General features: G+C 42.9%; 2 protein-coding genes across 2 annotated transcripts; both read right to left on the reverse strand.

Annotated features, from left to right (window-relative positions):
• Positions 1–7958: 7958 nt before the first annotated feature.
• On the reverse strand, positions 7959–14805 carry MIF (macrophage migration inhibitory factor). The gene is made up of 3 exons (XM_075192527.1): positions 14585–14805; positions 13327–13499; positions 7959–8123 (listed from the first exon to the last, which is right to left on the reverse strand). The coding sequence occupies exons 1-3, from the start codon at positions 14690–14692 to the stop codon at positions 8057–8059; spliced, it is 348 nt and encodes a 115-aa protein (XP_075048628.1). The 5' UTR covers positions 14693–14805; the 3' UTR covers positions 7959–8056.
• Positions 14806–18260: 3455 nt separating this feature from the next.
• On the reverse strand, positions 18261–44481 carry LOC142109432 (solute carrier family 2, facilitated glucose transporter member 9-like). The gene is made up of 12 exons (XM_075193625.1): positions 44473–44481; positions 42532–42630; positions 38740–38900; positions 37570–37694; positions 37350–37479; positions 36985–37133; positions 32999–33186; positions 30631–30741; positions 25590–25691; positions 22233–22308; positions 21517–21644; positions 18261–18702 (listed from the first exon to the last, which is right to left on the reverse strand). Exons 1-12 carry the CDS (start codon positions 44479–44481, stop codon positions 18505–18507), a joined length of 1476 nt encoding a protein of 491 aa, XP_075049726.1. The 3' UTR covers positions 18261–18504.
• Positions 44482–59247: the final 14766 nt, after the last annotated feature.

Below are 59247 nucleotides of genomic sequence, written 5' to 3' on the forward strand. Positions count from 1 at the left end.
GCCTTGATCACAAAAAAATAAACTTTGTTCATTCACATTCACTCTCTGGGGATTATTTCCAACTCTGCACTTTCTTTTACTTCTCATACAAATTCTCTCTCCAGTCCTATCTACATCTAAATAGCCACAACGTTTTTATATGTAGTAGTTTGGGATCTCCTCCACCATTTCCCTTCATCAGGCACCATCCACTGATAGTAAGAAAAAAGAAAAATGCAAAACAAACAATACTCCCTCCCTCAAAACACAGCTATGCTGTATGCTGCATAACAGGTGATTAATGCTACAAAGAATCATATAAAGTTAAGGGGCTGCCCACCTTCAAACTAATTTATTAGTTTCCTGAAACTTTCATTGATGTATTGCGCACTGGTGCGCCAGATTACTATATAGGTCTACCTCTGCTCTAGCCATTGAATACAACTCTATGCAAACAGCAGCTATCTACCATAACCATCTGTAGTATAAATAAACAACTCAGATTGATGTTACATTAAGCCATGGCTGAAAGACAAGCTAAGCGATGAAGCAACATCTTCAATAACAATTTCCGCAGGGTAGAGACATATAAGCAAAGATGGTGTCAGGTTAGCGATCCCTGGAACTGGGGAAAGGTATTTGGACGCTGCCACAGACCCTAACGGCTTGTCTTACTTCCCCCTAATTTAATAAAAAATGTTAAAAGGATATATGGGTATTAGTCACAATGGGTAGAAGTGGGGATCAGTGATAGGTGGAATTAATTCTGTAAGGTGATAAGATACAGTACCTGGTTGCGTTAGTTCCTATCAATATTAAAGGAATAGCGGGCAGAGCAATGGCGCCGAAGAGAGATAAGGGAGGATGATCATTAGGCGTCCTAACACAAGTGACACGAAGAAAGTGCGACAGAGAGTGAAGTTCATCCTATTTTTTTACACCTGAGAGGTGAAGGAGCCACTCGGGGAAAAGAGGGGGCAGTACAAGAGATAGGACAAGGTGAGGGTATTTAAAGGAGAAGGGGAGGGAAGTTATTAAACATTATTTTTCACTCTCCCACCCACCCATCCCATACAGTACATAAGGTATTTCTTAAAAATACATAAATATTTATAAAGATATTAAGCACTTTATGGGGGGTATTCAATTGTTAGCGAGATCCCCGGAAAAACGAGCGCTCAAAATATATTAGCGTTAATACGGTAATATGCGCATAAATACCTTTAATACGGTAGTTTACTCGCTGAATTTCATCTCGCAGCTCAGGGAGCTGCGAGATGAAATTCAGCTAGTAATTACCGTATTAACGCTAATATTTTTAGAGCGCTCGTTTTCCGGGGATCTCGCTAACAATTGAATACCCCCCTATATGTGTAATCTTTGCAAATGGTTGACAAGTATTGTTGTCATTGTAAGCTTTGTGAATATAATTTATTGTTCAAATTGCTTTGTCACACTTGGAAGGGGGTAAGGAAAGCAGCGAGCGAGGTATATAAAGGGGGGAGCCAGCAGGGCCGGGCAGTATCACCCTGTGTAGACGGCTGCACATCTGTCTCCAGCTTATATGGTTGGGCCAATATGGACGGGTGTCCGGTTTCAGCAGTTGAGGGCGATGTCCCAGCATGCTCTTCCAGCTATCAACAGGTTGTCTACTGGCAAAGCATGCTGGGGCTTGTAGTTTCACAACATCTGGAGGGCCGCAGGTTGGACATGCCTGGAATACACAGTGAATCTGTAATTATAAACCAGATGTTGGGGTAACAGATGTGAGTAGCAATAGTGCAATATAGTCTGAGGTTTAGTATTAAATACGCTACAAATGTGGCGACCTTAAAACTGCACCTCAGATCTACCTGTGTGTGTCTCCGCTAATGCCTCTGTCATTGAAGGAAGGAAACCTGTCACTTACACTGGTGATGCTGCTTTGATGGACTCTTCTCTGAGGCTGATGGGTTGTCACTGTCTCAAATCACATCTGCACTGGATGCACAGCCCTACAGCCGTGGATATCAGTCTTAATTGATGGGCTATGGAGTGGCCTCTCATTGTAAAGTGCACTCCTACGGCCTGTGACTCTTCAGCTGCCTCCTTACTCCAAGTGATTATCCTCTGCTGATGTGACTGAACAACACAGGGAAGCAGTGCACAGGATCTCTCTTCATGATGTCACTGTGCTATCCGGCTAAAGAGCCTGAGTGCTGATTTGTCTTGCGGGACTTTGCCTCCCCTTGAACTGAGCAGACTACCCCTTTGCTCACTGCATATAAAGACACCTGCTACTTGTACACAGAACTGGTTTACTCACCATCTGTTCACAAGCCACGGTGACTTAGGACTCAGCTTAAGTTATTCATACTCGGTTGTTCCTGAAAAGCCTTTTCACGATATCCTGCTGACCTCCGATGCTGACTCATCAGTACTAAGGGACCACAAAGTGTAATTCTTTCAGGTTATCTTTTTGTATTTCACTATACTGTATTTTATTGTTTAGTATAACTGGTGTCACAAGATCAGGTTAGAGGTGCAATAAATGGCAGCACTTCATGCATCAACCAATTGTTAGCACACCAGTCCAAGGCCTTGGCACAAGTAGCCGCTAGTTTTATTTAGCAGCATAAAAAAAAAAACCTAAAATCAAACCTAGACTGTTTGTCTCTAACACACACACACACACACTCTCTCTCTCTCTCTCTCTCTAAGGTGTAAGGATCTAGTGTCCCACATGCACAAAGCCCAGAAATGACATGTAACAATGGCAATCTCTCTCAGCAGGCCTCTGTGAGACTGAGGAAACAACCTCACAGCCTTTTAATTGCACCTCACGGGTGCAACTCCTAATTAGGGAGTGCAATTTTATTTCTAATGGGAATTACTACAGCATTATTGCAAGTTGTCCTTTCACTGTTTGGTTGTTTAAACCTTTTATTGCTAGGGTTTGTTGGGGGGTTTATTGAGGGCTTGATTGAAGAACACTGATCACATGTGTTTGTTAACCTTATATATTCATTGTTGAATGGCTGCAAGTCAGTGATGGCTGCATAGTTAGTGTGTATAGCTCTAAGTGTATAGATACAAGTGTAAAACAAAAAATGTAAACAGCATAATTCAGAGTTATACCGGACTTACACAGGAGGAAACAGGAGAAGAACATTCTGCCTATTATCACAGGAACACAAGGACAACAGTCAGTATTCACTTGAAAAACCATATTCTACCCCTGATATTTCCATCTCTCTCTGGCTACAAGCTTCACAGCATGAAGACTGTTATGGACTCTGATCTTATTGTTTACTCAGCTCATGAACGTTTGTTTTATTTGTGAGTTTATTTTACCTGCAACATTGCCTGTATAATCAGCCTGATGTACTACATGCTCAGCCACCCATGCTACAGCTATTTCAGTCCCCTATCTCATCACTGTGCTTTCAATTATACTAAATGCTTTGTCTCCCATCACAAGTAGGACGAAATTATACTGATTTTGACCCACTCTCCAGAAACTCAGCTACTCAATCACCTGCTCTTTATTTCACTACATTCAACACTTCCACCCACTCCCCCACATGGCTCCCACATCATTACTCTATACTTTCCAGACATCCATGAATAAACTACATTTGCTGCAGCCTCACTCTGCACTAATTCTCTGATTACACAGGACATTGCAATTAGATAATTCTTTTAATTCCCTAATTTTTGCAATTTTACTCATAAATCCCAATGCTTGCCAAAATATTTTTCTCTCGTCATGGCATTATCTTTAGGACTATATCATCCCTCACCCATCCTGCAACACACACCTCTGTAAACATTGACCCATCATTACTTCACTCACCTCTAGTGAACACTCATGAACTCTTTTCATATTTAAATTCAATAACTTTAACAGCCTCACCCCGTCGCCAGTAACTAAAAAGACACACATCTTACAATAATATTGCCTACTTTTCTTCCTCCCTGCTTCTATTAGCTGGTGATATATCACCTAATCCAGGCCCCCCTCACTTCTCCCGCACGCATATATCTGAACACTACAGAAATCCAGCAAATCTCAAACGCATCACCTGTCTCCCCTCTCATCCAAAGTCCTTTAAATGTGCCCTTTTGTAACAAGATTACCTCTGTACACGATCTTCCTCTCAACCTAAACCTTTTAGCAATAACAGAAACATGGCTCACGCAATCAAACACTGCCTCACCTGCAGCCCTTTCACATGGTGGTCTCCATTTCACACACACCCCCAGACCGGGAGGCAGACAAGGAGGTGGGGGGGGGGGGGGGGGGTTGGACTACTTCTCTCCCCAACAGTGCACGTTCACAGTTCTACCAAATGTTCCGTCACCACGTTCACATCTTTTGAAGTACATGCTGTTAGGATTTTTAACCCATTCTCTATGCGTGTTGCTGTCATCTATCGCCCCCCTGGACCACACCAAAAATTTCTTGAACACTTCTCTGCGTGGCTCCCTCACTTCTTATCCCGACATCCCCACCAATCATCATGGGCGATTTCAACATCCCTATTTCTAATCCACGTTCCAATGCTGCTTCCAAACTACTCTCTCTAACCTCCTTACTTGACCTCTACCAGTGGATTGAATCTGCTACTCATCAGGATGGCCACTGTCTTGATCTTGTTTTCTCTAGACTATGCTCAGTTTCTAATTTCCTTAACACTCCTTTCCCTCTCTCGGATCATCACCTTATTAGATACTCGCTCACCCCCAGTTCTTTACCCTCCCTAGTGTCAAAATCTTCCAAGCCTCCTCACAACCGCAGGAATATCAACTCTATTGATCTTCAGTTTTCCACCTCTGTCCAACACCTTCTCTCCCCAATTTCTACATTCTCCTCCCCTGCTCGGACAGTACCCCATTTTCACCAAACCCTAGCAACTGCCCTTGATCACTTGGCTCTAGCGACACTACATACTCCGCGTAGACTTCGTTGCCAACCGTGGCACACTAAAGTAACACGAACTCTACAAAAACTCTCTTATAAAGCAGAACGTCACTGGCTTAAATCTTGCACCTCTAATGATTTCCTCACATATACTGGTATCTACCACTCCTATAGAAATGCCCTGGACACTGCAAAACAAACATACTTCCAATCTCTCATCTATACTCGGGCTACTAACCCCAAACGCCTTTTTAACACATTTAAAACTCTTCTGAATCCTCCCGCCCCAAATCCTCCAACTACCATCCGTGCCCAGGATCTTGCTTCCTATTTCAAGGACAAAATAGATAAGATCAGACTTGAAATTGTATCATCTCCCTCGACAAGCAATCAGCTCAATTCCTTTGTAGCACCCTCTAACACTCTCTGCATATGATCCCACAAATGAAGAGGAATTTTCTACAGTGTTCTTATCTTCCTACTCTACCTCCTGTCCTCTTGATCCCATTCCCTCACAAATTAGTAGGTCCCTGTCTCCTGTGCTCATTCCCCCTCTAACTAAAATCTGTAATCTCTCTTTCTACTGGTATTTTTCCATCACTATTCAAGCATGCAGTGATTACTCCCATTTTAAAAAAAACAAAATTCTGACCCAAACTTTCTCGCAAATTACCGCCCCATCTCTCAGCTCCCATGCCCCTCCAAGCTTCTCGAGAGAATTGCCTACACTCGCTTCACACACTTTCTTAGAGCAAATAACCTATTGGATCCTCTTCAGTCAGGCTTTCGCTCTCAACACCCCACAGAGACTGCGCTGACCAAGGTTGTCAATGATTCACAGCAAAACGTAAAAACCATTACTCTCTTCTAATTCTCCTAGATCTCTCTGCTGCATTTGACACTGTTGACCACACTCTCCTCATTTAAACGCTACAATCCCTAGAGCTTGAAGACATTGTCCTATCCTGGTTCTTATCCAACCTATCTAATCGCTCTTTCAGTGTTCATTTCTCTGGATCCACCTCTGCTCCATTTCCTTTATCAGTTGGAGTACCACAAGGCTCAGTCCTAGGTCCTCTGCTATTTTCTATCTATACCACTTCTCTTGGAAAACTAGTAAGCTCCTTTGGATTTCAGTATCATCTCTATGTGGATGATACACAAATCTATCTATCCTCTCCTGATCTTTCACCATCTGTGTTGTCTCGCGTTACTGTCTTTCTGCCATTTCATCTTGGATGTCTTCTCGCCAACTCAAACTTAATCTTTCAAAAACTGAATTAATAATATTCCCACCCAAAAACAGAAGCTTCCTGCCTGACATTTCTATTTCTGTTGATAACATGACCATAAATCCCACCCCTCAAGCTCGTTGCCTAGGTGTAATCCTTGACTCACAACTATCATTTATCCCCCACATAAGCTGCATATCTAAATCATGTTACATACATCTAAAGAACATTTTCAGAATATGCACAAATCTCACACAAGACACCGCAAAAACATTAATTCATGCACTCATCTCCCGCATCGACTATTGCAATTGCCTCCTTACTGGTCTTCCCAAAGTCAGACATGAACCCCTACAATCAATAATGCACGCAGCGGCTAGATTGATTTTCCTTGCAAACCGTTCTTCCTCTGCTGAGCCACTCTGTCAGTCTCTACATTGGATTCGTTGAAATACAGGCAACCAATCTAAAATTCTTCTATTAACATACAAGGTGTCAACAAAATTGCAGACATACATTTCCTCACTTGTCTCAAAATATCTCCCTACTTGACACCTCCGTTCTGCACAAGATCTGTGTCTCTCTTCCACTCTCATCACATCCTCCCATTCTCGGTTACAAAACTTTTTTCGGGTTGCACCCACTTTGTAGAATTCCCTCCCTCGCACAGTAAGACTTTCCTCTAGTCTCCAAACCTTCAAGCGTTCTCTGAAAACCCACCTCTTCAGACAAGCTTATGATATTCCTCAACCACCATCTTAATCTCCCCTATTACCACCCTCTACACAGCTAATACAAGACAACAACCCTCTGACCAACATTGCTACACACACAGCCCACTCAGTACTTTTACCTTTGCGCTCTAGCTGGTCCAGTGTGCAATATGATGTAGCACATGTCCTTGTGTTTCAAACTCCCATAGATTGGGTTCTCTTACCTCTCTGTCTGTATGTATTACCCAGTATTGTTTTATTTATGTTTGTTCCCAATTGTAAAGCGCTACGGAATTTGCTGGCGCTATATAAATAAATGATGACGATGGTGATTAGGGAGGGGAGCTAGTGTCCCTTCTTGGGGATCCAATTTACATTTTCATTGGGCTACCCAATCACTTCACATATCTGGGTATACAACTACCAAAAAAACATTTCATACTTATACTCTCAATATTTCAGCAAATGTTAAGAGACCTAGGGGCATATTCAAATAGCTTTCCGGTTAGCGTTACCGCGAATCCTGCGCAGTATTGCCATTAATACGGTACCGCATTAACGCGTTTTCGTACGCAACCCTATGGGCTGCGAACGAAAATCCACGTTATTGCGGTACCGTGTATTGACTACGCGGCCCGTTCCGGCGCGATTCCGCGGACCGGAAAGCTAATTGAATATGCCCCCTAGAATGGGAATTGGAAGGCTGGTACTCACAACCAATCAGATCATGCCATTCATGATAGAGCAAACTCTCCTCTCTTAAAAGCTCTCTCAGCAGTCCAAACCAGCAGTAGGTTTATAACCTCTCTGTTCTAAAGCTAAACAACCTTTTTAAGTTGACGTGCCTTGTAGTTACTTGTGATTTTTATTTTACTCTCGTCCTTTCCTGATATTTAAACCATGATAAAACCTAACTTCTGTGGCACTTATCTATATAAAAAGGTCTCATCATAATAAAACAGGAGCTATTGAAATGAATTGAGGTTACATTCCTACAGACAAATATGCCACTGACTTATCTACAGAACTCAAATTATCAAGCGACACAGAATGATAACCTCAGGACCAGGAAAATTATTGATGAACACGAGTACTACAAATGTGTTAAATAGAATTGACAAAACACACATGCTCATTTCATCTAAGATGTTTATTTAAGGGAATGTGTTACACAAGAGACTTAAACGGTTGCAGTTGTTGTTGTTTCATCAATTTTGAGTTAGGTATGGTTACGCAAAGGTTGATTTGTTCCAGCCCACATTAGCAGGATTTAAGTCACAAAAATTGAAGTAAACCCTGAAAAGAAACAAAATATTAGCTTCAAATACACAACAAGACATCAAAATCCAAACTCAGATGCAAATATCCAAATGACTGCTAGGTAATTCCACCTTTTCTTCAGTTACCTGTGGCACAGTTCTCATTAATGACCCCACCTGTGTTTTTGCATTTTTGATCAATAGATCAGTTACCAGATCTTAGGTCATTTGTATTATATATCAATATTTTAAAGTTGCATAACTTAATATTAAACTGTAGCACAAAAATGTAATTTGTTCTCACTACTTTCAAGCCATTGGAATCCTTAGAAAACCAGGATGATCTTCTTGTAATAGTACTGCATTTATCTTCTTCAAACCAAAATATTTTTCATTTTTTGGGCATTTAACACTTGCTAAAAGAACAGGGAATTTCTTGATGCTTCTGCATATAAAACAATACTATTGGCTTCTTGTTAAAAAGGGCTGTATAAAACTATATGCTCAGGGTGCAGAATTTACTGTGAAAATAATGTTACACGATACAATCTATGGAGAGCCACAGAAAAGCAGAGTCTCTGATAAATCTTTTGTATGCAGCCTGCAGGAAGCAAGTTTGAAAGCTCTGCTTTAACTATTGAACAAGTCACCTTGTCCCTCCCCTAGAAGAGGTTAGAAAAGGTAGAGACCTCAGTAGTAGTAATGAGCACAGGGGCAGCCTGGGCTGGGGGGGGGGCGGCATCTGCCCCCTGGGCTGGTCCCACACGGGCAGATTCAATTCTGCCGCGAATAACGGGGCATTAACAGTATAACTGTTAATACGGTAATTTTAACCTGGATTTCAAAATCCAACGTTGAAATTATCATAATAATGGTAACTATGTGCAGTTTTACCGTAATAACAGTAATACTGCCAACGCCGCGATATTTGTGGCAGAATTGAATCGGCCCCATAGTGTGCTAACTTGGGCTGGGTCACCTGCATTTTTTTTCCATTTAAAATAGGCTGTTGAGTCAAGTCTTGCCCCCTGGGCTAAAATTTGCCAGCCCTCCCCTGAACAGGCACGCACCAACACTTCCCTTTCAGTGCACTTTAGATTAAAAAAATGTATATTTATCAAATATGCTGTGCTTGTCAATGTAAAACTAGATAAATATAAATAGTCTTTGCTTGATCACAAGCGGCAATACCAAATTTAAAAAGTAAATAAATAAATTCAATGAAATATGGGTGGGGTGAAGGAATACAGCAGAGAATAGAGATTGTGTGTGGGGTGCAGTGAAGATGTAATGTATGCAACACTGGGAATTTATTACTGAAAGGCAATGAAAGGTCAGTACAGAGGAGAAGTGACTGGATGTAGTGATATGGTAATAAGGAGAGAAATACAAAATATTCAGCCCCACTACACATTTTTTTGCCACAGATCCCAAATTTGAAAGAATGAAGTAGGATTTTTTGCCCTTATTCCACAGCATGGAGCACCACATCACTTAAAAATAAATATTCCAAAACATTCCCACAAATTACTAAAATTTAAAAGTTAAATTAATGTAAAAAGTAGGCATGTCCCTTGTAATTGCAATCTCAAATTTACACAGATTCACCAACCCCAACTTCGAAAGAAATTACATCACTTTTTGCCAAGTTATTTGCAAGTATACATGAAACCCATAATGTTGAGAGGTCCTACAGCACGGTAGTGATTTCAAAGAAAAAAAAAAAAAAGAAGAAGCCACTTGAAACATGGAGGCCGCTAATATGTCATTTCAGTTATCGGGCGCCTCTTATAATTAGCAAGTACCGAAAACCATTTATTGGAGATTCAACCATAACTCGCTCTCTCTCCTCTTCATACTCTGCAATGCCCAGACACAAGTCACTTTTAGGACCTTCCACCAGACCCCAAACTGGACAGCAACTACTGGACTGCAGCCCGCTCACTGCACAATCTCATACTACACATTCTAGCCCTGCTCACCAATATTAGCCCACACTGCTTCTTGTTAACAGGCCAATATTTGGAATGAAGGTGGGGCACTGACCAGGGCGTTCTCTGTTAAAACAGTTGTGGCCCCAAGTACTTTATAAAATAGATCAGGGCACCACTTGAAACATAGGTCAATTTTCAAGATATTCCACAAAAAGGACCTTTATGGGAGGTCTGCAAGGAAGACAACCTGACTGAAAATAACCCAGGACTATGCAGGTATTGAGACGGCAAAACACAAGATACCGCAGAACTGTGCTAGAAATCTTGTGTTTTGACTGGGCGTTCTGGCCAAAAAGGATCAGCTTTAGAGGTATGTATGATACCAATCAAACAATGCACACCAGCCAGATAACAGCATCTTCACCAGCTACCCTGTGCCCAAAAAATATAACCATACTTGGGAAAAAGTTTGTCTTGCAACATGACATTGTTAAAAAGCACACTGCAAGAGCAACAGTTCAGTAGACCTTAAACTTTCCAATATGTTTCCCAACTAACCAAGTTTTCAACATGTTATGCACCTCAATTTGCACATATCGTACATGGAGTAAATTTAGAGAAGCAAAAGTTTGACAGTCAGAGGGAATAACATGTTTTCTTTAACAAACCGATGCACCTCAATTTAGCAGTGCAGTGCAAAATCAAAATTTCAGAGCAAGATTATTGTAAAGAAAGTAGTGGGTACTTCCTTGCTGTGCACGACAATTACCTCTCTGTAACAGGACTTTAATTCTGTGCTAGCTAAGAAATGGCATAGTCCAGTCTCGTTCTGTACTGTTACTAATCCTTATTATCTATAATATAAATGTCTAGTGGCGTGTGTTAGTCTGTCTGTGTGTGGAAAAAATAAAACCAAGCTGCAGCGCCACCTGCTGGGCGGAGTTATACACTGACCTACTAAATTCTTAGCGTGTGTGGAAAAAAAATTTCAGAAAGGGCTGAAATTTGGTATACTAAGATGTTTTGAATTTGTTAATTGTTAAAAGTGTTTATAAAGATTTTAAAAAAAATATATATATATTTCTTGAAGGAGAAGTGACAGTGGGGAGTGGTTGGTGGTTGCCGGGGGTGACAGTGGGGAGTGGTTGGTGGTTGAGGCCTGGGCTATGGCCCAAATGCATGACAAGAACCTTTTTTAACACCTTAAGTAGCTTGATTTGACTAGAATGCATGAGTATCATGCACAGGTTAACTTGTAATATATATACAAATAAAACTGATGATGTGGCTTATTAGAAAGTGTATTAAAGCTAAGTGTTTCTCTTCCAGAAAAATTAAAGTTACCACATCTGTCTTAACGGCTGTACTGTACACCCCATCTAATGAGTGTGAACCTTGTGGAACTCAGTACTACTGCCAGTTGTGATCAGTGCAGAAACAAAGAACCTTTTCCTTGGAATCCACATGTTCGTTACTGAAGTTTATCCTTATGAAGATATACAGCACAATGGACAATCCCTTCTATTGTGAAATAAGTGACATATAACACTTGCCGAGCGCACTGTGTATTTTCTTCCTCCTTTTCCTTTTATCCTTCCCTAAGAAATCCATAGCTAGAAGACAAAAAGGAAGCACAAGAGGCCCCAGAGCCTCTCATGTTCACTGATATATGTGAAGATCTGACATCAGGACATGTAGCGGGTGCAAGACGGTTGTCGACTCATTGACCATCTATCAACTAGAAGAGGGATCATGGACTTGCTCTTGGTGGGGGATGGCTTGTTCTATGTATCCAGTTTTAGGCAATCCTATTCATATGTTCTGTTAGAAGGGTGTATGTGTATAAGTACCCATTAAAAGGGACAGCAAGAATGTGATCTCTGATAGGTAGTGTTAGGGCAAATAATGAATAAAAAGATGGGAAATGAGAAATGTTATTTTGATAAGCGGCCGCCATCTTGTAGCCTTATAGCTTAAATACAAATTAGATGCACCTGTTTTGTAGGAGTATTTCATTATTTGCAAGGCTATGCTTATAACCTTGGACATAGCAGACAGGAGATAAGTCACCCCCCCTGTGGAGTTTTCCTGTTTGATAATGAGAGAATATAGTAACATCTGTGTGAAGGGAACATGAGTGGTTAAAACCTTTTGGGGCGTAGTTTTCTGTAATACGTGATTTTTGCTATATAGATAGGGACTTGTAACTAATAAAGCAGAGTTTATTGTACACTCAAACCATGCAGTGTATTTAAGTCTCTCCAGCGGATGAGCTCATAACTGATAAACTGACACTTACAGGTGAACAATCTTATTTAGATTCGACAGCATACATTTCCCATACATAGCTCGCTGTGTAATAAAATATAACTAACAAACGGTGAACACCCTCCACATCCTCGGTCAGCCCCAGCGCTATATAGCCTGATTTCCACTACAACAAGGGTCCCCCGCTTTGGTGAGAACAAACCCCAGGCTAATCAGCCCATTGATGGTTTTCCCATGGGGGCAAGTTAAAGCAAGCAGTATTTTATGACAAAATACCTTTTTTTTTTTTCTTCCTTAACTGAAAGAAGTGGTACTTAACAGATAGGAGGTGAGACTTTGATGAGACGGGTTCAGTGCACCTTGTAAAGATTTTCCACTTCTCAGCACACTGTGATGTACTATCAGATTATGACGACTGCTTCTGAGTGTACAGAGAGCACATACACCTAGATGTGTGTTGGGTGGACCATCAAGGACCACCGGTGCTTACCAAGGTCATTTTTGATGCGGATTGAGTGCACTTGGAAAATGAGCTCTGTTCAAAATGAATAGAGACTTAACCAAAAATACTTACTATCTGTAATAGCTGCTAGAGAGGTGGTAAGACTAAACATTAACCCAGGGGATGGATACCTATTAAATGATGGCAAAGTTGTTAATTCTTTTTGTGAGAGACTCTCCCCCAAATGTGTGACTTACAAAAAAAAAAAGGAAGAAGAAAATAATAGAAAAAATTCCAGGCTGAGAATATTGAATGAAAAAAGGCATGGAGGCGGAATACTTTTTCAATGCACTGTGTAAGTGGAAAACAGAAAGGTAATATATGAACGGGGGTAAGTGATAAGGCGACACAGCAGACATATGAAAGGGTTGCAGTGAGAGCAAAGAAATATAATGGTTGGCAGCAGTAACAGGATATCAGCATATAGTAAAATGTTGAGAAGACAATTATCTGTTAGCGTGTCACAGGGAGCATAGCTGGAATAGGTTACCCACAAGCATCTATTTGTGATTGTGTATAATGATAATAAGATATACCTGTCAGCAGATACATGCAATTCTTTGTTTAGAGTATCACTCAGCAACTTGGTGTAATTCTTGTTCTGTTGACCTCCGATCTTGCCAATGCTCTTCAGGCTGCACAGAGCACATGGTTCTGTTGAGCCCCCAAAACTCATTAGCTGATCAGGCAGAATGTGCACAGCGATATACTGTAGGGGGGGAAAAAAAAAAAGACAATACTGGGTAATTCAATGGAAGGCACAATATCCCAATATGTATAGCAAATAGGGAATCGTAGAAAAGACAAGAGCAGTACTTTGCAGTGCCTCCTGCTACACCATATGCCACTATGCACTACAATGCATGTACTATCAACATGCTGCAACTGCTTGTGAAAAAAAGCAGTTTCAAAAGGTTGCCATAAATATCAATGACTGCTTCCATCGTCAGTGCAAAACACAGCAAGCTTCATGCAAGACACTAAGCAGCAGAGTGCACTGTAGTGAGCCCACTCATTCTGGCTTTTACCTAATATCCTAATACTGTAAATAGAATTTTTGTTTCTTTTATTTTTTTAAAGGGAATATTGGTGGCAGGTCTATTTCTAGGTTATGTGCACAAGGTCTTTCCTTCACTACGTTTTTATTGGTAAAACGAGAAAACTGATTTTAACAGATCTTAATGAAATGTGTCCATGCATCATTGTAGCTACACCTGGTTAATTTATAGATATTGTTGCATAGTATGCAGCTACACGTGTTTATGGCTTCACATTTCTCCCACAGACATTACATATTTTCATTACTCCATCGCCCTCTGACCTCCTCCACTGTCTGTCTCTGACCTAGACTGTCTGGCACCGATTGACGGAATTAAGTATTAAGTCCATACACCCCAAGCAACACAACCTCCCGTCATTTTCTAAAACCAAAGGATCCATCCTATGACATGAAGCATCTGAACGCTGTCCTATATTTTATAGATACCAGCTACAGCCGATTATACTAGTTAAACATGATCTATCTGCATTTTCCAACAGCACATTAACTGGACACAACAGAACACAGCAGCCAGGTTATACACTGATTACAGGAAATGTATAATGAGCGCAAGCGTGACAGTAAGACCAGGAACAAAAGCGGCAGCTGCAGTCATTCATCTGTCTTATCTCTCTCTCTCTGGGCTTCTGCTCTATGTATATCACGTCTCTGCCTCTGATCTACACCTGTCTTCTATAGGGTACAACTCACACAATCCCCCCTCCATCCTCCAAACACCACATACACCCCCGCACCTCTGCTGGCTTGCCCGTGGCCTTGGCGAGTTGTTCAGTCAGACTGCACAGGAGGTTCTCGGGGATCGCATCCCGGGCCACGTTGGTAAATAGCTCGAAGATGGGCATGATGTCTCCGTGCAGACGATGCTATGTAGAATGGAGAGAGCGGGGCGGACGTAGAACACGTGAGGCACAGAACTCTGATCTAACAGACAATCCTGGACTGCTGCTCTCCCTGCTGGACACAGTAGAGAATAGCACTTCAGACTGTCCGAATGCATGTGCACAAGGCCTGCCAATCTGTTTATCTCATAGTAGTGATGGGAAATGTAGTTTATTTTGGAAATTAGTTAATTCTGATCTAGTTCACTCGAAAGATTAGGGGAAATGATTAGTTCATTTATTTCATTTAGTTCAGTTAGTTTATTTAGTTCAGTTAGCTCATTTAGCTCATGATCTAAATGAGCCAAATTAACTATTGAACTCCTGAGCCAGGAGAATGACTCATGACTATATAGTTCAATGATCAGCACCACAGAGTGCCATACAATGTCTACAGTGTCACCTGTGGTAATTTAAAGGTACTGACTCATGAGTATTACATGAGAGAGATGAATACCAGTGCAACTGTAGTAGCACCTACAAACCCAGTAGTATATTTAGCCTAGATAGGGAGAGGGGAGTTCAGGACCCAGCACTAAAGCCAAAATTAAGACTAATAGGACAGTGGTTTTATCACAAAAAGGTGAGTAGCGTACACACACACACACACCCCACCCTATAATCTGATTAGTTACTATAAGCAACATATCCACTTTTTCAAACCTGCAGTTTAGTAAATATACATCTTAGTCTTTAGCTAGTTAATGCAATTTCAGATGTTATTTTTTAATAAGATTTATATTTCATGGACTGTGTTGTGCTTTCTACTTTTACAGTTAGGAACTAAAGAGCCAGTGTGAGTCCTCACTCACTTCTGGAGCTGCTGCCTTTATCTCTAACACCTCCCACTTCTTTTAGTTCCTGAAGAACTAATCTTTGCCAGAGCTGTGAAGTAAATGAGTTAGTTCACTTTTAAGATTATTCATTTTGAACTGATCATTCATGAACTACCCATCACTATCCCATAGGAAACATTGAATTATGCCCGACGTTCTGTAGTAGTCTCATGCGTTATGTTTCTGCTTGATGTGTAGGTAATTATCTTAACTCATTTTTACTTGCACCCCTTTGAGGTGCAAGTAAAAATCAGCATAGTTAACTCATACTTGCCAACTTGCCAGACTTTCCAGGAGACTCCGGAAATTCGGGTCGGTTTTCCAGACTCCCGGGAGAGCTGGCATTTCTCCCGCATCCCGCAATTCCCTTGTTAAAATGATGTGATTCATTTTGGCCCCTCCCCCTGCGACAAACCGTCATTTTACTTGGGGTGGGGCCAAAATGACAACTCAAGGTGCCCCGCCCTCTCCTACCTTCTAGTCACGCCCCGCTCCCGGACGTTGCCTACTGAAAGTAGGCAAGTATGAGTTAACTTTACCATAATATGCGTAGAATCATAACTTCCCACCATGGGACATCGCAGCTAATTGAACAGCCCTCATATCCTGATATTGTGTGAATTATTAATACATACACTTGATGCACATCACACATTGTCATAGTTGTTCACTCATTCTCCTAGATGTTATGCACTGGGGAGATCAATGTACACACCGGCTCTCTGGAGACAGGTGGAAAAATGGAAAGAGGCTCACTGTAAAATTGTATAAAATATTTGATCTACTACTACTTTAGAATCACCCCTCTCATTAAATAAAACTTCTCAGTTTTTTCTGTTAACATACTACTGGTTTTAGCCTCATTACTTACATTTATAATGAGAGAGGAGATTAGTGCTACTTTTACTACATGTAACACTTTCATGGTTTGAAGCTTTGTTTTACATTAGGTAAAGGGCGCCTTGCTATGTACTTCTCCCGCAAAGTGAAGCGCTAACAGTTGTATAATGAAAGACCATTTCTTCCAGCTCTGAGCTGGTGCAAAAATCAAGCCGCTTTGCGGAGTAGACATTGCCATGTGCAGTAGACATTGCCATGTGCTCTACCAAAAGAAGATTTTTGCACAGGGCATTGCCCGTTTTGTGCTTTTTAAATGAGGCCACTGTCTCACAGGGTGGATCTTGATGACATATTAGAAATACTTATTAACTACTTTCTCAGTCAGTTCCTGACATTACAGAGCATGTAACTAAATTTTTTGGATTCAAAGACAGAGATATTGGGCAACTGAATAGTGGATCAAGGGCCGAGCCCCACCTCTAGAGTCTGGGGTCGGTCACGGTAAAGCAAGGGGAGCATAGGGTGCCCCTGCTAGAGCAGAAGCCACTATCAGGCTAGGGCAGGCAGGACCGATCCCACTATAACAGGAAACCCGCTGCATGAGAAAGTGGGCTCACCCTCTTAGAGACAACTAGTCCTCGTGCTCTTCCTGTCACCCCTGGGTTGTGGGTGCCAGGGTAATAATATTAGTAAAAAGTAGTGACTACCCCCCATTTATTGTGGCACTACATATCCCAGCAAGCCCTGACAGCCATTCACTGTTTGTACAGGCTGGTGCTTGTGGAGTAAAGAGTGATAGCATTCCATCCAAAGCATAAGTGATAGAAAAGGTCTTATTGATGGGGTTTGAACCTTGTGATTTAATTGCATTTATTCACCCTTCAAGCACACCAGAGTATGACGTTAGTTTTGATCACCCACAAGGGTTGGATACAGTCTGGGTCCATTTCCAGGCAAACAAGACTGTCACCTGTGATGGGTTTGAAGCAAACCCCATATCTCAACCTGACCTCAGATAACACCAGGTATCATTATTGGTCTATAATGAATCTATTCTACCATCTCATCATCAATTCAATGTAAAAGGATGTGCTAGGTACTCCGAGAATGGGATGGAACATTTGGTCAGGTGTTGGAGGATACAGATTAGGTTCCATCAGGTAGGGAATGTCAGTCAGCACATACCAAGAGCATGTGCATTGTTAGAGACAGAATTCAATGTTTCTACAAAGGTCCGCTCAAACAGTATGACATGATTGAGCACTTTAGCACTCACAAATGCTCGTTGTGTCATGTAATAGGGCATTTGGCAGGTGTTCTGCTGTCAAGTTGGAGAGCGGGACCCAGTGGATACAGTCTCAGTGGTACCTCCACTTCCATCTGGAACCTTCATGTGACTGGGTGCTTTAAAAGGACAGGAGAGCTTCAAGTCTGTGACATATTTGGAGACATTTCCAGATGTTGTGACATTTTTGAGACCCCAAAAGTCACGCAAATAATGATAGTCTCAACCTGGCATTGGTGTTTTTAAAATAACACAAATTCTCCTGGTTTTAATAAATGTGCCATTCTCCTACATATATTCACATAGATATCTTTGAAGCTTTTATAACCTGTCACAGTGACCCTTAACAAAGCAGCTATAAAACTGCATCACTAGGAACTGTAGAGGATTTCCTTTCTTCACTCTATACCCTTCATTTACATGTAATTGCACTGACAATAAGAGATTAACAGCATTTTTATAAATATTGATAAAGATAAATACAAATGATTGTTTATTACAATTATATATAATATTTAATATAAAGGGTTACAAGTACATTTCCCACACAGTGAAATGGCACCATAAACAATATGACATATCAAGTGACTTCATTAATGTAGTTGATGTATAATGTCCCAATAAAATTAGTATGTGCACTCAGGATCCAGCTCAGGAATGAAAGGACTCACACACTCTGTCAGCTGCTTACATTTAAAATGAAGTTACTTTAGCAAATGGAGTGTGTGCCCTTCAGTACGCATCTATGGCCCTTAAATCTCCTGCCCAAAAATGGCAATACTGACTTGTACCCAAACGTTTGAGTTTCTCTGTGGTTATAATTTGGTGGATAATACATAGTCCTCTGGGCGACACACTATGCTGTCTTGGTTTCTGATGTTGTATTTGTTAAAGTCCTCTCTAATCTCCAGCCACGATTTTCCTTTTGTTTCGGGAAGGTAAAAGTATAGAAATATCCCACAAGTTACTGTGATGATGAGGAAAATAAGGAAACAATATTGCTTCATAGTATCCTGGTGAGACAAAGAGAAAGAATGTTTGAGAGCTGGATGCAGAGAAATAAACTGTTCCATTACTCGCACGCTACACAACATCCTCAGACAACAGGCTGACACACATACAGCATCACAACATCCTCACCCACCATGTATAGCATTGGTAGGCAACTAGCCACTAAGGGTCACATGGGGCTATCAACTGGATCACATGCGGCCTTCCTGGCCTATGTCATTTCTCGTGCTTGGCTCCTATCAGCATTATAGAGTGAATGCTCTGCAGTCAGTGTCCATGTAACAGATGAGTGCAGGAATGTATGGTTATGTGTTCTCACCAGCTGGATTAACCAGCTATAGGTCTATGCTGTAGCTCCGATCTCATAAAGTGATAAAAAATATAGAGTAGTTGCGAAAGTTTACTGCTGCTTGCACAAACTCCATGGAGAAAGATCTTTCTAGATGTATTAAAGAAGTGATGACAGCGGTCTCGGCCCAGGGAGGATGAATGTACTGTTCTCCCCAGCACCTATTTCCCGGGTGCTCCACCCGGCTGTTTTTACTTGTCACCTGGCTCTTGGAACCCAACAGAGTCCTATTATGATAGAATAAACCATTGTTTCTCCTGTTAGAACAGGCACTATGTGAGCAGTACAACCAGCAGTGTGTGTCAGACCACAGACCAATCCTGGCAGGAGTGGGCAATAACTTCCAACTTTTTTAATTATTATTGCAACGTATTACAACTGCCTCCACCTGACTGGCAACATTTTCTGGGGAGGACACTGGAATGTACTGTTGAGTAAATAGTAGGAGATGATAGGCACGAATAACATGGTTCTTGATTTGCAAGACAAGTTCCACAAACTTACAGAGCACCAGAAAGACCCAGACAACCGATCTTGAAGAAATAATCTAAGGTTAAAAGGTATCTCAGAGAAAGTTCCTTAACTAGACAAATACATCTTTGACTTGTATATGGAATACGTTATGGACTTTGAATCTGCCCGAATACAAAGGGATAGAGCCAACAGGGACCTCCACACCAAAGCAGAGAAGAATGACCTTCCAAGGGATGTTATACTTACTGTAGGTTTCAGGATTACCACTTCAAGGAGACTGTCATAGAAGCCACAAGAAACCGCACTTTATGAACCCCCGGGTCCTGACCAACCTTTGTGGTTGGTTTTGTAAGTGTGATCCTCAATGTAACAAATGTTTCTTAGTTTTTACTTCACCTCTACTTGTGGCTTTTTATACCATAATACAGCAAAGTGTCCTTCTCTTTGTATTATGCCACTGATTTTGGTTAAAACGGTTAAAGGACTAGTATTACTGTTTTAATACGATTATATATACACCTCTGTAACATTTTTTTTTAATTACGACAGGTTCATGCCAATGACAGTATTCATTATTTAGTCAGGGTCTAGCAATGTGGAATGTGATATGGGTGGTACACTGGTTAGTTAGCATTATTCATTCTGACCAGGGAATGTTTGCATGGGTTTCCTGTGGGTGCTCCACTTTCCTCCCTCTGAAGAAATTAACCCTAGTGTGTGTGTTTGTGTTTAGATTTTCTACCCATAAAATCATAGGCTGTAGTAAGGGTCCTTTGTGCTGGAAGATTAATTGGATGTTTCTGTATTCTCTGGCGTATGGTTTGTTTCTGGGCAGCACAGAGCAATTTTACACAAAATACGGCACGTGTCTGCATTTACGTTCCTTAGTGAATCAGACCCTGGCTGCCAAGGGCTGCGTAATATATCAACGGCATACAAATAATGAATAATCAATAAACTACATCAGGTAGACTACAAATATAGCTGAACGGTTGATATAGTGTGTGTTACATGATACCTGCTGTCTAGATGTGCCCTTCACCAATACTTACCATAAGATGCAGTGGGAAATTTTCTGTAGGTGGACTTCCAACAATTTTTAAGAAACTGACCATATATTAATGTGCTCCATAAATGAAAAATCAAACACCAGATTTATCTTTAATTATATGGAAACTGTAAATAGAAAACTGTTTAGGGCCAGATCTATTATATATGGACAGATGTCCATTTTTCTGGCTTACATTTCGTACTCCACATGCATCCGTATCTAAATTTGAACTTATTTTAGACTTGCAGTCCCTTTACTCCTTGGAGTAAATTTATCAAGCTGCGAGAGTCCGGTGGATTTGAAAAGTGGAGATGTTGCCTATAGCACCAATCAGATTCTAGCTATCATTTTGTAGAATGTACTAAATAAATGATAATTAGAATATGATTGGTTGCTATAGGCAACATCTCCACTTTTCAAACCCTACGGAAACTTGTAGCTTGATAAATTTACCTGCAGGAGTCATGGAACAGGAGCGGGCAAGCGTAAGTTGGGTACAGTAAGTCTGTGTACCTGTCTGTGTCTGTGTGAAATGTTATTTCTGCACTGCTTTGCAAAGCTAGATGCATACTTTGCAAAGAATGGCCTCACTCTGCCCATCTCGGCCTGTCCAAGCTTCAGCTTCTTGCAAATGTTGCCGTTTGCTCTGCATGCCTATGAACTCTGGCCAAGCCCACAATGGGACCAAAACTCAGTTTGCATTGCACAGTGGAAATTTTGACATTTGTTAACGAGTTCCACTGTGCATATGTTTTGGTTACATTTTGATAATAACACACAAAGACGTGGAAGAACGTGTCTCCTAATCGCCAGCACATACTAGTTCACTAATGATGTCTTCCATCATGACATAAGCCTGTAATATTTTTACAATCTGCACTTACATAATAAAAAAACAAACAAAAAAAAACCTCTTGCCCACTACATGGTGTTGTCTCTTACCACTAAGAACGGGAAGACCATGCCGATGATAGACAGGCCCAACCAGTTTATTGCTCCCACAATCACCATTGCCGCTGCTCGAGCCTCCTGAGAAAATATTTCCACATTGATAGTCATGGTGGTAGCACCTAAGAAACCAATGCATGCAGTAAGTGCTTACACTTGTACACTTAATACAATACTTTATAGTGAAGCACATGAAATGCTTCTCTAAACAGAACACATTTTCAATGAAAAATACAGGTATCGAAAAAAATGTTTTTATGGTAAGGGATATTTCTGTTTCCAAATTGCCATGGCCATTTACCAAATTCAGGCCTTTTTTCCACTAATATTTTAGGTACCATAAATTCCCAGAAATAAATATATTTCAATGGATACTGCTTTTGTACATATAAAACTGATTTTTTTTTTCTGTGCTACATCTATGTAGAGGGAATTTTGTATCATCTATTGTAAAATATATACAAAGTTTTACACTAATGTCACAACTCTAACTAAACTTCACATAGCGGGAAATCTAACCACAGCTACATAAAAACATACAATGAATACTAAGGTTATGAAATCACTATGTAAAATCTTACAAGTGATCACAACACTTATGTAAATTGAATATATATATATATATATATATATATATATATATATATATATATATATATATATATATACACACACATTTAAAAGCATGAACAGTAAAAATGATTACTTACCTGGTCCTGATCCAAATGAAAAGGTGTACAGGAAAATAAGAATTACACTGCAGTAAGGTATCCATGTGTATGTGCCCTGAGGGACAATAGATATAAGCAAAATGGGTTTATCTATATGTAAAAATGTTCTTATTGCAGTATAGTGTAAATCATCAGATGCCTGTAATGAAAATTTCCTATTTATATTCTCTCACAATGCCCTGTATATAGATTATTAAACATTTATGATGATGTCCATACTGTATTATAATATAAACACTCATACAGTTAGCCTCAATAAGGTCTAGAAACCTTCAACTGTATCCACTGAATAAGCAACAAAATAAAATACGGTTATCAGGACAGTGGCGGACAGCGGGCAGCCTGGGGTTCACATACTTCCCATATGACGCTCTTGATCAGCGTAATTTCAGCTCTTTGGTCCTCCTCACAATGATTTTGAGTTCCCTCAGCAAGCTCTATGATCAGATGGTGATATTCGAGGTCTAACTATTGTTTGCACTATGGGAAGCCTAAATGCTTATGCTCCTGTCTTTTGTGTGAGAACCTTGTGAGAACACGGGTCACTTGGGAGGACCTTGAAAAGTCATGTTGCTCATTACTGCTCTAACACTTCAACAGCAAATATGGTGTGAACTTCACCCAGCTAATTGCATCATGTAACTATCGACTGAAGAAGACTGAAGTAATGGGCATTCTCAGCCAAAGAGCGTTTAATATGATTGGATGTGATGATTTGCCCCCTTCATCAGTATATGACTTTTTACAGAAAACCATTTAAGTTTTTTGCTTTCTTATTTTTTTTCCACCATGGGAGATCCTAATGAGTTTGGAGAACACTTGGGTCTCCACCCAGGTCCTTATTATTATATTTTTAAAATGTATAAAGACTTGACACACCATGCAAACATTTATTGGGGTACCCCCTTCCTGCATCTCCCCTCATTAATTACATTACTGTCAATAGTATTCATTCAGATATTCACAAAAATGTGCAGAAACAGATGCAAAGTCACTTTTAAACACGTGCTCATGCTACAGGAACACATAGGGGCATATTCAATTGTCCGCGGTTTCCACCACGGAAAAAGTATTACCGTTAATACGGTAATACTAAGCCGGATTTCAGCTTGCGGCTCCTTGAGCCGCGAGCTGAAATCCAGCAAGAAAACTACTGTAACAACAGTATTTACGCGCACTATTACCGTAATGACGGTAATAGTGCGCGCGCCGCGTTACTTTTGGCAGTAATTGCAACAATTGAATATGCCCCATACTGTACTTGGGGTGCCTATGAAGGGTGCAACCAGATGGGGATAGAACTGGGGACACTTCGCTTTGTCTTTCCCTAGTACTCTAGGGCTGATACAGTGCAAGTTGTACAAATTAGTTTATTATTTTGCACGTAAAGAAAATACTGCCTGCTTTTTCATGTAGCGCACATACTTGCTAGTTTTATTTTTATACTGAAATGTTAATATGATCTAGGACATGCCCTCCCCTAAATATAAATCTGTCCTCATATTTTAAATTTATAACAGCAGATAACAATTTCTCATGACTGTAATATCAGGAGTAAATCTTATAATGCCACCACAATTTGATGACAACTAGAGGTATGAGAGACTAAAATATCAATCCTCAGTTTAAAATTGAGGGTCAGACTTATGGTGCCTACACATGCAATTCATCTGTCTAGTAAAACTAGTGAACAACATGTCGAGTAAGCAATTTAACCATGCACACAGATAGCTAAACTGCACTAATCCAGTAGTCAGGTGCCCGGCCACACAACTTCATCACAATGCTTTAATGAGTGCCTACACTTTTTGGTTGAACTATGATCCTACACTAGTTGCAATAAAGATCAGGGGCCTGATTCATTAAGGATCTTAACTTAAGAAACTTCTTATTTCAGTCTCCTGGACAAAACCATGTTACAATGCAAGGGGTGCAAATTTGTATTCTGTTTTGCACATAAGTTAAATACTGACTTTTTTTTTTCATGTAGCACACAAATATCAACTTTAAATTTCAGTGTACAAATAAGCTATCAAGTATTTGTGTGCTACATGAAAAAACAGTCAGTATTTAACTTATGTGCAAAACAGAATACTAAGTTGCACCCCTTGCATTGTAACATGGTTTTGTCCCGGAGACTGAAATAAGAAGTTTCTTAAGTTAAGATCCTTAATAAATCAGGCCCCAGATTTTGATGTCTGCTTCACAGATAAGAAGCCACTGGCTGCTGCTTCTCCATGTCCGAAGTCGATGCACATTGTGGGGGCACCACAGGGAAAATAAAAACACTGAATCAGTGATATTATGTCACCTCCTAAACCTCTGCACCTTATGCAAGGTTCACCTACTGTAGGCGCTGGCCCTGATTGTACTCTAGCATGCTGTAAAACTTCCTAGAAAAGTAGAGGCTGGAAGTTGAATTATGTCACAACATATGTAATGTTATTAGGCAGGATGATGGAGCAGTGATGACCAGACACCGCTGTACCTCCAAGATGTCCTTGGCTCATAAACTGGGAGGTGTGCACAGGTTTTTGCTGCACTGCTGAGTTAATGCCCCTTCGTCCTTATTATTTCTAATTATAGACAAAGTGAGGAACCACAGTCCCTTTCCCGCTGCTTTTGTACATTTCAAAAATGTTCCCAAGTGTGCTAAGAAAAACAATTGCTGACGCCCATAGCGACAAATCGGATGTTTGCTTTCATTTTACTCTGTACTGGAACAATGACAAAAGCTAATTGGTTGCTATGGGCAACACCACCTTTTTTCTACGTATCTCTCCTAGTGTTTTCCGTACATAGTTATGTCATTTTGAGGGTTGTAATTATGTAAATTTGTTTGTATTTATAGAATGTTTTTCTCTTTTGTACTTCTGTTATTTTGTCATTTCGTTGTATGCTCTAACCCCCTAGTATGGCGCTGAGGAACCCTTGTGACACACTATGAATAAGAACAACATAATAATACTAATAGTTGCTTCTTATAAGTGTCAACAAATAATATATCATCAGTGCGACAACAAAAACCATAGATGTCTTTTTGATGCTGGTAAGTGCCTATAACAGGATTAAAAGTCTTACATGTGTAATCTGTCTACTACACTATATAGGTTCATTGAATTTTTATAGTTTATGGTAATAATGAAGCCGTGTGTTATTCTTACATGCTGGAGTTTACTGTGGATCTGGTTTTTCCTGATAATACATTTACTACTTGTTTCATCACGTGCTGTGGTTATTATTAGTTATGCATATAAAAATATTTAGCAGCATTGTGCAAAGTGATATTATTTTAGGTGCTTTTACAGTTTATGTGGGAGTGGTACAATTAGTTACCTGCAGTGAGATTGTCACAGTCAGAAGCCCCAAAGCTAGAACCATGGATGCATAGCCGGCCAGCAGAACAAGTCTTCTGCCGAAACGATCAACTACCAGACTCTGAGGAGAGAATGTTCACACAATAAGGGTCATTAAGGAATCATCATCATCACCATTTATTTATATAGCGCCACTAATTCCGCAGCGCTGTACAGAGAACTCACTCACATCAGTCCCTGCTCAATTGGGGCTTACAGTCTAAATTCCCTAACACACACACACAGACTAGGGTCAATTTTGTTAGCAGCCAATTAACCTAGCAGTATGTTTTTGGAGTGTGGGAGGAAACCGGAGCACCCGGAGGAAACCCGCGCAAACACAGGGAGAACATACAAACTTCTTACAGAATGGAATGTGCAAAAGTGCAAATGCTGGTTGGCTACATTTGTGAGGATGCAAAAACTTGTGTGGATGGGGGAATTTATTGATAAGTGTAAACTGGAGACTTGAGTTTGCTTACTTGTTCACCCATGTGCAAAAACAACATTTTGGATTGCTTGTAAGTGTGATAATTGAGTGAATAAGGCACATTTAGGGGGTCTCCTGGTTAACAAAACGGCGGACAGCCCTATCTATCCTGGAAAAGTAACACTTTAAAGGTGACCTAAATTGGGCCTAATCCTATGTCCTAGTCCTAGTCCTGATGTCGCCTCACTGTCATACAGAAGGGATTCACCTTGATGTGTACTGGGTAGACCATTGGGAGGCACATATGCAAAGCCAAATTATTTGCTGTGCCCTTCAGGTGCTTCATATAGGACACTCAGTTGACACCGAGCAAATTATGATCACTTTCTTCATACGCACCGCCTCTATTCTTTGCCCCGGCCTTTGGCTGGGCGAGGAAATCTTTGTAATAGCCCAGCCATGAAGCTGGGGCCGTAACCACTCAGCACTTTTTTATTTTTCTATTTATTACACTTTTTGTTTCTGGCTTTTACTTTTGTGTGATGGAATTTAGGGGTGCGGTTAGGCCCTTCATGAAATTTAGGGGTGCGATTAGGCCCTTTTGAGCTCTGCGTCCCCTGGGTTCACTTTTGTGTGATGGAATTTAGGGGTGCGGTTAGGCCCTTCATGAAATTTAGGGGTGCGGTTAGGCCCTTTTGAGCTCTGCGTCCCCAAAAATCTAGGGGGGGGCTGTGTGGCCTTTAGGTTTCGGCCACCATGAACCCCATCGTTGCCCACCCTTCTGGCGGTGGGTCAGTTGCCGAGCCCTGGGTGAAGCCTTGGTGGATCCCTAGCCTTGCAGCGAGGTGGGCCATGTACCGCGCCCTTGTGCACGTTTTTTAAGTTTTCACTTATTTTTTTTGAGCACTAGGGCACGAAAGCACTGTTCCCGGGCTTTCAAAGAAAAAAAAAGAAAGAAAAATAGAGGACACCCGGTAATTGTAGACCTGGAAGATAGTATTATTACTAGTAATAGTGCTTAGCAAAACATAATATGCCAGTATTATTGCATGGAGAAAGTAACATGCTAGTATTATAGCACCAGCAACCATGCCCAGCAATGTTTAATATGCTGGTGAGGTGATAATATACAACAAGATGTAATATGCAACAATAAGGAAAATTATTATGTGATATGCCAGTGATAATGCCTGCTACAGTGTAATAATACCCAATAGGATGTAATATCCTAGTGATAATGCTGAGCACAATTTAATATGCCAAGAAAAATTACCATAAAAAGTAATATACTAGTAATATGGTGTGGAGATGGTGCCCGAGAAGCGGGCGAAGGTACCCGCCATCGCTGTGTCCCTGGAGGGACAGAAGACGTTCCTGGCGCCCGTGAAGGGGGTGAAGAGTCTCCTGGTAGCTGAGCCCTGCAAGTGGGTGAAGAAAGAAGAGGAGAAGAACTTACCCGTCCATCGATCCAGCGGCGGTGAGTATGCCTTTCTTCCTGCAGGTCCCGTGCGCGGGGGAAGGATGAGCCAATCAGGGCTCATCTTTCCCCGCTGGCCAATCAGCGGCCGGATGCGCGAGCCAATCGCGGCTCGCGCCCGGCCATTCAAAAGATTGGCGCCGACGCGAGCCAATCAGCGCTCGCGCCGGCTGATGACGTCACGCCGGCGACTATATAAGTCGCCGGGTGGCGCCATTTTGCCAGAAGTCCGTCGGCGGAGAAGAGGAAGGACGTCTCTTCAAGACGTCCAGCAACAGGACCAGCGGCAGCGGCGGCAGGGGGCCCTTGTAAGGGCCGTGAGCTACCCTGCCGCCCGAAGACTACAAGCAAGTAGTGATCGCCGGCGGGGAGCCCTTGTCAGGGCTGAGAGCGCCCCCGCCAAGCAGCTCTCAACAGCGCCGAACCGAAGAAGAGGCGCCGCCGGCTGGAGGGTCTGGAAGACCCGGAGAAGGCGGAAGAAGACGGCGTGGCAAGCTGAGATTCCTGCGCAGAGCAGGTAAGTGACTCAGCGTTAATTCGGGCACTAGGCCCGGGGCCACAGTCGGGCACAAGGCCCGTGGCACCGTGAAGTAGGGGCACAAGGCCCAGGGACCTGGGCACTAGGCCCCAACGAAGTTAGTGGGCCAGTAGGCCATAGAATTTATGATAAAGGGGACAAGCCCCTGTTAGTTAGACAGGGGCGTGAGAGCCCAGGTACAAGGCCCTTAGGTAGTTAGTGGCCTAGAGGCCATAGGAAGGCCACAGGGCCTGGTTAGGGGCTGGTAGCCCGTAGGCTATTAAGGGCACAAGGCCCTCAGTCAGTCAGGGAGGCTACAGGCCTCAGGCAGGGGCTAGGACCCCTGGGTAGCAGGGCACAAGGCCCTAGTTAGTGGGCTCAGAGCCCTGAGTTAGAGAGGGGGCTGAGGCCCATGAAACAGAGCAGAAGGCTCTGTGTGTAGCTGGGCAGAGACCCAGGGTGTGTAGGGCATAAGGCCCTGGTGGTTTGTGGTAGAGGCGTGGGAGCCTCGTGAGTGTAGGCGCGGTCCTGTGTGAGGTGAGCACACGTGGTTAGGAGGTACAGTAGAGCGGAGGCTCCTGTGGTGCTGTAGCAACCTGCTGGTTGGCTAACAGCGGTGTGCTCGGGTAAGTAGCGTGCAAAGTACCGTATACTGTATTTATTCTGTCTGTGCGGCGAGTGTAGTTTACATTACGGTATTTTGGGGTGTGCTACATAACTGTGTCCAGGGGCAAGACGTCAGGCCCCCATTAAAGGTAGGCTCTTGTTCCCTGTGTTTCCTGTGCTAACCCGTGTTGTGGGGACAAGTGTAGTTACCAGCATACACATAGTCAGGGGAGAACACACGTAGTTTCCCTGTCCCTTAGGTCCCCGGGGTCACACTGGTACCCAGAGGGGGTGGCTGAGTGAGTCGGTGGCAGTGCAGCACACCTTGAGGCAGTTCCAGGGGCGGCCGTGGTTCTGATCAAGGGTCCTCAAGGCCGGTTCCGTGCAGGTGGACCTGTGGTTCCGGACGTAGGGACACGTGTGAGATACCCGAGTACAGGCAGTCGGGCGGTTCAGTTCGATCGGCTGTTCCGTGCGGCAGTCGGCCCGCGGGTTAGTGTGCTGTTCTACTGAGCCTCAGCCGGGCTTAAAGAACCGGTCCTTAGGGTCCGTGGGTGACCCCATAGCAAGAAGGCAGCTTCTTGGTACGACCTGGGTGAGGGGGTTAGGAACCGCCCTCCGGTTTAGGCTGTGAACACCGGCTGGTGTTCCCCGTAGCGTGTAAGTGAGCAGTTCCGTTAGTGCACCACACCTAGTTAGTCACAGTGGTTTGACTCAGTTGCGTTGCCGACCATTAGAACGTTGTTAGGGTCGGGTCGCTGTTGTAGCCAGTCCAGTTTTGTGGGTGCCATCTTAGTCTCACTGAGAGCGTAGAGGGAGGCTGTGTGTTCTTGTCATCCGCAGGAGTCGGGAAGGTGCAGGAGAACCGGATCGGAAGTGGGAGTGTCCCGGTGAGTATCACGCTCGATTCCCCCTTTCGGTTAGGCCCTCACCGGCAGGTGTGTGAGGTACTTGAGGCGGGATTAGTCCTCGGACTAGTCTTGGCCTTCAGTGCCTGTAGTCCCCCGCGTCTTGGCAAGAACAAAGTGAGGAGGCGGCAAGGAGCTTGGACTGACTGTGCCCTTGTTCTTTGCTGTAGTCTCGGACAGCCCTTACCTGGTAGGCACGGCCGTAATCCCTGTCTCTATCTTAGAGGGACGTGATTGGAGGTAACTGCGGCTGCGGATCTGCTGGGATTGGATCGCAGCTGGGAAATAGGAAGCGGACTGGAGGTGACCATCGTTTTCAAGGTGAGTTCTTTTGTGTTGCGTCTGTCCCTGTCTTTCCCCGCAGGGGGCGTTACAATGGACTAGTATAATAATGTCAGTAATAATGTCAGCCAGTGAAATGTGCCTTTAATAATTCCAAATAGAATTTAATATGTCGGTAACAATGTAAAAATATAATGTAAAGACCAAAGCTTTATGCACATTGTGGTACCCCCATCAGCTTCTAATTGAAAGCAATGGTCAGTTCCAAATGACATCATCTCAAGTGACATGCTGGGGTGCTCATATCAGCTGGCAAGAGACATGGCCGCAGCTAGTGGCTGGCATAGCATCTGGTTATTGTAGCTGTATATGGCTGCGGTCAGGTCATTACAACTAAAACTTTAATGGAAAGGTATTTTCTCAATGTCAGAAGACAGCTCAGGGATATAGGTCCCCTGCACACAATGCCAGGTCGATCATGACTGGTACGTGCATTTCCTTTTGTTTTAGATAAGATGTTGGATGCAATACTCGCCATCTGTTCTCATATCTGAGATATTATTGAACCGAAGTATTTAAAATATAAAAAAAACGAATTATAACTGATCCCAGTAAAATGTCATGTTGGGGATTGTAGTGCTCCAAGCTACACATAGACTACACAACACATCATTCTTAGATGGAAGTAGCTGGCAGCAATGTGTAACTAGAATATTATTCAAATATTGCAGCTATGGGCTTTTATCAATCTTGAAATGTTGTTATTAGGCTAATACACAGGGAAGTATTGGGGTGACTTACACACAGGATCACTGAAGAGGATTCGCACACTCCCACCCCCACTGTCAGGTATGGGATTTGTGTGTCTGGAAAGCCGGCAGCTCTGAACACTTCAGCAGCATAAAAATAAATCTAAACATAAAAAACATTAGATTGGCATTAGATATGTATTGGCAATTGGCATTAGATATGCATAGGTATTAGATATGTATAGACATTATATATGTGTTGGCATAATATATGTATTGGTATTAAATATGTATTGGTATTAAATATGTATTGGCATTAGATATGTATAGGCCAGCGGTTCCCAAAGTGTGCGCCGTGGCTCCCAGGGGTGCTGCGGCGCTGTCACAGGGGTGCAGCGGCGCTGTCACAGGGGTGCCGCGGGAGAGCCACAAAAAAACTATTTCCTCTCCCTCTCTCTCATGCAGCTTGTCACTATAGTGACAAGCTGCGTGAGAGAGGAGGATTCTGGGTCCCGGCGCCGCGTGGATTGGTAAGTTTATGTTTTGTTTTGTTTTTTACTGGCTGGCCATGGCAGAGGGGAATTAGAGTGAGAGGGAGCATGACAGAGGAGAGGGGACAGAGGGTGAAGGTGAGGAGACAGCGTGACAGAGGCCAGAGGCCAGAGGAGGGGGACAGAGGGCAGAGGAGGGGGACAGCGTGACAGAGGGCAGAGGAGGGGGACAGAGGCCAGAGGAGGGGGACAGCGTGACAGAGGGCAGAGGAGGGGGACAGAGGCCAGAGGAGGGGGACCGCGTGACAGAGGGCAGAGGAGGGGGACAGCGTGACAGAGGGCAGAGAAGGGGGACAGAGGCCAGAGGAGAGGGACAACGTGAGAGAGGGCAGAGGAGGGGGACATCGTGACAGAGGGCAGAGGAGGGGGACAGAGGCCAGAGGAGGGGACAGCGTGACAGAGGCCAGAGGAGGGGGACAGCGTGAGAGGGGGCAGCGTGAGAGGGCAGAGGGGGCAGCGTGAGAGGGCAGTGTGAGAGAGTCAGAGGGGGCAGAGTGGATGCAGAGGGGGCAGTGTGTCTGGATGCAGAGGGGGCATTTTTGCATACAACTAAATAAGTATTTCTGTCCTGACCTAAGTACTTATTACATTTTTTTGACCCAACTACTTCTAAAACAGGACTGCTCAGTAATTATTTTGGAGGAGTGCAAAAGTTTGGGAACCACTGGTATAGGCATTATATATGTATTGGCATTAGATATGTATAGACATTAGACATTAGGGGGTAAATGTATCATACTCCGGTTTGTACAAGTCGCCGGAAATCGGCGAGTTGACAGCTAAAATTTAAAGCGGCGCTGCCTTGTAAAGGCAAGTTTCCCTTTACAAGGCAGCGCCGCTTTAAATTTTAACTGTCAACTCGCCGATTTCCGGCGACTTGTACAAACCGGAGTATGATACATTTACCCCTAGATATGTATTGGCATTAGATATGTATAGACATTAGATATGTATTGGCATTAGATATGTATAGACATTAGATATGTATTGGCATTAGATATGTATTGGCATTAGATATGTATAGACATTAGATATGTATATCTTACAGGCTACTGTATTTATTATATATCCAGTTATGTTAGATGTGGTGGAATCTTGTAATTATACCACATGTTGTTTTTTCCATTGTATGAGCAGAAAAGTTTTTTTTACATATATCTGTGTATTGTATATCATTCAATAATCGCGAAACAGTTCTGTATCTTTATGTAATATCCGCAATTAATATCCACAGTTTGATCTGTATACAGTATATCTTACCGGCTACTGTATATCCAGGATGTTTGGATTTTTAGGGAGGATGGTGATGGTGGTGGTGTTGTTCAGTAGTGATGGTGGTCTGTGACTTTGAGCAGAGTTAACAACCCATTTCTAATTTTAAATAGTGCCAGAAGTCTTATTTAATAGATCATTATTAGTGAATAGACCCAGATCCTTTTTTTTATCAGATATTTATGTATAAATTCTATAATCAGTTATATATACATCCATAATCATTTCTGTATATATCGTACAAGACACTGCCTTTTATCTATAATCAGTTCTGTATAGATCCATAGGTGCTTTATATATGCTGTGCAGAGGCGGAACTAGCGAGCTGCGGGCCCCGGTGCAGGAAAGCGGGGAGGAGGGAACCGGGGCCCACAGCGCGCTATTTCTTCATGCGGTGGGCAGTAATGGTAGTTCCGCCACTGGATCTGTTTATACCTCACAGGGTGCTGCTGTACATGAGCCATAATCAGTTGTGTATATACCTCACTGATCACATATATGATTGTTTTTTTTCTGCATAATGCAGCCTTTAAAGAAGTTGTGCACTATCGCCCATGATGACATCATCAGTCCTTATAAGGTGTACAAGTCTCTCACCGCATTGATCCCACACAGCTGCAAAGCTATTGTCAAGGTGAGGAGCATATACAGCTGCCAGCGTAGTGAGGGCTCTCTCAGCAGCTCGAGGACGCTCAGACTCCGCCCACTTCTGCGGGCAGCTTGTTCTTTTAGCATTTCATCAATCTCTTTCTGGTGGTCTCTGTCTCCCCATAACTGTTTCAGAGCTATGAATGTGAGGTACAATCATAATAATAATAATAAGGATACATTACTAAGCGTTTTTGGTAGGCAGAAACAATTCATCTAGATTTCCCATCCATGTTATATATTTTGAAGCATCAATAAAATGTATACAAAAAAAATTGGCTTTTATGGTCGAGAGAAGATCATGAAGGATTATATTAAAGAATAGTTCTTATGTAATATGAGCTCATGTGTTACCTGTGGCCCTTTGTTTTCTCCTTCCAGAACCTTTGTTATTCCTCTTTATTGTTCCTCTGATTGTGTTGCAGAAGTTTTGTGTTATGTTTATCCTTTGTACACCTAATACAGCTAAGTTACTGTTCCCCATGTGTGTTCCTCTGTTCTCAGTTACAAACAGCCTCAATTTACAGATCAGTATCCAAAAAGCCGTGTGTAAAGAGACTCCAAGGGGTCTATGCATCAAGCTAATTTGGCACTTAAAAGATGCGGAAACAGCCGCTTCCGCATCTTTTAAATTATAAATTTAGTTGCTATGCATTACATGCCTAATGGAGGAGATATGGCAGAAATCTCCTTTGTTTAGGCTAATACTGTGCAGGCTCACAGTCCCCATAGATTAATATAGGGACTGCGATGTTCTGCAATGCATAAAGCTTTGATAAGCTTTACATTGTGTCATTTCCTATGGGATTCTGCTGAAGCCTTTCTGTCTACGCAGAATCCGTTACAGTGCAAGTGCTGTGCGCATGGGAACAGCACTTCCTCCTGTCACCCGCAGCACTAAGCTGCTAGTAAGCAGGAGAATCTAATTGCACCAGAGGGGTCACGCTACCCAGAGTAGCCCCGGCATGATGCATTTAAGCGGTGCATAAATATGCATCACAGTGATGTGCAGCGAAGCATATCTGCTGGTACCGCATATTATTAATGCATAGTCCCCCCAAAAGAGGGATAGTTTGGAGGTATGTACATATGTATGTCTGTATGTAGATACAGTATATCTAAATACAGTATATTTAAAGGCTATGAAAAATGGCTTTCTAACCATTCATGTCTTCTGGGAGCCCTAGCCCAGGTTTAAGATATAGCAGGGCAGGTGATATGTTGCACATCCATTGCTATGGTTCCAAGTGTGTATTGGTTTTCCGCAGACAGTATCATCACTGTGAACATTCTGATAACTTTTGATGACAGAGTAAAGTTCATGTCACATGTTTTCTGTTTTTGTTTCGAAATAAGGGAGCTTTACTAATTCATTTGGAAAAATGGATGCTGTGATCCTAGCTGCCTGTACAGCAGACAGTGGCATTGTTCAGAGGAGACAATATGGCAGTCTGTAGAGGAAAGCTGAGAGAGGAAGACTCTCTGGGCCTGATTCATTAAGGATCTTATATTAAGAAGTTTCTTATTTAAGTCTCCTGGACAAAACCATGCTACAATGCAAGGGGTGCAAATTAGTATTCTGTTTTGCACATAAGTTAAATACTGACTGTTTTTTCATGTAGCACACAAACACTTGATAGCTTATTTGTACACTGAAATTTAAAGTTGATATTTCATCATCATCAGTTATATATATATAGCGCCACTAATTCTGCAGCGCTGTACAGAGAACTCATTCATATCAGTCCCTGCCCCATTGGAGCTTACAATTTAAATTCCCTAACACACACACAGACTAAGGTCAATTTTGATAGCAGCCAATTAACCTACTAGTATGTTTTTGGAGTGTGGGAGGAAACCAGATAGCCTGGAGGAGGAAACCCACGCAAACACGGGGAGAACATACAAACTCCACACAGATAAGGCCATGGTTGGGAATTGAACTCATGAATCCAGCGCTGTGAGGCAGAAGTGCTAGCTACTAAGCCACTGTGCTGCATGATATTTGTGTGCTACATGAAAAAACAGTATTTAACTTATGTGCAAAACAGAATACTAATCTGTACCCCTTGCATTGTAACATGGTTTTGTCCAAGAGACTTAAATAAGAAACTCCTTAATTTAGGATCCTTAATGAATCAGGCCCTCTGTGTTGGACTAGCTAGAGGTATAGATCAATTTGGAAGATCTATATGTTGCGCTGGACCTGAACAAGTAGAAGCAGCATTTGTGCTGTTGCGTACTAGGCCATTGTTAACATCCGGGCCGTTACAGGATTCCTATCTGGTTACATTAGTCTGAATGAACTGTTTCTAGATTCTAGCTGATACTGTGATAATAGTGGAGCAAATATTAGTGATGTAAACAGGCAGGGTCAGCCTGCTATATACTATATTATTAATATGCGCTATCATAGAATAACACAGCTGGCACTAGAATACGGTGAATCCAGAAGCACAGAAATTAGATCAAATGTTATATGTATAATATCTTAATACTGGGATCTGGAAACAGTGCAGAGTGATCAGGAGTTGAGACCTGAGCTGTACTTTGGATGAAAAGGAAGTATTGGATGCTTTCCTCTAATTTTACTATGGGAAGAAGAGGGATTGGGGAAAAAAAGTGTCAAATCACTTTCAAACATTACGGGTTTAAAAGGGATGGACATATAGAGCAGTTGGTGGGCTAATTATTACCTTTATCTCCCACAGAGCCATGTATGTTAACGTCATTGTTCCAGCCAAATTGCAATAAGCATTGTTTAAATTTTGCTTGCTGATTTAAACAGGGGTATCAAAATGAATATCAGTGACTGACTGTTTCTGTCGTTAAATGCTATAAATCCTTTAGATTGTAAGCTTACGAGCAGGGCTCTCTTACCTCTCTGTCTGTATGTATTACCTAGTATTGTCTTATTAATATTTGTTCCCAGTTGTAAAGCGCTACGGAATTTGCTGGCGCTATATAAAGAAATGTTGATGATGATGATGGTGTATGTAATGTTATGCTCCAAATACCAAAAATCTTTTTAATATACTACACCTAAGCAAATATGGTGGCTCGGTGGTTAGCACTTCTGCCTTACAGCACTGGGGTCATGAGTTCAATTCCTCACCATGGCCTTATCTGTGAGGAGTTTGTATGTTCTCCCCGTGTTTGCGTGGGTTTCGTCCGGGTGATCCGGTTTCCTCCCACACTCCCAAAAACATACAGGTAGGTTAATTGGCTGCTAACAAATTGACCCTAGTCTGTGTGTGTGTCTGTCTGTCTGTGTGTATGTTAGGTAATTTAGACTGTAAGCCCCAATGGGACAGGGACGGATATGAGTGAGTTCTCTGTATACCGCTGTGGAATTAGTGGCGCTATATAAATAAACGGTAATAATAATAATGATAAATATAAGGGCAAATAGCTTTACATTTTACAACCATAAATTTTTGCTTTTGTTGAATGCTGAACATTCCCTCGTTTACATCTATTTATGTGTCCTTAATGTCATTCCTCCAATTGATGAAAGGGGACATATTGTAAGTTCTTATTTCTGCATTTATTGGATATGCATTTTCTTCATTAAGAATGTCAAATTCAGATTTTTAAAATATTACCACTCGAGATGTTCTACAAACTATGCTGCTTACTTTACGTTTCTAAAATTCTACATGTTAATTTGTTGATATATCAACTCTGCTTTTGCCAACTAAAACATATGCAAATCCAAACAGTAAATGTTGGCTTGTTGCCAGATGAACCTTACCTAAAGAATATCTAATCTAAATAGTTTCTTATTCTTGCCTCCCCCCCACAAGGTGGTTGGTAAACCACCTTGATCCATCAGCTCTGATGACTCACATATTGATATGAACTAAACTAATATCCAGTGACCATTTTTGATTTTCTTTCATTGAATTGGGACAGAACCGCAGCTTTGTTCATACCTTTTATACATCCATCCTTATCTTCTTTCTCCATCAGGAGGTATGGAGGAGACTCGGGGAAGAATGGCAATGTGACCAACTGGACCAGTGCCCACAACCCACTGAGAGCCAGAAGAAGAGGCCACTGAGACTCAATACCTAGAATCTCCCTTGTGGTAAGGGCAAAAATAAATGCGTTATAAATCTGCTGTAAGGCACAATATAATCAGAATGAGAAGGATGTCTACAATAATCTGGTTAATTGTTTAGTTGAAGGCTACTTTGATAGGGACTATATGACTCATGATTGAACAATATTGTTTCATAATATTTACTTCTAATATGGCAATGGCGTTATATAAGGGGAAGTCCCCCAGGAAACTCACCTGAGACCAAGAATTTGGCCAAACAGTTTTCCAGTTGTCACAAATATGGAAATACTGGTGCTGGTAAAACCACGTAGTTTCTTATCTGCAATTTCCCCTGCATACTGAGAGTGGATATTAAGTCCCAATCCTAAAAAAATTAAAAATGTAAGTCACAGAGCAACCATGGCATGAAACAAGTTCAGATTAAAAACGTGAGGTGTAGGACGAGGACCCATACCTCCATTAACTCCGTACAGAAAACGGGCAATTACAATCATCTCAAAAGACTTCGCAGTGGCACTGAGACCAACGAGCAGAGCGGCAGCTATGGGGATCATGTCGTTGCACAGCTGACATTTCTTTCTGTAACAAGCAAAGATTGGATTGGATCTTCTCTTTAATATAAAGGCTTTACTGGTGACTGTTTGTAGGAGGTATACTATGGATAATTATAAATGTACAATGAAAGTCCAACCTCCTCTCACTAATAATACCTCTATAAATTAAATAAATGTATCTGTTTTTCTCCTACAATACTCTCTAGTTTAGCCTCATCATGATAGTGAGGACGCCGTTTTGTGTGTGTGGCCCAGACTGGCCACAAATGAGGGTGAGTGTTAGGGTTTTTGTGCACTGTGCAAATCTAAACAATCCCGTAAAAGTAATGGTTGAGACCAGGGGGTAAATGTATCAATATGCGGGTTCTTCAACACCCGCGTGTTCAGCCTCTTCCGCGATTAAATTTCAAGCGGCGCTGCATTGTAAAGGGTTAACTTCCCTTTACAATGCAGCGCTGCTTGAAATTTAATCGCGGAAGAGGCTGAACACGCGGGTGTTGAAGAACCCGCATATTGATACATTTACCCCCCGATCTCTGACATCTCTGAGCTAGTATAGAATTCAAGTGATTTTACAGAGTAGGAATGAACGTGCAGAGCAAGGAACGTCTCTGAAAATGTACCCTGTCCTCCCTGTCCACTGCGCCTCCTCCATATTTTGCTAGGAACACAACTCCTCCCATTTGCCTGTGTAAACTCCTGTTCCTACATACTAAATATATATGGAAACTGCATATTGGGATTACTCCAACATCGGGTTGACTCATGTTTAGGGCACAGGATAATTAGCTGTATTAATATTTCAGAATTTAACTAAGGCCGCTGTCTGGTAAGGCCGCTGTCTGGTAGGGGCGCTGTCTTGTAAGGGCGCTGTCTTGTAAGGGCGCTGTCTTGTAAGGGCGCTGTCTGGTAGGGGCGCTGTCTGGTAAGGGCGCTGTCTGGTAAGGGCGCTGTGTAGATTTGTGTCTCCACTTATGTTCTTTATATGTGCATTATAATGTAAAATACATCTACAGGTTGAAAAGCATGGCAATCTATTTGTGTCATTTTATTGTTAAGTGTTTACTTACTTCCCATATCTGGAGGCTAAATATCCTGATCCGAGAGACCCCAGGAGTCCTCCAATGCAGTAACTAGACACAATGAATGACCAGAGTAATCGGAGGCCACTATCAGTGACAGGTAGATGGTAGCGATGGATCCATGTGTCATTGATAAAGGTCTTTACAAACTGGAAGAGAATTGCTGGGTAATCATTATACATATCCTCTAAAATGTGCACTGCTTAAACTTTCGTTATGGGTTACATATTACAGAGACTACTGATACTGCCCCACCAAGGATTCTGTAGGACACAAGATCTCACAAAAATCCTTCATTTCCTTCACATTACATTTTTGTTACATAAGGCACATACAATCCCTTCTCATGGCTGTGTCTGGGCAACACTGTTCTTGGAACATCAATTTTGTTCACTGTATTATGTAGATCAACAATCCACATGTATGTTTTACAAACAGTGTGAATGAAAGATAAAAAATCTCAACAATAATTAGGTCCTAATATTTTCATAGAATTAGTATGTTATTTAGTGGCTTAAATTATAGATGTATATCAGTCTGCAAGTCGTAAAATGGCAACTGGAACCCTCTCTCTTTAGTAGCAAACCAAAAATATGATATAATCAATGGAGCCCCGACAATATCATCATAAAATACCAACATAGTCATCTCTCAGATAAACATGTTTTTTTAATTAAAAGTGGGTTTGTTGCCACTATTCAGAGAACCTAAGGGATCTATTTATCGACTAGCGAAAAGCCCTATGTCTGCCGAAAATTTATGTTTTCACTGGAGATAGGGCTTCTCCCTATCAATCAAGGGCTTCCGCCCTACAAAGACATTCACCAGCTATCTCTGCCGACGGCCTTCCTCATGCAAAGTATGGTGGAGCCTATTTAACAAGAATTGTGGCAGTACTTGTACTGCTACAATCCTCCTTCACCAATTCAGGCTGGAGATAGCAGAGGCTTTTCATTAAGAAAATGCTTTATTTAAATAAAACATGTGCTCAAAGGAAATGAATTGTAATATTTTAAAAATATTTTTTAACATTTTATTTATTTATTTATTTATTGTGGAAAGCGGAGCGTCTGGTTCCTTAAAGAGCAGTAAAGTAGCATCAAACAAAGCAGGCATAAAAGGCCTTGCATGCTTTCGGACATATCGGCCTAATTCATCAAGTCACGCATAATGACCACAGCGTGTGTTTGTTTAGCAATGAACATAAATCGGCTCTGCATAATCCCGAATTCAATAACCGACGGATCTGAAGATACGTGCGCTGGTGAATTTCGGGGGTAGGTTTGCTCTGCTCTGCTACACAATACACTGCAGGATACGTCCAATGCCGATCTAGAATATACATTCGCAAAAGAACGCACACAAAAAAACCTATTGAATTAATGTTACCTGTTAATATAAACCCCCCCCCCACATGAAATGCTTTTGTTAGGATGATCTCAATGTCTGAATATACATTTATTAGTGTATTTTTATTTTTTATAGACAACCACAGACCTTTTGGAATTAATTTTATTAAGGATTTTTTTAAAGTTTGAAAGATTGGAATCTTTACAGATGAAGAACCTGGTGGTTGGTGAGTATTACTTGTTTTTTTTAATTTATTTTAAATAAATCTATTTGTCAAACAGGTGTGTGGTTTATTTAAATTTTGTGTTGGTGCACTGCAGGTCATAGCGGGCCCTGGGTGTCTTGTAGTTCTCCAAGTGCCAACATGTCCTGGCGACCATGGGTATGCTGGTGCTTTTAGTACTACAAGCACCAGCATGCCCAAACTGTTAATGGCAGCCTGGGACCTGTAGTGCACCAATAGAAAATACTGTCTTTTACTATGAATATACATTTCATTACCCCACACTCAAGTGCACAGGGCTTGGTAACCCTAGGGAGAGGGTCCGCTTTTTTTTTGCGGACCCCAACTCCCTAAGGAATCCAGCACCGTGTCACCATTTTAAACATGCCTACAGAATGAATATGTTGACTTTTACACTGTCACCATTTAGTTGTGGACAATATAAGTTTCAACATAATCACCGTCAGCTATATGACTACATCCCGAATTAGGCGCATCATGAATAGCAAAGTGTGGAAATTCAAGTTCATCTCAAGTTCATGGAGTTTTCTAAAGTGGTAGTATCTAAACAAAATCTTTTGGCTAAGATCAAGTGTAGTTGTGTCAGAGCTGCACTGGGTCCTCTGGCCAGAGGCCGGGTATGCTGCTTTGAAAGCCTGGGACAAATGTGCCTCCGGAGTGGTAACCGGGGGTGTAAAAAATGACGGACAAGACCCTTAATACAGTAATCACGTGATTATGTTTGCACCCATGCACTTTTGACCACTTTCTTTTAAGCACCGCCCTTATTGTTTGCCCTGGTCTTTTGGCTGGGCAAGAACAATTTTTATAACCAGCCCAGCCATTAGGCTGAGGCCGTACCCACTCTGCACTATTTATTTTTCTGCACGTTTGTCACTTTCACTTGTATGTTTTCACGTTACTTGGATTTTTTTGGGGTGTAGGTAGGCCCTTATGGGCTCCGTTTCCTGGAAGATCTAGGGAGGGCTGTGTGGCCCTGAGGTTCTGGCCCCCCTGAAACCATTGTTTGTCCTTCCTTCCGGGGACTGGACCTGTTAAGCCCTGGGTGAAGCTTCGTCAGATCCCAGGGGCTAAAGGGGTCCCCTTAGCCTTGCGGTGAAGGGGGTCTGAAGACCGGGGGTCTTTTGGATCTGGGGGTCGGGGACTAGGGCCCTTCCTCTCTAGAGGAGGGCCACGTACTGCATCCCTTGTGCACTTTTTTATGGTTTTGCACCTTTTTTGGGCCCTTTGGATCACGAAAGCACATTCCCAGGCTTTCAATAAAAGGTAATATCTAAACAAAATAATTGAGCCTCACAACATCTCAGGATAGAAAACTGTGCATCCGTTAAATCAGGAAGAGTTTTATATTATATTTAAAATACAACGGCGGTGTTAAGAGACTAGTGTAAAAGATTAGCTTGCTATTGACATTACGTGCTATGTCCTGGATATATACAGTTCAGAGTCATTACGCTAGTTACTAAAGAACAAGGTACAGAGGGGATTCTAAATACATAACTGCACATGTGTCACGCATGCGCGGATGCATCCAGGACTGACTGGCGAATCGATAATATTTCTGTTACCGCTGCCAGACAGTATCCCTGGGCACCAGAGTATTACTCTGCTCTTGTGAAATTGTTGCCATAATAGATTTTCTATCGCTACAATAAGAGACAATAGAAAATCAATGTTATTGCTGTATAAAAGTAACTTGGCACATAATTGAGATAATGGCAGACACGCATTGCAAATAGGTATTTCTAATATAACAACAATGAAAGCCTTGTTTGCAAGCGAATGCTCCTATTTTTAAAGGAGTAGTCTCCTGATATCATGTAATTTTAGAAAGCTGAGATAAAACTTACTTACCCACTCTCCCGGAATGTCCGGGAGACTCCAGAATTTTGGGTAGGTCTTCCGTACTCCTGGGAGAGCAGGCAAATCTCCTACAACCTGCCCACTTTCTAGTGAAATGGCCAGGATGTGAGTCTTAATGACGCGATTCATGGTGAATCACATTATTTTGGCCCTGACCCTACCATACCCTTCCTCTGGCATCTCCCGGACATCAAAAATGAAAAGTTGGCAAGTATGAGATCAAGGCTGTTTTTGAATCTACCCTCACCCAGCCTTTATTACCAGAAAGACAAATGGTGGACTCCCCGTCTTGGTGGGACCTGAGTGCACAGCACTGTACTCACCTGAGAGGGAGAGTTCAGAACGGATATATGGAATCCATACTGAAAAGTGCCACCGATACCCAGCACAAATATCAGCATGAAGAGCCCACGATATCGAAGCTGAAAAACACAATAATACAACAATAAAACAACATGACAAATAATCATTTTGGTAAACATTTTGGTGCAGAGGAAAGCAAAACACAAAATAAATAGATTCATAAGCATATAAATAAATAGTTAAGTAAATAAATATGCTTGAAAAACATATGTACAAAACAGTAATATGCCATTATAACATAGGTGCACATTGAGACCTTTGTACTATGTTTACTTTAGCTCAGGGACATGTACAGTCACTGTACTATGTAACGCATGATTTATGAAGTGTGATAATGTCTCTGTTTGAACATCTGCAGTGCACTAATAACAGTAATTCATCATCATCATCATCATCACCATTTATTTATATAGTGCCACTGATTCCGCAGCGCTGTACAGATAACTTATTCACATCAGTCCCTGCCCCATTGGAGCTTACAGTCTAAATTTCCTAACACACACACACACACACACACACAGACAGAGAGAGAGAGAGACTAGGGTCAATTTTTGATAGCTGCCAATTAACCTACTAGTATGTTTTTGGAGTGTGGGAGGAAACTGGAGCACCCGGAGGAAACCCACGCAAACACGGGGAGAACATACAAACTCCACACAGATAAGGCCATGGTCGGGAATTGAACTCATTACCCCAGCGCTGTGAGCCAGAAGTGCTAAGCACTGAGCCACTGCGCTGCCCTAATTGTTTATTTACTCTTTAATATTACAAAATCATTAATTAAAGAAGATCATATTCTTGTATGTATTGTATGTTTATGATATAAAATGTCTGCAACATAATTATTCCCAACTCCCCCTCTTCAAAAGTGAACCATAAAACTATATATCCTGGTGGGCCCTCCACACCCCAGTCTAGCACTGCTTTCCTTGTTAGCTATGTATGTCATGATCATGTCACGTGATCATGGTATGTTGGGCAGTATAGTGCAGCAGTATAGCCCTTATATCATCTACATACATGTATTTTCTCAGTATTAATTTGCAAAATGTGACAATCATTTATTTCCCAAAATGTCAGCTCCCTTAAATAAGATAAAAAGGGTCTAATCTTTATTTTTACACTTCTAGAATGCTGCTGAGTCTGTCTTCTCATACACCCGTGAGTACAGATAGTTCTAGCACTAGGGGAAAATATAGGAGAGAACAAAGACATATGAAAAACAATTATCGGGAGATAATCAATACGGAAGCATTTTTGGAATAAAAGTGTGAGATAGACCTGGCATATTTGTTTAAAAAAATTAACAGATGTACTTTACTTCTACATTTTTAACATATAGCAACAAACTGTAACTGTAATCTATATTAAAATGTCATTGGCAATAAAGATATTTGCAGTACACTGCAAGTATAATACAGATGCACACTAGCGATAACAGCTCTTGACACATTAAAATAAAAAATAAATAAAAAAATAATATATATATATATATATATATATATATATATATATATATATATATATATATATATATATATATATATATATATGAGCACTTTGCATTCCTCATTTTGAATGTAAGAACTTCGGAAGCTTCGTTTTGTAAGACTGGTAGCAACGCTGGAATAATAGTTGTGATGTTACACATGTCTATAGAAGATTCTCTATTTAAAAAAGTTGTTCTATTTAATGAAATTAAATATTTAAATACAAACAATACAACTATACAAGACATAATCTATACTTAAAAGTGGTTGATGCTTGTCATGCTTCTACAGTAAATTACTATTTGTCTAGCAAGGAAAAAAACTATAGTAGATATTGGTGCTTTCCAGTTTTATCCTTCTCAGCCCCTGTATGGGTGGAGGGTGGCGGAGCAGTAAAAGTTGGATACTCACCAAGTCCATTAGTCAAATTGTTAGAAGGATTGAAGAGACTCACCACCTAATCTTCTTCTTGACCCCGGTGAGCTTGAAGAAAAGTCTTTAATTGGAATGAGGTTAAATTTTTACATACACTGTTTATCCTAGGTTATAATGAACGTTTGGATTAGATATTTTAGAGGTGTGACTTGGATCCTTTCACCCACTGTATGATATGATACGACCTGACTTGAAGTTAAACCATGAATGGCATATATATAACATGACTATAGAATACTTATGACCTAGTTTTTAAAATGTAAACTTGTGCAAATTTTCTCTTTACATTTACCATATATTTTTCAGTACACATATATGGTGCATTGTCAGTAGTGATCTACTTAGATGCATATCCTTAGTGCAATAGCAATATACACTATTTGCTTTTACAGTTTATGCTCACTGCAAAACGCCTTCGTTTTCACCAGTGTGTCTGGATGGTGTGCCGAAAGCTCTGTAGGATGCAGGCCTATTCTCCATACTCAGAAGAGGTACTGTTTTGCATGATAATTTAGTCAGCATTATAATATAAAACACAGACTGCATCCTAGTAACCGCCATACAATACAGAGAGCATCCTAATGACCACCATACAATACACAGAGCATCCTAGTGACCACCATACAATGCAGAGAACATCCTAGTGACCACTATACAATATAGAAAGCATCCTAGTGACCACCATACAATTAAGAGAACATCCTAGTGACCAAAATACAATACAAAGAGCATTCTAGTGATAGATATACAAGAGAGCATCCTAGTTTCCACTATAAAATACAAACAGCATCCTAATAAAGAAAGCATCCTAGTGACTGATACACAATACAGAGAGCAATCTTATGACCACCATATAACACAAAAAGCATTTTTGTGACTGCCACACAATATCAAACCCCTCATCATAAATTTACCCCTCCCAAAATCATTAACTCCTACAGCCTCATCATAACAACCCCTCCACAATTAACCCTTGTATGATCATTAACTCCCTCATCCTCATTATTATTTAACCTCCACATAATTGATTAATTCCATTCATATTACTAACTCCCTAATTACCTCCCTCAGTCTCATAAAAAAAACACCATCACCCTAATTATCAAACCCAATCATCATAACAAACCTTATTCTAAACATTAATTTTTGTATGAGACGATTATGAGAATCTGCACTATAGAAAAGAACATACCAAAAAGTAATAGTGTATGTGCCCAGTCTGAGTGCCCACTGTTCAGCAATGTTTCAGAATTGTTTAAATGTGCGAAGACTCCAGTGATATCAAAGGGAAGACTGACTGCAAACATTACAATCTTATTGTGCTATATATATTTTTATGTAACAGAGACAAACTTCTCAACTTAGTTTAAAATGTGCAATGTATTGGTGACATGAACATATTTGTTTTATTACATGCTTTATGAAGCTTTTATAAAACAATTAGTACAATAACTGTGACATAATGATGTAGACTATTGAACCACATATGTGACCAAAAGTAGACTTTTAGAAAGTAATCAGTTTGGAGACTACATTGTAAGATATTGTATGCTGTTAATCATGTATGCGTCTTAATTCAATAAGTTACACAACACTCGCATAAAGTGCCAATATTTATTTCTTATTGTGGTGGTCGAGTACTGATGGGAAATCCTTCCTTTACCTTGTCTCTCAGATACGAGTCAGGTTCTTTTCTCTTTTGGATATCCGGTGGTCAGGAGATAAATACTTCAATGAAAGGGGCAAAGATTGGTCAAACAACTTGGTTTTATTGAGAATGCGGTAAGGATAGTTTTGGTAAGCTACCGCGCCACTGACCCCTTCAGCTCAATAGTAATGACAAAATAATGCATCTGATCAGCATAGAGCACAATAGCATTTAACATATAACATACACCTGGTGAGTATAAGGCACAATAGCGATCACATCTTCAATACACATTGTCTAATAAGGCACACAGGTAATCACAGTTACTACTTTCAAGTTAACAATATCTGACTGGTGATGGTGCAAGAACCATCAATAATAACTTATCAAGACTCTTACGGTCACTACCGCGCCCACTAGAGGGCTCCTTCTTATTCAGGTGTTTGGGGTACCGTGCTATTCCCTATGGGTCAGGCGCCCCAATTTTAGCATCTACTGCTGAGTTAACTTGAATTGCAGCGGTACCACTAACACTGAATGTCACACCGTCAATATTAATAAATCAATTCTTAGGTAAATCACATAACATTAACATCATCTAAAACATTTGGCGCACCAATATTATCCCCGGTAATGTTACCATATTTTCCACTCAGTCCTGGGCTGACCTGTCCACAGGAATTTGGTACTGTTCCAATGTCCTGCAGAGGTTTCCATCAAGGGTTAAGTATTATAGTAGAAAGCAGGGCTGTTGTTCATTTCAGCCACAAGATGGCGCTGTTCTCTCAACAGTCAATGAATCTCTATCAGCACATGTGCTCTGCAACAGGATATAGTGTCCAGATATCAGCACACACACAGGATATAGCTGAAACGACCGTCTTAATTGTTCCCTGCAGCCTGTGTAAAGGTATGATCTGGGGGAAAAGCTCTCACAATCCTTCCTTGTACAAGAATGCAATGTCAGTTTTGGATAGATTCTCTCATCACTCTTCCCTCTGACACTGGGGTGTGTGCAGTACACTGCAGGCTAGGGTTTTACCTTGAGACGGTTCTGCAGTTAGTGGAGACTGTCTTTGGCGCCCCGCTGCATGTCCCCAGCTGTTCTCCGTTTGTTTGCTGGCAATGTCACAGTTCTGGCAGCAGCTCACTCTTGTCTCTGCTCGGCTGCACGTCCTCCCCCTTGTTCCTTCTACCATGCTGCTCTCTCTTTTTTCCTCCTTCCTGCACATCCTCTTCCTGTTATTCTCCCAGCCAATCAGGGCCTTCATCCTCCTCCTGTCAATCACTCCTGGGCACAAGTTTTCAGGAGCACAATTAACCCCTTGTAGCCCTGCATTTTAAAAGCGTTTATGCACTCCTCTGTGCTGTTCAACAGGGCTTTGGAGTACCACATTATCAGCACTTAATTTAGATGTATTTAAGTTAAGATTGATGAGCATGAAATCTAGGTTTTGCCAACACACCAACATTAATCCCCTATTTCAGAACCTCAATTTTTAAGCAGATTTTCTTTCATCGCCTTCCCTTTTGGCAAGTTAACTTTTTTTTTTAATTCAAAACTATAATCAGCCTGCAACATAAACTATTGTGTGTTAATTTGAGCCGAAAGGGCTAGATTTACTAAGCTGCGGGTTTGAAGAAGTGGGGATGTTGCCTATAGCAACCAATTAGATTCTAGCTTTCATTTATTTAGTACATTCTACAAAATGACAGCTAGAATCTGATTGGTTGCTATAGGCAACATCCCCACTTTTTCAAACCCGCAGCTTAGTAAATCTAGCCCCTTGTCTGTGTATTATGTCCTTGTTTAAAGGTGCTGCAAAATATGTGTACACCTGTATAATTCATAAAGTGTGTCTATTGCAAATCAGAGAAAAAAATAATGTAAGAATGAATATTCCCACTGCATTTGCAACTATTATATTGAATATCTTAAAATTGTAGGATCTGCACATTGTCTGCAGGGGACTTGCTGATATGCTCAGCATATAAATCTGGCATGTCCCTGCGAGTCACATTTGTCGGAACAAAAATGTGCGTGTGTCCAATGTGGAGGGGAGAGTGTGTGAGCATTCCACCGCTAGAGGCCAGTATACCGTGCAAATGCACAGCAGGAGAAGCAAGTAACGGCAGCCTGCCGGCGCTTTGTACACCAAGCAGGTAAAGACACAGTCGAATCCGTCTGCTGCTGAAGGTAAGGCGGGAACAGTGAAGCATGACAGAGCCCACCGGTAGCTCCGACTATAGCCTGGAGAGCAGTGGAGACATGTATGACCCAGACTCTTTGGAGGAGAACGGTTCAGACACCAGCAATGATGCCCCGTTGCCCACCACCGCAGCAAATTGCAGGTACCCAGAGGTAAGTTCTATGTACGACCATTCTCGACTTTCTGGCAGCCGTGTTTTAAACACAGAGGGTCGGAGAGACGACGCAGTGTCTGTCCAAACGCTATCCAGAAACAGTGATGGCTCCAGGGCGTATAACCAAAAGTAGTACTGACTGTACTGTGAGAAGCCCCTCTTTAAAATTGCCCGGCACATGGAGCATGTTCACCATAATGAGACTGAAGTAGCCTGGGCCCTAAAATTCCCCAAGCACTTGAAAGAAAGGTGCATGCAAATAGCGCATCTTCGCAATAGGGGCAACTTTGCAAGCAACGTTGAGGTAATGAGGGCTGTGTAGCCTGCCAGGGCTTGTTTGCAAGGAAATACCTGTGGCGACAGATGAAGAGATGTAAGCTAAACCGAAGGGGCAACAAGCTCACACCTGGCAAGAACAGAGACCAGTCATTGTGCGCCTTTGCTCAGCTTGTTCCACCTGACATCAGTGGTGGCTTTTGGAAGCTCTTGAGTGACATGACCCAGGATGAAGTCTTACTTGCAGTCAAAAATTACTGATGCATCATGCAGATGGGACAGCATCTGTTCAACTGGGTCGGATCAGATGTTGGCAGGCACGAGTACATCCATCAGGCTACAGCTACAGGCCAGAAGAGGATGGAAGGATGGAAGACTTTACTGGCCCATCGAACTTTCTGCACGTAGTAGACGCTGTGAAGCTGGTAGCTGGCTATGACGAGGAGACGGGTACATTTAAGACGCCCTCGCTGGCACTTAAGGTCAGGCACAGCCTGCAATAGATAGCGAACTTTGTTAGTGCCGAGCCATGATGGAGGACTGCACTGCTGTGGTTGAAAGTGCACAAAATTTCATTAAACTATATGAGGCGAGATGGAATGAGTTTGTCACGACTTGCATTCTGCAGCTACTGTCTGCAGTGACTTTATTGGATTTGTTATGTATTCTACTTGTAGTACCACTGCCCACCAAAGGGGCCACTGTGCTACTTTGATTATTTTCCTTGATCACTGGGAGTGGTTTCAGCTGCATGAGGCCTATACAAACCTGCCTGCTTCAAACAGTCTGGGCCAGATCATTAGGTCACTCCTGTGAGCATTTCCATGTGCTCAGCTCCAGTCTGCATTACCAAGTTGTCAGCTCCAGTCTGCATTACCAAATTGTCAGCTCCAGTCTGCATTACCAAGTTGTCAGCTCTAGTCTGCTTCACCAAGTTGTCAGCTCCAGTCTGCATTACCAAGTTGTCAGCTACTGTCTGCATTTCCAACTTGTCAGCTACTGTCTGCATTACCAAGTTGTCAGCTACTGTCTGCATTACCAAGTTGTCAGCTACTGTCTGCATTACCAAGTTGTCAGCTCCAGTCTGCATTACCAAGTTGTCAGCTCCAGTCTGCATTACCAAGTTGTCAGCTCCAGTCTGCATTACCAAGTTGTCAGCTACTGTCTGCATTACCAAGTTGTCAGCTCCAGTCTGCATTACCAAGTTGTCAGCTCCAGTCTGCATTACCAAGTTGTCAGCTCCAGTCTGCATTACCAAGTTGTCAGCTCCAGTCTGCATTACCAAGTTGTCAGCTCCAGTCTGCATTACCAAGTTCTCAGCTCCTGTCAGCATTACCAAGTTCTGTGAGTTCAGGTCTCTCATCAGGACTGGACTTCCTTTGTGAGACTTACCCGTGGTTGCAGTGCACCGCTATTCCAAGATCTGCTATTGTTGCTCTCTCTACACCTGCTGCGCTGAATACTATCTACGGATCTGTTAAGTCTTCTATATTGTTGTTCCCATTGAACTGTTGCTTGGTTTTTTCATTTCTGTATATCTGTGCCACAATCCGGGGTGGACTGTTATTTGTGTTTCTTAATAAAGCCACTTTAACCTCTTACGCTCTCTCCGTGGTCATACCTGAGAAATCCTGACAGTATGATCTGGCCCTAATACCAAGCCTGCTGCTGCACGGCTTTCATCTCTTTTGGAAAGGATTTCCATGGTAGTGGCCTACTCCGTATTCAACATTAAGACCATGGCTGCTATTTCCTCCGAAAATTTCCTGTTCCAGTTGCTCCAAGTGGACATTCTTCAACTTCGCACTCAAATAGCGCAAGTATCTTCTTTGCTGAACCAAGTGCTTGAGCAACTTCCAGTTTCCACCCCTAATACATCCTGCTGTAAGGAGTCTAACTGTGCTGCTAACATTTCATTACCAAATTTGTCTGCCTTTGACTCTCTGCAAGCAGTACCTTCCAATATTCCTGTAACAAATTCCAGGTTTTCAGGTGCTCCACGCCCTCACCTGACCAAAGAGGAGCGATGGCGCAGGAGGACCTACAAACTGTGTCTTTACTGTGCCAGTGATGTACATTTTTTACAGGATTGCCCGCTCCGTAGACTCCGACCATCTTGAACCTCTACCTCCAGCTCTGAGTCGCAAGCTTCTGTCTCCATTCCAGAAACGCTGTCTGCTTCCATGAGAAGCCGGGTTCCCCAGTTTGACCCAGAGGGGGCGCTGCCCTTACAGTCTGCTCCAGAGGGGGCGCTGCCCTTACAGTCCGCTCCAGAGGGGGCGCTGCCCTTACAGTCCGCTCCAGAGGGGGCGCTGCCCTTACAGTCCGCTCCAGAGGGGGCGCTGCCCTTACAGTCCGCTCCAGAGGGGGCGCTGCCCTTACAGTCCGCTCCAGAGGGGGCGCTGCCCTTACAGTCCGCTCCAGAGGGGGCGCTGCCCTTACAGTCCGCTCCAGAGGGGGCGCTGCCCTTACAGTCCGCTCCAGAGGGGGCGCTGCCCTTACAGTCCGCTCCAGAGGGGGCGCTGCCCTTAAAGTCCGCTCCAGAGGGGGCGCTGCCCTTAAAGTCCGCTCCAGAGGGGGCGCTGCCTTTAAAGTCCGCTCCAGAGGGGGCGCTGCCCTTAAAAACTTCTCTAGAAGGGGCGCTGCCCTTAAAAACTTCTCCAGAGGGGGCGCTGCCCTTACAGTCTGCTCCAGAGGGGGCGCTGCCCTTACAGTCTGCTCCAGAGGGGGCGCTGCCCTTACAGTCTGCTCCAGAGGGGGCGCTGCCCTTACAGTCTGCTCCAGAGGGGGCGCTGCCCTTACAGTCTGCTCCAAAGGGGATGTATGTACAACTTGAGACGACCCTGTCTCGTGCAAATTCGAATTCATCCTCTGTTCAAGCCTTCCAACCACCTACCTTCAATGGGGATATTCAGCAATTTCATGCTCTTATTAAATTTTGTATATTCTATTTTCCCTCTGTATCCGACCTTCTTGATACTCAACGAAAGCAAGTGTTTTACATGTTGGCCAACTTTTCAGGGGAAGCTCTGGAATGGGCAAGCTCCTTCATTGAAACCAAAGATCCCATCTTGTCTGATTTACAGCTTTTTACAGATGCAGTGATCAAGGAATTTGCACAAGCACTTGCCAATCTCACTCCCAGTGTTTCATCTATGCCTCATGTTCTATCTCCGGCTACTCCAACTTTGAGATTATTATTTTCTTCGCTCCATTTCCAGCAACCCTCTAAAAACCATAAAAAGAAAAATTCTCCTGGATCTCAACTCCCCTGTGGTGTGGTTTCTATACCCTTTCCGTCCTTGCACGAAGACTTCTCAACTACATGCCCAATTCTGGACTATGACTCTGTCACTCACCGGACTGTGAGTGCTACTTCTAAGGTAGCTAGGAACCGTGTCCGTCCATTATAATGAGGTACTGGGCATGTGCAGTCCCTTCTAACCTTCAGTTCTGTTCCTTTAACTTAATTGGCTGATCAGGCAACACTCCCTATATTAAGCACCTGTGGTCAATACCACGTTGCCTGATCTTGGAGTCTCATTCCTCAGGAGTCTCTGAAGGTGTTCCAGTGCCTCCTCGTGTGTTCAGCTGATGCTGATTCCTGTTTGCCGTTTGTGGTTTCCAGACCACTTCTACTCCTCATGTTCCTAGTGACTTCAGCAGCTGATTCCTATCCGCTGCCTCCGTATATCTACAGTTACAGATTACTTCAAACTCTCCTGTGTTTCATCGTGACTCCAGCAGCTGATTCCTATCCGCTGCCTCCGTGTGTTTAACAAGTTACAGATCTCTCCAACTCTCCTGTGTTACAACGCTACTGTTCCAGCTGATTCCTGTTAGCTACTTCGGCGTGTCTACAGAGTCCTGCTAGTCTCAGCGCTCCAGTCTGCATTCTACCTGCCGTCAGCTGACCCGCTGCCTACTGCTTCTACAGTGTGTCCATTTGTGTCAACTTGCCTGTTAGCATCGAGTCTACGCTCCTCAGCTTCCAGCTCTGCTACATCGCTTCAGCTCTCCCGTGGTCTCCTGCTGTTCAATTCGATATACTACTGCTTCCTGAGTATTTTGTCATCCTTGCTGGCCTACCTACAGTGCGCTGCACCTACCTGCCGCTTCCATTCTGCAAGGACTTCTCATCTCGTCAGTTCCCTGCCGCTCAGGTATCCCTGCAGCTATCTCTAACAGCCTGCTCATCTGAACCACGGTATGCATACTTCTCATTGACTGTGCTGGTGTATTGCATATCCATCTGGACTGAGTTGTTCTCCTCCGGAGTTTATATTCTCTGAGACTATTGCTATTATTGACTGTGTTTCCTTTTGCTGGACTATTCTAGTGACTTTGTTTATCTGTGCAGTGCTGTTCATTCATTATTATTATTGTGTGCAGTTCAACGTGGGATCAAGTTCAGTGTACCCGTGTAGACTCTGCATTGCATTTATCTCCTCGTGTCCTTCCTCACATATATATTCAGTGGTACAACTTGCTAGAGGCAGACCACTGATTCCTGTTTCCCTGTGTCACCAGTTGCATATATCCTCTCACATAAGCAGTGGTACAACTTGCTACTCGCAGACCACTGACTTCCCCGTTACCTTCACCTGGATTCCATTCCTTCACTACAGACAGCGGTACAACTTGCTATATGCAGACCGCTGACTTCCACCTCCTTATTACTCCTGGACATTCCTTCTCACTATAGCAGTGGTACAACTTGCCGTGCGCAGACCACTGACTACCCTCACGTGTCCTTGTCCATCCAGATCCTCGTGTTCAGTTACCTATTGTTTACCAGTGCTGCTAGTCATAGACTTTCTGAGCATTCTCTAACCATCTGCTGTTTCCAGTTCCATTATCACCCTGCCACCAGAGTATCATATACCAACTCTACTGCTCTGATAAGACCATCAGCGGGTGATACTGGGTAAAGACTCCTAGTGCCCGTGACAGACTCTGACTTTTCCGACCATTTTTAGTATTTGGGCGTCTGGAATCCGCCCTTTAAGGAGGGGGTTCTGTCACGACTTGCATTCTGCAGCTACTGTCTGCAGTAACTTTATTGCGGCGGTTCCCAAACTGTGCGCCGCGGCTCCCAAGGGTGCCGCAGCGCTGTCACTGGGGTGCCGCGGGCCAGACATAGAAAAAAGAAAGAAAACAGGAACTTACCAATCCGCCGGGCGCCGGGACCCAGCAGCCTCCTCTCTCCCGCAGCTGTCACTGAATATCTACGTCAGTGCGGGAGAGAGGAGGCTGCTGGGTCCCGGCGCCCGGCGGATTGGTAAGTTCCTGTTTTCTTTCTTTTTTCTATGTCTGGCACCTGGCGCGGGGCAGAGTGAGAGGGATCGTGGCAGAGGAGGGTGACAGATGGCAGAGGAGGGGGACAGATGGCAGAGGAGGGGGACAGAGAGCAGAGGAGGGGGACAGATGACAGGGGAGGGGGACAGATGGCAGAGGAAGGGGACAGAGAGCAGAGGAGGAGGGCAGAGGAGGGGGACAAATGGCAGAGGAGGGGGACAGATGACATAGGAGGGGGACAGATGACAGAGGAGGGGGACAGATGACAGAGGAGGGGGACAGAGAGCAAAGGAGGGGGACAGAGAGCAAAGGAGGGGGACAGAGAGGAGGGGGACAGAGGGCAGAGGAGGGCAGAGGAGGAGGACAGATGTCAGAGGAGGGGGACAGATGTCAGAGGAGGAGGACAGATGACAGAGGAGGGGGACAAATGGCAGAGGAGAGGGACAGAGGGCAGAGGAGGGGGGACAGATGGCAGAGGAGGGGGGACAGATGGCAGAGGAGGGGGGACAGATGGCAGAGGAGGGGGGACAGATGGCAGAGGAGGGGGACAGATGGCAGAGGAGGGGGACAGAGAGCAGAGGAGGGGGACAGAGAGCAGAGGAGGGGGACAGCGTGACAGAGGGTAGAGGAGAAGGACAGAGTGACTGAGGGCAGAGGAGGGGGACAGCGTGACTGAGGGCAGAGGAGGGGGACAGAGGGCAGAGGAGGGGGACAGCGTCAGAGAGGGCAGAGGAGTGGGGCAGCGTGAGAGAGGGCAGAGGAGGGGACAGCGTGAGAGAGGGCAGAGGAGGGGACAGCGTGACAGAGGGCAGAGGAGGGGGCCAGCGTGATAGAGGGGGCAACGTGAGAGAGGGCAGTGTGCCTGGATGCAGAGGGGGCAGTGTGCCTGGATGCAGAGGGGGCAGTGTGCCTGGATGCAGAGGGGGCATTTTTGCATACAACTAAATAAGTATTTCTGTCCTGACCTAAATACTTTTACTAACAATTTTTTGACCCGACTACTTCTAAAACAGGACTGCTCAGTAATTATTTTGGAGGGGTGCCTTGAAAAAATTTGAAGACTCTAAGGGTGCCGCGAACTGAAAAAGTTTGGGAACCCCTGCTTTATTGGATTTATGTATTCTACTTGTAGTACCACTGCCCACCAAAGGGGCCACTGTGCTACTTTGATTATTTTCCTTGATCACTGGGAGTGGTTACAGCTGCATGAGGCCTATACAAACCTGCCTGCTTCAAACAGTCTGGGCCAGATCATCAGGTCACTCCTGTGAGCATTTCCATGTGCTCAGCTCCAGTCTGCATTTCCATGTGCTCAGCTCCAGTCTGCATTTCCATGTGCTCAGCTCCAGTCTGCATTTCCATGTGCTCAGCTCCAGTCTGCATTTCCATGTGCTCAGCTCCAGTCTGCATTTCCATGTGCTCAGCTCCAGTCTGCATTTCCATGTGCTCAGCTCCAGTCTGCATTTCCATGTGCTCAGCTCCAGTCTGCATTTCCATGTGCTCAGCTCCAGTCTGCATTTCCATGTGCTCAGCTCCAGTCTGCATTACCAAGTTGTCAGCTCCAGTCTGCATTACCAAGTTGTCAGCTCCAGTCTGCATTACCAAGTTGTCAGCTCCAGTCTGCATTACCAAGTTGTCAGCTCCAGTCTGCATTACCAAGTTGTCAGCTCCAGTCTGCATTACCAAGTTGTCAGCTCCAGTCTGCATTACCAAGTTGTCAGCTCCAGTCTGCATTACCAAGTTGTCGGCTCCAGTCTGCATTACCAAGTTGTCGGCTCTAGTCTGCATTACCAAGTTCTCGGCTCCTGTCAGCATTACCAAGTTCTGTGAGTTCAGGTCTCTCATCAGGACTGGACTCCCTTTGTGAGACTTACCCGTGGTTGCAGTGCACCGCTATTCCAAGATCTGCTATTGTTGCTCTCTCTACACCTGCTGCACTGAATACTATCTACGGATCTGTTAAGTCTTCTATATTGTTGTTCCCATTGAACTGTTGCTCGGTTTTTTCATTTCTGTATATCTGTGCCACAATCCGTGGTGGACTGTTATTTGTGTTTCTTAATAAAGCCACTTTAACCACTTACGCTCTCTCCGTGGTCATACCTGGGAAATCCTGACAGAGTTGATCTCATCGGCTGCCGTAAAAACTCCTAAGGAGTCCAAGTGGAACATGCCTCAGCTCTTACCTTCCACGGAAGATGTGAAAAAGATGCACTTGTACTTCAATGAGAAGCAGCAAGCCTACCGAAGTGGTCTATCCATCATCATCATCACCATTTATTTATATAGCGCCACTGTTTCCGCAGCGCTGTACAGAGAACTCAGTCACATCAGTCCCTGCCCCATTGGAGCTTACAGTCTAAATTCCCTAATACACACACACACACACACACACACACACAGAGGGAGAGAGAGACTAGGATCAATTTTGATAGCAGCCAATTAACCTACCAGTATGTTTTTGGAGTGTGGGAGGAAACCGGAGCACCCGGAGGAAACCCACGCAAACACAGGGAGAACATACAAACTCCACACAGATAAGGCCATGGTCGGGAATTGAACTCATGACCCCAGCTCTGTGAGGCAGATGTGCTAACCACTTCGCCACCGTGCTGCCCCACCGAGCCTATGGTTAACCACTGGGCACTACTTGCAAAAGTCACCCTGGAACAGGTGATCTTGTTCAATCGAAGAAGGGAAGAGGAAGTTTCAAAAATATTGCTGACTATCTTCTCCTCAAGAGATACTTCGGATCTCCACGAAGATGGGTCCCTAGTGCTTTTCGAGGTTGAGAGGAAGCTCTGCCGGCACTTCTCTCTCATTGAAATCCGAGGAAAATGAGGGAGAAAAGTCCCCATCCTGCGGACACCAGCCATGCAAACTGCAATGGAACTTCTCAGAGAAAAGCGTGACAGATGAAGAGTGGATAGCCAAAATGTCTACATGTTCACCAGACCAGCTGCCTTTTCAATGGCTCCAATTGCATACGACTGTTTGCCCAAGAGTGTGGGGCAAAGTATCCCCACATGCTGTCTTCCACGAAGCTTCGAAAGCACATTGCACTCTCTTGAAGGTCCTCAATCTAAAAGACACAGAACTGGATCAGTTGGCAGACTTCCTTGGGCACGACATCATGGTGCACCGGCAGTATTACTGCCTCTCAGAAGGTACCCTCCAACTCGAAAAGATCAGCAAACTGTTAATGGCTCTTGAGAGTGACTGACTGGCTGAATTCAAATGCACATTGATCCGGACGGTAAGTGGAAAATCTGGTGTCTGATGTATGCTTTTGACTTGTACCTTGTCATTTACATATCTGTTTCTTTTCAGAACCAGTAAGCTACAGAGCGACATATCGGACGATGAGCAATCCCACGTGACAGAGGAACAAGTGGCCAAGCGTTTAGTTGACACTTCCACGTCAGAAGAGAGGCGGTGTATGGACCTGGCAACACGGGACCAGTGCCCAGCCATGGCTTTCACAGGTAGGTGTAGCACACAGTCTTGCTAAGCAGAAGGACTTTGCCTTCTGTGTATTTTGCGGAGCCATAATGGACCACTCTACTTGCTTTCAAATTGCAAAGAAGTGCAGAGGAAATCCTGGGACAGAGAGGAGGTTCAGGCTATGGAGAAACACCTGATGAGGTTTATACAGATATGCCGGGTGCCCGGAGACTGTGTTGCGTGCCTCATGGCTGACCCATCCATACTGAAAGATCGGAACTGGTCGGGGGTGAAATTCTACATAAAGAACCGCATAACAGCTTTAAAGAGGGATCAAACTTGTTGAAATGATGCGCAGTGGCTGATCAGGCCATGGCTAGGTGTTGGTGTAAGTGGGCATGCGGATGTCCTCAGACGGCCAGGATACACAAAACTTTCCCTACCATTGTTATTATTTATTACTTTATGTATGCAGGAATGTGGATGTCCTCAGACAGTCAAAATACATGACACTTTCCCCATCTTGCAGTCCGTGTCAGTACTTTATGCAAAGTCAAAGTGTAAATCTCATGTGGTAACTCTGGTGACAAACTGCTCCTGCACATACCCCTATGATGGTTCTGTCGACAGGGCAATAGGAAAGGGGTGTCCATACATGCCATGTTCCAGACATGAGTCCTCACTATGCAATAAAAACAAGTATATGTGTATGTGTGGGGTCAACCTGTAAGTACAGACATGCATACCAGCATTAATATACTACTATATAATACAGAATATCACTAAAAATAGAACAACTGGATCACTGCAATTTGGCCATGCACAGATTGCAATGTGTGTGAGTACCACTATAAGCAATTTCAGGAAAAAACATTTTTTTCAATTAATTAATTCTAGTGGCAGGACAGTCTGCAGTAGAAGTATCTTATGCCTGACCGGCCATGCTTATGGCACAAAAATTATCTTAAAGGTAAAAGGTCCCTTTCTGTTTAATATTTTACAGCCCATTGCATATAAATGCATGTGTCGCAACTAAAACAAATGTTTCTCTAATATGTAACACATGCATATATATTTGAAAGGTTAGGAGTCTTACTATAACTGTCAATGCATGTGGGACATGAGTTAGATAAACAATTTTCTTTAAGTCCTCTATAGAATTTTTTTTTGTAGGTGTTATTAGCTAGACACCTCCACCCTGTGGGGACAGATGATTGCACATTACAACTTGTAAAGCCTTGTTGGCCTGATTCAAGCAGTTTTCAGTGGATTAGTACAGTATTCTTAATCTGGCAACAGTCTACAAATTGTCCAAAGACCATTCTTTTCATTCAGTAATTCACACTGAGTGTTCTCCACTGTTCTGGAAAATAGTCTGTTCTGTAAATAACTGGCTGTCTTTGTGGTTTCACCTCAATATTTTTCAGATGGTCCTGAATCTGTTAACATGCATCCAGGGCTGCCAAGAGGAATTCAGGGCCCCGGTACAACAAATTCATGGGGCCCCCCTTATAGTTGAGTATGCTAAAAAAAAAAAACGGAGGTGTGGTCATGCATTTGGGGGCGTGCCAAATGCGCCATGGGGACGTGGCTAACACATCAAAATCACTAGGCTCTCAATTCGCCCGAGCGTCACATATGTCCAAGCACTCCTGACTTTCAGGACATCTAGCACCACAGTGTAGTATAGAAAAAATGCAGTGTGTACACAAAGAGTTCAG

This window comes from Mixophyes fleayi, chromosome 1 (assembly GCF_038048845.1).
Source record: "Mixophyes fleayi isolate aMixFle1 chromosome 1, aMixFle1.hap1, whole genome shotgun sequence".
NCBI lineage: Eukaryota > Metazoa > Chordata > Amphibia > Anura > Limnodynastidae > Mixophyes > Mixophyes fleayi.

What these genes read in the sequence shown, in the direction of transcription:
- LOC142109432 (XM_075193625.1), bottom strand. An exon ending in AGCTGTGTGGGATCAATGCG is followed by an intron (nt 30,742 to 32,998) that starts GTGAGAGACTTG and finishes TTTTATGTTTAG; the next exon opens with ATTTATTTTTATGCTGCTGA. An exon ending in CCTCTTCAGTGATCCTGTGT is followed by an intron (nt 25,692 to 30,630) that starts GTAAGTCACCCC and finishes TTCTCTCCTCAG; the next exon opens with AGTCTGGTAGTTGATCGTTT.
- MIF (XM_075192527.1), bottom strand. Translation starts at nt 14,692, where the DNA reads ATGCCCATCTTCGAGCTATTTACCAACGTGGCCCGGGATGCGATCCCC. An exon ending in CCACGGGCAAGCCAGCAGAG is followed by an intron (nt 13,500 to 14,584) that starts GTGCGGGGGTGT and finishes CCCCCCCTACAG; the next exon opens with TATATCGCTGTGCACATTCT. An exon ending in TTGCATGTATCTGCTGACAG is followed by an intron (nt 8,124 to 13,326) that starts GTATATCTTATT and finishes GTTTCTTTTCAG; the next exon opens with GGTTTACTTCAATTTTTGTG.